This window comes from Strigops habroptila, chromosome 11 (genome assembly GCF_004027225.2).
Source record: "Strigops habroptila isolate Jane chromosome 11, bStrHab1.2.pri, whole genome shotgun sequence".
In the NCBI taxonomy this organism is placed as follows: Eukaryota; Metazoa; Chordata; class Aves; order Psittaciformes; family Psittacidae; genus Strigops; species Strigops habroptila.
The window spans coordinates 17,207,823-17,278,668 of NC_046360.1; the positions used below are offsets into that span (position 1 = coordinate 17,207,823).

The 70,846-nt window shown below is 46.5% G+C and overlaps 2 protein-coding genes and 2 long non-coding RNA genes across 11 annotated transcripts in view; 1 reads left to right on the top strand and 3 right to left on the bottom strand.

Annotated features, from left to right (window-relative positions):
• Positions 1 to 6,595: 6,595 nt before the first annotated feature.
• BARX1 (BARX homeobox 1) lies at positions 6,596 to 9,540 on the bottom strand. The gene is made up of 4 exons (XM_030501791.1): positions 9,298 to 9,540; positions 7,295 to 7,583; positions 7,075 to 7,159; positions 6,596 to 6,760 (listed from the first exon to the last, which is right to left on the bottom strand). The coding sequence occupies exons 1-4, from the start codon at positions 9,500 to 9,502 to the stop codon at positions 6,596 to 6,598; spliced, it is 744 nt and encodes a 247-aa protein (XP_030357651.1). The 5' UTR covers positions 9,503 to 9,540.
• Positions 9,541 to 28,266: 18,726 nt separating this feature from the next.
• On the top strand, positions 28,267 to 51,255 carry PTPDC1 (protein tyrosine phosphatase domain containing 1). 8 transcript variants are annotated; one of them, XM_030501157.1, is made up of 11 exons: positions 28,281 to 28,361; positions 30,894 to 30,972; positions 39,870 to 39,962; positions 42,775 to 42,946; positions 43,719 to 43,799; positions 44,022 to 44,140; positions 44,918 to 45,055; positions 45,729 to 46,936; positions 47,646 to 47,831; positions 49,786 to 49,896; positions 50,710 to 51,246. In XM_030501157.1, the coding sequence occupies exons 2-11, from the start codon at positions 30,966 to 30,968 to the stop codon at positions 50,824 to 50,826; spliced, it is 2,232 nt and encodes a 743-aa protein (XP_030357017.1). In that variant the 5' UTR covers positions 28,281 to 28,361; positions 30,894 to 30,965; the 3' UTR covers positions 50,827 to 51,246. The 8 variants fall into 8 exon arrangements, 6 of the variants coding, with proteins under 6 accessions (XP_030357016.1, XP_030357017.1, XP_030357018.1 ...); XM_030501154.2 differs by having other exon boundaries at positions 28,301 to 28,361; positions 39,870 to 42,160; positions 50,710 to 51,255; XM_030501155.1 differs by lacking the exon at positions 28,281 to 28,361 and adding an exon at positions 28,468 to 28,589 and having other exon boundaries at positions 39,870 to 42,160.
• A 12,829-nt stretch (positions 51,256 to 64,084) lies between these two features.
• Positions 64,085 to 64,826, bottom strand: LOC115614366. The gene is made up of 3 exons (XR_003993699.1): positions 64,647 to 64,826; positions 64,207 to 64,287; positions 64,085 to 64,123 (listed from the first exon to the last, which is right to left on the bottom strand). It is a non-coding gene; the product is annotated as an uncharacterized LOC115614366 (long non-coding RNA).
• Positions 64,827 to 69,148: 4,322 nt separating this feature from the next.
• Positions 69,149 to 70,846, bottom strand: part of LOC115614364 — a 3,274-nt gene continuing 1,576 nt past the window's right edge. Inside the window, exon 3 of the long non-coding RNA XR_003993697.1 lies at positions 69,149 to 70,846. This exon is cut by the window's right edge and continues 142 nt beyond it. This is a non-coding gene — a long non-coding RNA (uncharacterized LOC115614364).

A 70,846-nucleotide genomic window follows, 5' to 3' on the forward strand; every position in this document is an offset into this window, starting at 1 on the left:
ATATTTCCACACTCATTAATGTGGAAATTCCACAGCGCACCACAGAATTCAAGAAAACCTTACAGTGCCCTTTAAACCTTACCTCTGGTGGTAATAAGCCTCAAAGAGCTCGAATGAGAAAAGGCTCTGAATATCTGCAAGGACTGGCACAAAAATCCAGCATTTTGCACTGACTGAACCGGCCCTCTGAGAATTGCTGTTTAAGAAACAGGAATATTCAGCAACCCATCTCCCAATGTCACAGAAAGGAGAAGACAATGATATTTTTTTAAACCTCTACTAAAAGCTATTTTAATTTAGACAAGGCATTATTAAGTCCCATGTTTTGAAATTATATGTTAAATTCTTAAATACTTGTGTTTAATCTTTAGTAAATACCTCTGGAAGTATGTCTAGCGGCATTAATGAGGTGGAATCTCTCTAAGACTTTGTAGTAAATCAAGCAGCAGAGAAGGAGAAAACCCATTGGCTCAAACTGAGCAGCCAGCTTCCCCCTCACAGTCTTTGTTGAGGTGAAAAAACCCTGTGTTTTGGGTGTATCTGCCTTGCCAGCCCAAGTCAGATTGGCATTTTGTAAAGATCTATTGTCATATGTAGATTTTTGCCCAGAACACTTCCCCAGCACCATATTCATACAATGCAAAGTACAAGTTTGGGAGCTGGAGAGGTTTTTCTGTAGGACCTGTGCTGAAATCCATGTAAAACAGCCCAATGCAGTGTCTGGGAGCCTCTTCTCCCAGTTCTTGTAATACCGTGTCTTCGGAAAGACGTCAGAGTTCCCAGGACACACAGTTTTCAGTGCGTGAGTAACTCCTGCGCATCTGCCTATTCTCTTCCGGGCTCTGTTTACCCTTTATTTTCTTTATCCTCATGGAATGTCACTGAGGTCTGGGGATCCTGCACAAGCAAGTTTTCAGGCTAGCAGTTATGAAACACCAAGCTGCAAAGAGTTCTCCTAAATTAATGGGATTTCCACACAATTTTTCCACTGCAAGTCATGCCTGAGTAACTTTTGGGTATGAATGAAAAAGGACATCATGCTTTAAGCATATCTGTACTTGAACTCAGCAGGCAATATCTTCAACACAGACTCCTTGAATAGTACCCTCCATTTAAATATAACCCACTAACTTCCATATCTACTCAGAGAGTGGATTTATACTGACTAACACCTTTACATTAACTATCTGGGCGGGGGGAGGAGGGGGAAATTGTGTGGAAAAAAATTAAATCTTCTAATTCCAGCTCACACTCAAACTTTACACACATCAATCTGCTTTTATTCATTTGCCTTCTATGCCATTTCAATTCTGGAAAGTTTCCACATTCCCATACTAAAGAAAAGAGTATGTTTTAGAAACACTAAAAGCTTATTTTGTGGGTTGTTAATATAGGTACAATCTAAACAATGGATTTGAGGATCTTGCAGAGGAAGAACCCATTTTATATATAATCATGTTTTAGTGGACTCTGTTTGTAAACAGATGAACCCAGACAAGACTGGGCCTTTTTCCATCACCACAGAACTGTGTGGATAAGAGCACATATTTTTAAAGCATGCTGTGAAAACCACTGCCTACTGACACAATGGTCATCATCATCAGCTTCATTAAAGGTAACCATCCCCATCCTGGAGCCCTGATTCTGGCAAATCTCGTGGAAAAGCTTAGCCAAGCAGAGATACTATTATCAAGAGCTGTGCTAGCATGTTTAATGTGAACTTGCTCTCAATTTCATTTATTTATTACTCGGCCAAATTTCATGGAATAAGCCACTCAGCATTTAGATTTTATCTACCATACAAGTCAGCTGAAACAACCAAATGTGTAATGACCTCAATCCAACGTTCTGGGTTAAGGTGGAGATCTAATGATAATACTTCACATGCCATTAATGATTTTTAGAGAATTTGACTGAATAGGTCCTATTGATCCCTTTGTTACATTTTTACCCAAAATAGTGATAAAAAGTCCTAGGTAGATATTACCCTTTTTCTCCCCAAGACCAAGGAGATCTAACCCACCCCAGTTTAAGCTCAACACTCACACATGGCGCTAGGCAGTGTATTCTATCAGTACCTGTGGGTGCAGGCTGCAGCTGCCTGTGGCATCCCCTTCCATCTCCCCATGTCCCATCAAAACCCCTGCATCACCCACTCACAACTCCACATACCCTTGATATTCCCCTCATTCACCCTGCAGCCCGCTACATGCCCCATCACCCTCCCTGCATCCCCTCAAAACCCCCACATTCCACCCCTCACTGCTCCATCCATCATCCCTAAGCACCCCCCTGAATCCTGAACCCCCACATATCCTTGCATCTTCTCACATTACCCTCATGTCCCCTCACAACCTCCCCTCTCCTCCACCCTCCCCACATCCCTTCATACTCCTCCATCCTCTCTGCAGCTCTCCCTGAAACCTCCGGATGGGAAAGGGCAGCATCAAGACCATGCCTTGGGGGTTTCTGGTGAGGAGTGCCTACAGGACATTGCTCTAGGACCAATTTTTGCTCTCAGAAGAGCAGAGCAGATCTCCACTTGCCTTACAGGTGTGGACCAGTGAACCAGGGCACCCATTCCCAACGCCAGCACGGCGTCCGGTCTGCTCCTGCTGGAGCAAGGACTCCTGCGCTTTTACTTCAGTATAATCCCCATGTCATTACTCTTAAAATCCTCTGGCTCCATGGAGCTATATTTAAATTGACATTGATGAAAAAACAGAACCTGTCACAGGTTTCCTCGAGATGCTTCATAAATAGGGAATTCAGGATGTTTGAACTGGAAACTCACCTAAATGGATTTTTAAGAAAACCATCATAATGTTTGCCAATTAACTGTGACCCAATTAGCATTCAAACATGGGAAGAACCCACTTTCAGTGCTGCTTTTCCAGCCTTCAATCTACACCCTTCTACTTTGTTTAGAGAGAAAACATATGCTGGTTTACCTGTACCAGTGTAATTAAAATGGTAGAATTAGTTCCCCATCGTGGATGCTTTTCTGCCAGAATAAATGTGTTATACCAATAGAGCTTATTTATGTACAGAAAAGAGAATAAACATCAGGTGTTACTAGCTACAAGTATACTTTACTGTCCCCAGAATTATACAGCACTGGCAAACACCCTCGGGATGGGGGGCAGCTTTTCTGGCAGCCCTGCTTTGGGGTGCTGCAGCGTAAGACCATTCCCACAGGAAGAACAGGGGTCCGAGAAGGAATCCCAGCACCGGACAAAGTCACCCAGATCTTCCCCAAGCTCCTGTCGGGCATCTCCGAGTGCCTGCGTCGACAGTGTTCTGCTGCTGAAGAGGGATGTGGGTATCGTCCATCGCAGCCTAACGGCATCCACACTGCTTCATCGTAGCTGTGAAAGGTAATTAGAAAATGAAATAATTCTGCTGCACTAACAAAAGTTATCTATCGGCAACCAAACCCGCGTGCTGGTGTAATTTCGTCATCAGCAAAGGTTGTTGATGCCGGTCAGGGCGAGCCCCGGAACCCTGCATGTAAGTGTGCTCAGACATTAGCGTTCGGAAGGGCTCTCACTAAGAGCTGGTGGCACTTGCCTTTGCATCCCCAGCAGAAGATGACACCTCGCTGGGAACCCTCTGCTCCCGGCTCCGAGCCGCTGCCACCGGGGTGCGATGCTACACCGGCCAGCAGCCTGCCCTGTGGCACGGGAAAGTAAACCCCAACGGAAAATAACACAGAAACTCATTAAAAGAGAAAATAACTTTAAAAAAATTAAATAAAATAAATAAAAAGGTATTTTACGAGGGAAAAACCCCGCACGAGCCAGGTTATTGTCAGTTACTTAAACAGATTTCTCGTCTGACTGGGAGGACTTTCGGGGTTATTAGTCGAGTGCAAAACGGAGAGAGCTCCTCAGGGTAACACACATGCACTCCGTGCTGCAAACAGCCGCTTCCAAAGCTAAAGTTTGTCATTAAAGTCGTTACTACCCAAAAACGTTTCTAAGCGAGCGGCTCCCAACATGGAGCCCGTTAATGCCCGAGGTCACGGTCCGCTGCCGGGGGGCCGGTGTTTTGATTCGCGGCGTGTTCACACACCCAAACACACTTCTCCGCGAGCAAACGGCGGTGCACGCCCCAGGCCCGGCTGCCCGCGGGGGAAACCCGGAGCCCGCCCGCAGCGGCTCTCGGGCACCGCTAACACCGCGAGGGAAGCGGCTCCCGAGCGCTGCTCCCGCCGGAATTTAAATAGAACCTTTCCTCTGGATCCCGCGGGAAGCCGAAGCGGGCGGTGCACGATCCCCGTAGGGACACCGGGAAGCGGGCGCGACCCGGGCTGCAGCCCGTCTTCAGCCTAGGGAGCTCCAGGGAGCGGGACCGGCGGGACGCGGCTCCCCGAGCTCGGCCGCCCCCCGCCTGCCGCTCCTCTCGCTGCCTGGGAGAGAAAAATATACACACAATAAAATAACTGCCCTTCTTTAATACCCTTATGATCTATGAAAAAATAATCACTTTACGGTCTGCGAAAAATAATCACTTGTCCGCCACTTACTCAGATGAGAAAGAAAAATATTAACATTATATCGTAAGCGCGATAGCAATAACCGGACCCTAGTTATATCCAAACCTCTTAACTCGCATCGGTGATGGACACAGCCTGTCAGGCTGTTAACTTAGGTCAATCCGCCAGTGAATCTACCTTTTAATTAGAAACGGCTGCTGTTTTCACGTGCACCGGAGCCGTTAGCCTGTAGCCTAACCAGAAGCAATGGTCAGGAGGTGACATAGAGGGACAAACAACCCAAACACCGCCGGAGCCCGGCCCTGCCGCCTTCCCCCTCCCAGCGCCAGTCTGTATCCCCAGCTCAAATAAAGCATTTCCAACCAACTGCTTCTTTAAATATGTCAGTCCATTTAGCGTAAGAATATGAGCTTGCGCTCTCTTTACTCAGCAATGGCCGTACCTTGTGCTTATAAACACTCCATCTCTCATCCCAGGAGTTTAACCTGGATAAGAGGACGCTCTGTCTCACACACACACACACACGCACGCACACGGCAGGGCGTCTCCGCCGCTCACCTCCGCACCCGGCTCTTCGTTGCACCGAATCCGGACCCCCTGGAGCGTGGCGAAATGGACAGACGAGGAGAACCGGGAGCAGCCAGGCGAGCGCGGCAGGGATCCACCTCGGAGCGGGGAGGCTCGGGAGCGTGCTTAAATAAAGCCCGTACATATCGTCAGCGCAGCTGCTCGCCCGTCGGGACGCCGCTTCTTGCCGCTAACCGGAGGATGAGCCGGCTCCGGTGCGGGTCTGTGTGGGGTTAGAGACGGACCCGCTGCCCGCTGACGAGGCGTTCTGGCTCCGCCGCGAAAGCGGCCTTTAGGGCACCGACGAGTCCCTGGCTGCTAATTACCACCTTTAGTTGGGAGGCCGACTAATTACCGCCCGGCAGCAGGGGCTCAGCCCGGGCCCCCAGCCCTTCCCCGCCGCCGGCCACCTCCCAGCCGAGCAAGCACCGTAGCCGCGCAGCCTCTGGCCCCACTCCCCTTCCCTCTGCCTCTCGCCGCTTCCTGCGGTGCTGCTGGTTTTTAGCAGCAGGACGGCGGTAATTGCATGTCTCGGTTGATGCTCTATAATTTGATACCTCGGTGGAAAATGTCCAGCAGGGATTCGGGGAAAGCAAGCGAAAAAAAAAGAAGCGAAGAAAAAAGCAAAGCGCTGCAGCTTCGTGATGTGCACAGAGCAGCGGGGACCGAGCTGGGCCTTTCCCTCCGCTGGGCCGCACTGCAGGACGGACGGATAGACAGACCAACAGACGGACAGGCGGGATCCGTGCGGGCCTCGGCACCCGACGGGAGAAATGACTGGCTCGGTGATGCTGCCGACTGGGAGAAATTTGCTCGGGCTGTCAGACTCCCTGCTACCTTCTGCGGTCTGAAAAAGCATCATTTAGGATGCGCAGCGCGGAATCTAATTAACTGATGTGACAGCAATTGACGTATCTTTAAAAGGCGAAAGCATCTGAATTCGCCCGAGCAAATCTGCCCGCGAGTTCTTGCCTCTCCCGGTCACGGGCAGGCTGAGCCGTCCAGGAAAACGAGTGGAGCATCTGCCCTGGTACCGGCTTTCGTCTGTCCCTGTGGATCTGCCTGCGAACTCGGACTTGGCTCTCTAACCTGCCTCCGCGGGGGAGAAGAAATAAAAGAATAAAAATAATCAAAAGCATTACATTTCTCAGAGCAATAGTTCATAAAATACTTTATTGAAATAAAGTAAATATCTTCGCATTAATAAAACCGATCATAAAATGCAGTTTTCGAGTAACTAGGGGCACCACAGGGTTTTAGACAGCGAGTAGATGTGTCAGATGGGATCCAGTGTCCTTCTGGGCCCTCGCACAACACCGGCGGCCGTGGCGCAGCGCTCCAGAGAGGAGTGGCGGTGGTGCGACCGGCCGAAACGCTCAGTTCACCGGAGGCCGAAGGCGACCGTCGCCGTTAACCAGGGCCGTTAACCTTCGCCCCGTCCCGCCGGAGAGGTGCAGGGCCGGCCGCGGGCTCGGCGAACAGCACCCGAGGGGCGGCGGGGCCGTCGGGGGGGGGCCCGGGCCGTCACCCTCACTCCTCCTGGCTGACCTCGACCGGCGAGCCCAGGCTCTCGGGCGGCTTCTCGGCGTCCCGGGCTCGCTCCTGCTCCGAGAGCTGCTCGCTGCTGGGGATGGAGTTCTTCTTGGGGCGGCCCTTGGGTTTGGTGGGGGACTCCAGGCCGCCCCCCTGCAACACCTGCGGAGCGGGGAGGGGGCAGAGGAGGAGGGAGGCACCCCGATAAAACCGAACTGCCACCGGGAAGACCCCTCTCCACCGTTCCCCGGAGCTAAGCACCGCGCCCGGACCGCAGAGAGGCGAGCAGCCGCGGCTGCCGGAGGGGCTCCTCCCGGGGGCCGAGCTGCAACGCCGGGCGGGCTCGGGCCGGGAAAAGGGGTGTCCTTAAGACCGGGTATTATTATTAGTAGTAGTAGTAGTCAGGGCCGTCACGCAGAAGGACGAGCCTGCGGGGCGCGGTGCGGCGTTCAGCAGGGGCGGACTCGGGCACTTACTATTTTCTTCCATTTCATGCGCCTGTTCTGGTACCAGGTTTTCACCTGGAGCTGGCTGAGCCCCAGCGATTCGGCCAGGTCTATTCTGCGGGCGAGAGAGAGAGGCGATGAGCCCCGACAGCTTTCGTCTCGGCTGGTAGCCTTACTCTTTCTTCGGGAAAAAACGGGCCCCGTCTCGTCCCGTCCCTTCCCGTCCCGCGCCCAGTCCGCAGGGTCCTACCTGTCGGGCGTGGAGAGGTATTTCTGCTTCTCGAAGCGCTTCTCCAGCCCCATGAGCTGCAGCTCGGTGAAGACGGTGCGGCTGCGGCGGCCCTTCTTGACCTTGCTGCCCGGCTCCGGGGGGCCCGGCTCCAGCTTGCCGCGGAGGTGCAGCTCCAGTGGGAGATGGGGCGAGGCGGAGCCGCCCTGCAGCCCCGAGCCGGCGGCCAGCAGCGCCGAGCCCAGCCCCGAGCAGCCCAAAGGAGCCAGCGGGAACTTGAACACGGCGGCCGGCTCCGCCTTCAGCACCGCTGCGGGAGACAGGGGCCGTCAGCGCCGGCAGCCCCCGGCCCGGTCCCCGCGGACCCCCGGGGCTGCAGGGTGCTCGGCTGCCCTCGGATCCGACCCTGACGGGAACCCGGGGCTCTTCTCCTTCCTCGGCAGCGAGCCCCCGGGGCCGGCGGGTGCGGGACCCGCGGCGGGGGTCGGGCCCGGCCCTGCCCGGGTCCCCCCGGCTCCGCGGTGCAGGGTCACGCTTTGCCCTCCAACCGGCAGTTTCTAATTAGAGAATGACTTGGGGGGTTATAAGTGGAAACAGTTTAAATCCCCCGAAAGCGTCCCCCTCCGGTGCCACCCAACAGCTGCCCGCGGCGGCGGCGGGGCCCGGGCACGGCCCCGGGGTTCCCTCACGACTATTTGTCAGGACATTTTCGATCGGGGAACAATTTCTACACCTCTCCGTGAGTCGCAGCCCCACGGCTTTCCCATGAGGGCACAGAGCGATTCCCCAGGAGCAATCCAACGAGGAGGAGGAGGATGCCGCAGACACTCTCGGGCCGCTCCAGGCCGCAGCCACGGCCACGCAGCCATCCTGCAACCCGGCGGGCTGCTGCCTGGCTCGGCCCCGCTCCTCTCTGCCCGGCCCCGCTCCGCCAACCGGCTGCCGCCCCGGAGCGAACCTGGTGGCTTGGAAAGGCCTTTCCGAGGAGTCCGTGCGGGCTCCTTCCCATCAGCTTACGCGGAAACTGCCTCTTTCCCTTCTTACAGGGCCTGATCCTGCTCCCGCTGAACCCAGGCCGTGAGGGCTATAGAGAGCCTTGAATCGGCTCCACCATTTCGAATCGTTCTGCCCATCTTGAAAATCATACTGATTTACAGAAATTCTGACGTCTCTCTTGCGGTGAGGAGGACGCTTTCTTCTTTCTCTTTCAAAAGCAAAGCAAGAAATCGGGATCCTACTATTCCGTTCGTTTCTAGGGCTAAAAAGCGACGTCTCCGCAGATGGAGATAGCTTGGGAAAAGCAGACCTTTCGCAGTCGCACAGTAAGTGCTGGCGTTTGAAATATGTTAAATACTGGAGTTTAACAACAAAACAACTATGTCGTTAATAAACTGCATTTGTCCTAGATACTATATCAGACTGCACAGACCTAGCTGGCTCCCGCTTTAAATAAATATATATAAAAACTACATATTAATACTATATAATTATTATATAAAAGTACTATAAATAAATATTTCTGCATTATATATAAATATCGTGTATTATATATTTCAGATATAAATTAATATATATGTCGGGTATCCAGCCAAATCTGTGTCCGCAGAGCAGCCCTACAGATACAGACCCCGCTCATAGGCTCCAGCAATCCACTCCTCATCCAAAAACACCCGCTCAACAACAACGGTCTCCCCGTGAAGTCATGGGCCGTGCTGTGCAAGCGCTGTCGGAGCCTGAGGCCGCTCTCTTCCTGTCAGGCACCCGGCTGGAGCCCCCCGCGGCACGGCCGGGACCTGGCGGGGTGCGCACGGCCGGCAAAGCCCGGCAGATATTTTTTTTAGGCAAAATTCACGTCGTTTTTCTTCCGGGAACCGGCGCTAAAACGCGCTCGAGTCCATCAGCGGGAAATGCCTCCCGCCTCGCCGCCCCGTGCCCGCAGCCCGCAGCCGCTCCCCCCCGGCCGCGGGAGCCCTCGGGACTCGGTGCGGGCGCGGGGGCTCCCCCTGTTCCCCCCGGGGACGTACCGAGGTGGTTGTGGTAGGGCCGGGCGGACAGCAGCGCCTGCACCCCGAACTTGAGCAGCTCCCCGGCCGGCGCGGCCTCCTTGGCGTCCGGGGGGTCGGTGAGAATCTCCTCGATCATGAAGCTGCGGTAGCGGTGCGAGCGGTGGTCGGGGAAGGCTTCGGCCGGGAAGTAGTGCGCGGCCCCCAGCTCCAGCGGGTGCTGCATCCTCGCCGCCGCCCCGGGATCGGGGCGGGGAGCCGGGGCCGCCCTAGCGCAGCCCCCCGGCCGGCAGCCGGGCAGCGGGGCGCCCCGCGGGGACTCTGCCCATCGCCCCGCCGCCCCTACCCTGCCCCTGCCCCTGCGGGCCGGGCCCGGCGCGGCCCCCCCAGCGCGAGTGGCTCGGGACTGCCCTGAGCAGCGCGGCGGACCGGAGCCGTTACCGCCGCATGCACATGGGGCGCGGCACCGAGGAGCGTCTCTCCGCCCCAGGACGGCGGGCAGCGGCCTATTATAACCGCCGGCCCCGGCGGGGCTGTCACCGCTGCGGGGGGAGGGCGCGGGAGGGGCTGCGGAGGAAGGAAGGGGCCGGGGCGGGCGAGTACCTGGAAGCGAGAGGTTACAGCAGAGCATTTGATCCCCTGCCATATAAAGCAAATTAGCCTTTCTGCCCGCTTCGGGAGAGCAGACACCCAAATAAGCGCTGGCCCTTTGCGCCGCGGCCCCGGCCCCATCCTATTCCCAGTCCCCATCCCCGGCCCCATCCTCGGCCTTGTCCCCCCCATCCTCATCCCCAGCCCCGTGCCCATCCCCATCCTCGGCCCCATCCCTATCCCTATCCCTATCCCTATCCCTATCCCTATCCCTATCCCTATCCCTATCCCTGTCCTTATCCCCACCCCTATCCCTATTCCTGTCTCTATCCTTATTCCTATCTCTATCCCTATCCCTATCCCTGTCCCTATCCCTATCCCTGTCCTTATCCTCATCCCAGTCCCCGTCCCTGTTCCTTGGCGGGGGAGCCGCGGCTCCAGGCGCGCCTGACCGGAGCAGGGGGACACAAGGGGTCTCCAGGGGACCTCCCCCCCTACCTGCCCGGGCCTCCCGCCCCCAGGGCCGGCTCACCCCGGGGTCCAGCCCCGTGGGCCCAGCCGTGGACCCGCACATCCCCTTCGTCGGGGAAGGGCCGTCCCCCCGCGGCACCACCGGCGGCTCGGAGCCGCCGGGGCAGCCTCAGTGCGGTGGCCAGGGGGACCCAGGGCCCGGAGGGAGGCGGGAGCCGCGGCGCCGGTCTGGGGTCAGGGCTGCCCGTCGAGGGGGCCCGGCCCGACGCCCCTCAGCTCTGGACTCTCCCCGGGCGTTGGCCTAATCGCTGCGAACTACAAGGAACTGATCAGGGAACGAAACAAAGCACAGCACGAAGCGGAGCGTTTCCATAGACTTTTACAGTCTTTTCACGAATGTTTTGCTCGGTACAACGGGATTCGTTTAATTGCTCTTTAGCCCGTGTCACGCAAGACACCAGATCATAAAGAGCCGTCCCTTCGCGTTTCTGACGTACTTCGTACAAGATTTCTGCGCGAGTGTCCCAACGCTCGTGATCCCCGGCAGGAAATGTGGGCACCAACGGATTAGAGGGGGGATGATTCGGCGGAGCCCCCGGATCCCGGCCGGCGGGTCCCCGCGCCAGGGAGAGCTGCCAGGGGTCGGGGGCGGGTTTTGGCCGGGCTCGGCCCCCCTCTCCACGGCGGAGGCGACGCCGGACACGCGGGATGTATCCCACGGTCTCAGCCCAGCCACGATAGAGCTGACCCACGCAGGGGGCCGGGCGTCGGGCTCATCCCCGGGAAGGGGAGGGAAGCTCAGCTTCGTCTTTATAGTTTTCGACCCAAAAAAAGGGGATTTCGGCCGCTGTCGGCTCCCGCGGGGCTGGCGAGGATGTCGCCCAGCCCCGCTCTATAAGCAGGACGGGGCCGCCCCGGGGGTCCCGCACGGTGCCTCCCGTGAGCGCAGTTCCCGAGGGACGTGTCCCCGGCCCCACGCTGCCCGCCGCGCTCCGCGGCCCCGTCCTGCAAGACGCGGGGGGGACCCGCAGCCCCAGAGCCGCTGGTGCAGCCGTGGGGAGACCCACAGGTCTTGGTGGCAGGGAACCCCTGGCCGGTAATTGTAGTTAAATCGCGAAGGAAGAGATAACGGGGACGAGTTCAGGGAACGACGCAGGGCACGAGGCCGTGCTGCTCGCTCTTGTTCGCGTTATTTCAATGCTACTACCCTGTCCTCTCAGCGGACTCACTCAACCCCCGCGCTCGACAGAAAAGAGGTGTTTCTTGAATTAATTTATGCTCTCTACTTCCACTGCCTTCGCAGATAACTTGTTCCATATGTTTACTGCCGCTTGGACGGAGCGGTTCTGCACGGATTTTCCTGGTTTCTCCACGTTTCTCCAGTTCAGAACTATTTCCCTCGCTCCGTGGAACACGAATGAGCTGGATCCCACTCCACGGGCTCTCCCCGACCTCCCGCCGCCCTGGCTCCTGCTCTTGTCTGCCCATTTTTTGTCTATCTTCTCTATTTAGATCACAAGGTATTTTCATGCTAAAGTGCTGATTTCTAACGGCCGAGGCAAAACGGGCCTTTGGAGCGATTGTAATAAATAACGAGGAGAATATTTATGAGTAAAGTGAGAAGAATTTGGGCCACATTCAAGAGAGCACACAAATCCACATCGGATTGTTTAAACAACCTCACCTCCGAGACCAGCGCACTCATAAACAAATAGCACGCACAAAATTAATTACCAGCTCCCTCCCCACACCTTGTATTTTTTTTTTTTCCCTTTAAAATAAACCAAAACTCAGTAATAATTGCAAATATTTAAACCCCCGTTCCCATCTCTGCGCTGGTCAGGCTCAGTGCGCTACAGAGCTGGTGTCATTTCCCAGCGTAAGGAATTACCCGTGATAATGTCAGGATTTACAACGTTATAACCATCAGCCCCGAGGTCGCTTGTGGCCCGAGGGCACGGGTGGCCCGAGGATCCCATCCCGAACCGCCCCGGGAGCCGACCCAGAATCACCCGCTTCGTTAAATATATGTATGTGTATGTGTGTAAATATATATGTATATAAATTAAAAATAACCTTCATGCAAAAAGCTCCTATTGCAAGATTTTGATGCTGCACTGTGAGAAAGGGTGAACTCCACCACCCGCTGCACTCACAGTCGACAATTTAAACTCGTTGCAAAGCTAAAAGTACGTCGGTCAATGGCTTTTTAATCGTGACTCTTACAGTGTTTACAGCATTTGTCTCAAGCCCCGAGCTCCAACCGAGCACCTCAGTCTGACCCGTCCGGTGGATCCAGCCCTGAGTGTCACCCACCCGCTCCTTCGGAAACAGCAGCATTTCGGAGTGGAAGTTCTGCAAAATACGTGGGCTTTTAGGCAGGAACGGGATGAACAAGCTGCTGTGTCCACTTTTTATTCACTTTTTTCCCCCCTCTCACAGCTACTAGAAGGGAATCCTTTTTGTCTGCAAAAAAAATGCTCCTAATTTACTGACTGTTGGTTTTGTGGTTTTGTTTTTGTTTTCTTGCACCAGCGACAGGCTTAATATGACTTAAAAACACAGACAATTTCTAGAGTTACGTATTTCAAAATCATTTTATACAGATGTATGTAACCAGTTTCAGAACGATCAATACATTTATCGCATCCAAAGGCTCTTCCAATCTTCTTTTCACTTAAAAGTGGAACGCATTTTTATAGGCTTCTTTTGCTTACTTTCACACTTCCATTATCTCGATAGAGGTCTCTATTTTAACGGGACAACTTAGAAGAGGATGGCTGTTCAGCCGGGGAAGATTTTGCTGTGAAGAAGGGACCGAGTTCCCGCAGTGATTTGAATTTCCTCACTGGGTCGGAGCTCTTTTGCTCCGCTGATTGATTTTCTACGACGGGAAGAAGGGTTCCCCTCAGGTCCGCACATTCCGGCCCCTCGGTTAGGTTCCACCGATGTTGTGGAGAGTACGCGGAGAGTACCGGAAGGGAGCTCCCGGGAACGGTCCCGCCGCTCTCCCCGGTTCCTCGCCCGGGCTCCGCTCGGGGCTCTCACCGCGATGTCTGGGCGCTCCCCACCTCCACCTCCCGCCGTGCCCACCGCGGGGAGCCGGTCACGGAGCCCGGCGCGGCCTGGGGGGACCGGGGCTGCGGGACCGGAGGTGACCCTCGGGGCACTGCGGAACCGCACCCCGCAGCCCGTGGCTGCAGGGTGCCCGGAGGGATCACAGCGACCCAGACCCCCCCGTTCTCCCGGCACTTCGCATTCAGGAAATCCACAAAGTGGTACGAGGAAAGTGGAAAACGTGACATCACGGGCTAATTGAGAAGGAGCATTAGGGCTGAGGGAATAGCTCAGTCCTGAGTAACAGATTATGCTTAATGGCTGAGTAAAGTCTCCATCAGCATTTAAACACGTATCCCTCTAAAAATGATTTTCTGCGAACACCTGGCCTCATCAGACAGTTTCGCTATTTAGTTACCTTTGTAAGTCACGTTTAGAGGATGCAATTAGGTCTGAGCCAGGGCTGCGGGGAGCTGCGCCCCGGCCCCTTCATTCCCCACCCCAGGAGCCGCATCACCCATCCCCTGCTCCACACACTCCAACCACGGACCATGTGCCCCCCGTTGCTCTCAGTGATACACAAGCATAAGGAAAACACCTCTAAAACTACTGTTCGAATACATTTAACTTATAGCGATAGAATAGCTGGCAAAACCAGAAGATCCCCACACGTGTCATCGCCATCCCCACCAGCCTCTGGGGACACCTCACACCAGGTGTCACACTCTGCTGCCCAGTGCCACCATGCACCCATCCATGCGACTGCAGCACCTTTTCTCTGGCATCATCTTATTTTGCAGAACACCAGAAGAGCACAAACAGTAAGACCCACACTGCGACCCCCTCATCCAGTTCACAGACAAGGGATGCAGTGCTTGGGAACACAAACCAGTAACTAGCCACAAACGTGACTGGATTTTCATGTGGACAGTATTCCTTGTGATAGCCTTTCCTCTGTGAACTGATTTCTAGTTATGAAGACATCTGTAGGTTCTGAGGCTCCTTCACCAGCACTGCCATGAGCATGGTGGCTGCAGCCCCTAAGAACAGCAATGGATGAGTTCAATTAGACTTTGCCTTGTTGACAGCGTCTATAAGCATCCTTTGCCACCCAGAGCTGCTATCACGGAGTGGTGTAATGGCATGCACAGGCCTCGGGCTCCAGCCAGTGCTCAGCATAAATCCCAGGCTTCATATCAAAACAGATCTTGCACAGCGTGGCTGCAACTGGAGTGACGGATGCGGAGCTGAGCACGGACACTGCAGGTAATAAATGCGTTTTATTGATAGGAGGTATATATGTATATGTAAGGGTAAGTTAAACAGGGGTGCATTAGTTCAGTAAATAAAACACCCAATCTGAAACAGCACCTATGGCTGCACTATCCATCTCTAGACGCTAAAGGAGTTTCAGGCAGAAAACAATGAACTGTCCTTATCACTCTTGTACGAGCTGGAATTCAAGCAAACCCTGCATCTGCTGAAAGTTAAGGATGCCCTTAACGATACCACATTAGCCCCGTGGCTATAAACACTTCAGTGTGTGCCGAGGTTTTTCGCTGCGTGTACAGTCGGCCGACTGGAATAGGACTGTTTATAGTTCATAAAATTAAGTTAATGACTACATCTGTGCAGAGCTGGGGCCTTCAGGTTTTAAAAGTGAAGAAACAGACTAAAATCCCTGCGTTCTTTGGTTTTACAGTTAGCCGCCAGGCAGCTTTGCTTCCCAGTTCTTGGGTGCTACGTCAGATCTGGACAGTTTGGGTTTATAGGTCAGCAGGGAGGCGTTGAAGACACTTAACACAATAAGGGCTAATTCAAACATTTGATTTAAAAATACAGGATGTTTTATACATTTTAAAATCATATGAAAGCTGATGTCCCAGTCTCTCACAAGCACCACTACAGCAAGTTAAAACCCTCTAAGTTAGGGAGCCGATTAAAAGCTATTTTAGCTTTTGTTAAATGCCAAACAATATAAAACAACGAAGTGATGAAGGGTTCCTTCCTGTGAATTGATTTCTTATAAACACTTTTGATCTGTACATGTATTGTGTTTTAAAATATAGGCAGAAAAACATCAAAGTGCCCCTACAGTAGGGGTTAGGGACAGAATCTCTTCTCATTCCTATAGAAAATAATGGCCCTGGCACAGGAGGAGCGTCTACAGCCTGGGCTCACCAAAAAGACAACCACGCCGATCTAAAACTGAACAACCGGGTGTCTGAAATCTCCTGAATGGCTTCTAATTGTAGAAGTTCCCCTTTGTGATGCAGACTGCAGAAGGCAGCTACAGATACCTGCATTCCCAGACACCAGACACTGAAACAGAGTATCATTTACCACCGCAGGCTAGAATTTATTCTTTTCTTTTACATGAAAGTGCACCACGCAGATTAGGATTTCTGTATGTTGCTTGTGTTCCTAAAACTCTTTATCTGGTTTAATCTCCATAGTTTGGGTGAGATTCAATGGATTCTTAAAACCCCATTGTAGGACTCTTGGTCGTAAACTAGTAGATGAGGTTAAACATTGAACAAAGGTACCTGGGCTCAGTGTAAGGGAGGCAGGTGATGGGGCAGGGACCTGCTCTCCTCGCCTTCATCTGAGTGGGTGTCGTGGTTCGAGCCCAGCCGGTAACTCGGAACCTTGCAGCCGCTTGCTCACTCCCCGCCTTCTTCCTCCCCCCGCTCCCAGAGGGATGGGGAGGAGAATCGGAAGAATGTAACTCCCACGGGTTGAGATAAGAGCAGTCCAGTAACTAAGGTATAATACAAAACCACTACTGCTACCACCAATGATAATAATGATTAGTGAAATAACAAGGGGAGAGGATACAATTGCTCACCACCCGCCGACCGATACCCAGCCCGACCCGAGCAGCGATCTGGCCTTCCACGTAACTCCCCCCAGTTTATATACCGGGCATGACGTGCTGTGGTATGGAATACCCCTTTGGCTAGTTTGGGTCAGGTGTCCTGTCTCTGCTTCCTCCCGGCTTCCCCTCCTCCCTGGCAGAGCATGAGACTGAGAAAGTCCTTGGTCGGAGTAAACATTACTTAGCAACAACCAAAACCATCGGTGTTATCAGCGTTGTTCCCAGGCTGAAAGTCAAAAACACAGCACTGCACCAGCCACTAAGAAGGAGAAAAATGACTGCTATAGCTGAACCCAGGACAGTGGGGAGCCATGAAGAAGCACGGATGCCTGGTACTGATGTGCTGAATTTAAGCAAACGTAGCCCCCAGGTTTGGTCCTGAACCAGCTGGCACTAGTGGCAGTTGTGTCCCTAGTTCCATGGGCGTGGGATCTGGGTTTAAGGGAACCTGATTTTCATGGGAGCTGGCAGGAAGCCAGCAGCACTGGTTTGCAGGTGTATGCACATGGGCTCGCAGCCTGGTTTTCAGGCTATTTCTCACTGCAGGGAGCTCCCTAACATCCAGGAGAAGACCCCTGATGCTGAGAGCCAACCTGCGTGAAGATCCTGTGCATCCTCTGTATAGCTCCTCAGTTCAGGGCTTTGCTTATTGTGTTCTGCTCCGAAACCAACCCAGGACACAGAGCACTGCAAGTGAAATCAAGACTCTAGCTCAGGTCCTGAGCCTGCAGTGACCCTCTCTGGCTCACACCACTGGCTGTCCTCGGACACTGACACACTACACTGTAATACTTACTTCTATGGAAAATCTGTCCCATGCATTCACCTAGGCTAAGATGGAAGAGGGAAAGGGAAAATTTTTCTACAGTCATCAACTTCTGCCTCCTGTATCCCACTCCATAGAATCATAGAATCACAGAATCATGGAATGGTTTGGGTTGGAAGGGACCTTAAAGCTCACCCAGCTCCAACCCCCTGCCATGGGCAGGGACACCTTCCACTAGAGCAGGTTGCTCCAAGCCCCTGTGTCCAACCTGGCCTTGAACACTGCCAGGGATGGGGCAGCCACAGCTTCTCTGGGCACGCTGTGCCAGCGCCTCAGCACCCTCACAGGGAAGAACTTCTTCCTTATATTTAACCTGAACTTTCCTTGTTTCAGTTTAAACCCATCATCCCTTGTCCTATCAGTACAGTCCCTAATGAAGAGTCCCTCCGCAGCATTCTTGTAGGCCCACTTCAGATATTCAGTATGTTTTTTCTTACTGCCATTCACAGACCGTCTAATTTAGAATGAAACAGGGTATTTGGAAGGTCATATTTTAATTAAATACTTTAAAAGAACCATGTTAATAGAGATCAATTTTTATACAGAAAATTCCCCTTGAAGGTGTGAGATTTTGTGAGATTAATTCCTTCATCATTCATGCAAAGGGAACTATCTGTATGAAGACATTAATTACCGGGCCCATACCCACACTTTACCACAAACCTGAAAGTTATAATGCTTGGAGCAACCTGCTCTAGTGGAAGGTGTCCCTGCCCGTGGCAGGGGGTTGGAACTGGAGGAGCTTTAAGGGCCCTCCCAACTCAAACCCGTCTGGGATTCTGTGACACTGCAATTCTTACGTCTGACATGTCCAGTTCTTATCTACTCTGTCCACAGCTAAATTTCAAGCCCGCGCAAGGCCACAGCTGCTTCAGGAGTTCATCCAGTTTTGCTTTCCCTGCGTGTGCTGTGACACGTGCAAATCCGGTGTCTCTAACCCGAGTCTCCGGGAGCCCGCTGCTGGTGCCCGCTGGCGGGTGTGCGCGGCTCGGCTCCTGCCGCGCTCCTGCGCTCCCGGGGCCGGGCGGGCAGCGGCTGCCGGGGCGCGGCGGGTGCAGCCGGGGCGCGGGGGCCCTCTGCCGGCACCAGCGCCACCGCGGGACCGTCCCGGGGCTCTGCGCCGGCTCCGGGGCCGTCCGGCAAAGCGGGGTCCCGGCTCCCACCGCAGCCTCGCCCTAGCAGCGCGGGAGCCGGGGGGCTGCGCTCCGCATTAGTGTGTTCTGTTACGCACAAGCTGAGAACAATCGCTCACCTTGCAACGGAAACCTCTGCAAAGGAAGCTGTAAAATAGAGAGAATATTCATAGACTCATAGAAACAAGTTGAGTTCATAGAGTCCAACCGTTACCCCAGCACTGCCAAGTCCATCACTAACCCATATCACAGAGGACAAAAGAAAGAGGGACTGGCTTAGCCTCTAGTGACTAAATGTTAGTGTAATGGGGAGATTCATGGAAGAGCAAAGCTGAAGTGGCAGCCTGTTGCCAGCAACACCAGCCGGTGACGGTCGGGCCCCAAAGCCACACAGCAGGGCAGCAGCAGGCAGGGATCAGCCTTTTTGTCCCCATTTCTACAGCTTTTTTTACACATTGGTACACTTCTGGAGAGCCAGAGTAGCCTACAGCCTCCCAGCTGCTGGTGCTTGTACTTAGGCCACAGCACCAAACACCAGCATCAACAGGAAACAAGTGCAAACACTTCAATATTAAAGATAGATTCAGCAGTACAACACCATTAATGTAAATCTTTCCACTACACCACTATTAATGCAAATCTGTCCACTAGTTTTAACAAGAGCCCTTTGCTTACTCAGAAGGATCAGATTCAGATGTTTATTCCCCACAGCCCAAATAAGGTTCCAGCTAAAGACATTTTTTCTGTTATATCACAGGATTTTGGTACAAAAAGGGAAAGTTCCACATAATGCATTTCAATGAATGGCAACATGAGCACAGAAAAGCTGCAGTTTTAACAATGACAGTAACTATTAAGAATCATTGTTGTCAAGAAGGTTTTGCATGTAACTGGCAATACCAATGCATCTGCACATCCAATGGTTCAGGCACTGGCTCCTGTGGGTCATCAACAGCCTTTGAGACACAGCACATACCAGCACACCCCTGCTCAGTCACCACTGAGATTGTGCCTACCGACCCTGAAAGCTCCCACACCTCATCCTGTGGCTGAGCAATGCCTTCCAGCACATACACTTAGCTGCAGAAAAATGGCAGAGACATATGACAACCCTATGCCTTTTCATGGTGTCTCATTGCCACCCTGCCTGTGGAAGAGCAACAGCTCAGCTGAAGCACAGAATTCACCTTCCAACACCCCACAGCAACAGTGTTGCATGAACAGCTGCACTGTATGCAGGGCTGCTCACACCGAGCTGCTCGGCACAAACCAAACATGAGACAGATGCAGAGCTATGTGCTGTAGAACTGAATCACCCTACAGCCCTTTTTGGGTCTTTTAAACTATGTCCAAATTTCTCTGTTCTTCTTTCAGCACGCTTGCTGGTGATGCTCTGCTAAGGGACCAGACTGGTAACTCACGAGTGGAAACTCAGGATTAGCTTTCCTCTCTGGAGGACTTCTTGAATGACTGGCTTTTGAGTCCTAAATGATAGCAATCCTCTAACATGTTATGGAAGAGCCTTTCAGCTTGACATTTTTATAAACACCAACCTTTTTATCCTCAGTATTTGTTGTTTAAGGAAATCCCTTCTAGTTCTTACACATGTATAACACATAAAACAATTGAATTAATACCATATGAGGGTAAAGGGGTGAAAAATCACATCTACAGCCAAAGTAGTTCAGAAAAACTGTACAGCTGAGCTTTAAGATTGCCTACAGTGACTTTATAGTTTGTTTAGACATTGGTGTTAATACTTCATATAGATTATGTGCAGTACAGATTACAATAATATGTGCTGTGTGCTGTATAATTTATGAACTATTAAATGCAATTCTTATGTTTTACAGTTGTGAGTTATAACTAAACTGAATCTAAACTACCAGCAAATGAATATTTCTTTTTTTTTTTTTTCTTTTTCTTTCTGGATTAAACTGTTTTGTGGGGCAGGATGCAGATGGATCCAAAGCCAAATATTCACACACTCACCCTAAGCAAGCCGAGAGCTCAAGCTTTATACAGTTAAGTATCTTGTATATTCTGCACATGTATAAGCTGTACTGGTGAAGTTCCAAAGCAGGGATTATCTGGCTAGTTTTGTGCTGTGCATGAAAGGAAGACTTTGGCAACTGAGGTGAGGAAGGCAGCAGGGATACACTTCCACTTCCTTGGAACTACAGGGATGCCAGAGGAAGGGCTGTTTGACACCGAGTAGTGTCAGTCTTACAATGAACTGCCCTCAAAACTGGCGTAGCTTCTTGACCTTGCTCAATGAGACCCCAATATACTTGTGACAGCATGGAGCTTAGGGAGGCCTAGATGCAATGCTGACTCTCTCTTGGTTGCAGGCCATGCAGAACCCTACACAGGTAAGGAGAGCTGCTGCTACTGTGCCCGAGCTGTGAATTCAGAGCCCCTTTGCTGTGTCTGTGCAAGCAGTGGGCAGCATGTGAGTGCACACAAGGAGAGGCATCTGGGAAGAACATAAGGAAATAGCTGTGCAAGTAATTAGAGGCAGGAGGAAAGGATCTATTAATAAAGATTAACCTACTAACACTGGTTTCCCTTGGTTCCCTATGTAGTCAGTGGGGATTCCAATGTGCAACCTGTAACTGAGGAGGACCACAAACTGTCCTCCTAAACCTCAAACACTGTATTTTGTGAATGCTGGGCTCCTTCTTCCCTTAGCAGAGATACCTATAACTTAGCGGTCCTGGGGTAATGGTTGGACCCGATGATCTTAAAGGTCTTTTCCAACCTAGTTGATTCTATGATTCTATGAGCAGGTCCTAGTCAGAGGTGCTATGGTGCAATGAGATTTAGAAGCAGACTTTTACTTGCAAGCAGCTGAAGAGCAGCATTTATCAAGTGAAAAAGTCTTGTGGTGCCCTCGTTTCAGTTCTTGTCTGTAAGTACCATCTGATGCTAGACTGCCCCAGACAACTTTGCAGGGAAACACCTGCAACTATTTTATTTTATGGTCGGTATAACCAGAACCTTTCTATCAGCCCATTCTGTCTGCTTTGCTCCAAGGAGCACCAGGCTGAGGGTCCCCACCAAAGTTGTTCAAATGATACCGAAAAGCCTCAGTGTTTTACTCCAGAATGAGTGATACTTGTCCCTCCCATGCCTGGAGTTTACACAGCAGCATTTAACTGAACAGCTTTACAGAGGAGGAAGGAGAACCCAAATAAGGAGTAAACCTGGAAATCCTGAGGAACTAACAGAAGTACCACCCTCCGGGTATGTTGGCAATGGTGGTGAACACACTCCTCATCCAGCTGCAGGCAGCTGCTGAGGTAGCCAGCCACTACCTCCTCCCCTGCTCACTCATCTATCGTCAGGACTCAGGATAAAAACAAGTCTTGGCCAGATCAGGCTCTTATTCCTCGTGGATACTCAGCATCTGGGGCTCTATCCAGCAGCTGAATCACCATAAGGACTTTGGCAAATTACACTTTTCAATAAATTCTATTTTACTTCGACACATTTTATTGTTTACAAGGTTTACTGGGAAGATGAAACAAAAGTTAATTACATCAACTAATATGTCAAGAAAATGGATTGATTTGATATCCCCTCCAGATGGGCTTCCTTTGCGTGGCAGTGTGCATACCACATCTGAAAGAAGGGAGACAGGATACGTTAGGAAGGCACATTTGAGCCATCAGACTGACACTTCTTTATTACAGTGTATTTATTTTTTATCATGTGCTTTGACAGAAGTCTCATAAAGTGTTATGCTCCTTCTGTAGGGTCAAAGTCTTGTGACCTTCCATGATTTTAGAGAGAAGGAACATAATTTTAGAGGGCATGTTTATTATTTCTATAAACAGTCTGTTTTCCATGCCAAGAGAACAGTTTTTCTGTATGTACTTAGACGACAGCTCAACTTTACTGGCTCGCTTTCCTGACCAAGTCTTGCCTGCCAAATGTTTTTGATCATAGTCTGGCAAACAAAACAATATTAATAGTAGAGCTGAACAAATAATCTCCAGAAAACTGCTAATTTTTTTTTAAACTCTTCTTTATTACTTCCATAATATCTGTGAATCAAATGTAGTTTCCTTGAGTTCAATCATAATTTTAAAGCACCCTATTTCTTATTAAAAACAAAATAACTCAACTTTGTGGAATCAGAAAAGCCACTCACAGTTAGTTGTGGCAAAGCAGGCCTGTCACATGGTGTTGCTTATGTCCCTGCAGAACCAAGTGTCCACACTGCTCCAGCATGAATGCTTGTCAGTTCAAACTCTGGGCAGACAGCGTCCAAATGTGCTTTTACTGGCACAAACGTTCATGGATGGTAGACAAGATCACAGCCAAAACAATTTCTGCAAAGTGCCCTGGGGTAACAACCTCTTTTCCCCTCAAAAGGTGAAGGTGTATTTTAGATCCACCTTTCTGAATGTCTGCCTTCATGCAGGATCTGGTGCTCTGTTAAATGAGGATACTGTACAATGTATGTGCCAAGTCTTTGTTCTCTGATGGTCTTACGGACTCTTGCAGCACCCTGAGGACGCTGTGAGCTTGAAGCAAACTGACCCCTTGCCTAATGGTTCTTGATGGTTTTTTTGAGGGGCATAGAGCTCACAAAATCCTTCCACAGTGCTCCACTACTATGTAAAGAAAGACAGAATTACCACATGTATGTTTGACTGTTATTTGTAGAACAGCCTTGTGGAAACCAACATAGCTGAACACAGACCAGCCTTAAGATATGATGACAGTATTGATGGCACTGAGCTAGACCATGTCCTGTTTTACTTCTGTTCTTGCACAGTAAACAGTGTAAGAGGGATGAAGATTCTGGCTCATTACCCCATCCACAACCATCCAGTTTCCCCTTCTAGGGATGGGTTCATTCAGGGAGTTGGATAGGACTTAATGAAAACCCTAACTAAACATATCGTGCAAATTACCAGGCAGCTGAGGCTGGAACAACCCTGCTTCTGAGGCAATTTGCGATGCTGAGGCTAGAACAACCCTGCTTCTGAGGCAATTTGTGATGCTGAGGTTGGAACAACACTGTTTTTGAGGCAATCATCTGTGATGCTGAGGCTGGAACAACCCCACTTCTCAGGCAATTTGTGATGCAGCTCTCCAGCAGTATTTCCATACCTACCAAGAGCTGCCCCCTTCCCTCTGGACACCAGCTGCAGGTGTAGCAGTGAATTCCTATGAATACCTGCAAGTCTGTGCCAAAGTGTAAACCATCCACGGTCTCTCTGGGTTTTGTTCAGCGCCTTAATGGTCAGAAACCACAAGACTTCACTTCTGCAGCTCACTTTTCCTGATCTATATTTTCTGCCTTCTCCCTACAGCAGACGTGTGGCAGGTTGTTCTGATTCAGCAACCACAAGATTCACACTGCCTGACTGCTCCTTGGCCATTCCAGATGTTTTGTTAAAATTAATTCATACTTGTTCGTCCTTGTTCTTTCTTTCCCAACCAAAAAAATACCTCAAACTCAACCCAAAAGTCAAACTCACTACTTCAGTCCTCATTCTTTCAGCACCTCCCTTGGGAAGCAGCCATTCCATTCTTTATGTTCTCGTGCGATGGTAAGAGAACTATTATTTAGTTAACAATTGTTTCAAATCTGAGATACAGACAATACCCATTCTGGCAGCAAATGAGCTCCTTTAATGCATGCAGTGGGCCTTAGCAGCTGTTGAGTTTAGGAAACTGCTATTTTGTAAAGGTATGATTCTGAATTTGCACTCAGCATCACATGGGATCTGGCATTTATTACCTCTAAGTCAGAAACATGAGTCCAGCCTAACACAGAAGACACTGAAAATCCCCTTCAATTGTGGACTTACACTGTGGAAACCAAAAAACAAAAGCAAAAAAGAGAAAAGCTGTAAACTGATAAGCTTTAACCATTAAAAAAATTACCACTAGAATTACAACTAGAATGAACCACATCTCACTTAAGATATTTCTTACTAATGCTCAAGGCAAACTGGTAAGAGTGTATGGTTTAAATTAGCTCCCTGCAAACTTACAGCTGCTATGTTATCCTATGGAAATTTATTTTCCCCCATTGTGGCTCATATTAATTTGCAGCTCTAGAGCTGCATGTAACTTCAACCGTTACAGGCTTTATAGAATGAAAAATATGTAAGCATTTGCTTTAGAAAGTAAAATGGTTACACACAGAAGGATGATGAAAGCAGAGAACTGAAATAAACGCAGCTAGTTACACCTTCACCTACCGCAATGTTATTTCTTTAACACCGTTCTGGAAGGAGAACACGCACCACACGCAGAGAGGAGGAGAGGGTCTCAAAGCTCCTGTATTCCCTGATCTGTGAAAGAACTCACCAGAGTCAAAGCTGTAGGCTTTGGCTATCAAGTTTCTTAATCATGATTTTAAAGTATAGCCACCAAAAGCCCCAGACACTCAGACCTTTCCCCTGTGCTCCTGTAAAACAGGGGGTGATTATTAGCTCTCTGCTGAGTTATAGTAATTATTAAAAACAAATCCTTTAATAAAAAGTGTGGCTAAGGTAAACTACAGGAACAACTACTCTTTTGTGACAACAATCTTACTCTGAACAACTTCTCACTTGACTTATCAGGCTGTCAGCTCTACAAAGGCCAAAGCACAGTTTTAAGGTCTCAAAGCTAACAAATGTGAAGCACACAAAACCCCAAAAGATGAAGTAAATTCAATACAAAGTCCCATAGAACCACCACCAATAATAATAGCAGTGAGAATAAGGAACCTCTATGCAATAGGCAGAAGACTAGTAATGTGACTGAGAAACACTTGCCTCTCTTTAGAAAAAATTGGAACCAGATCCACACGAAAACAGATGAAAGGACATGAAATGGTCACAAGACGCAGCAGAACTGTATCTGCTGCATTTGTCCTGCCCTGAAACGAAATCCAGTTTGCAGTGAGGGGTTTCTATCCTCACACTGTTGTATGCCAGAGGACAGGAGGGCTGAGTGGGAGGCGTCACCAACACACCGCCCAGGCAACACATCTTGGAAACCCTGCAGCCACAGGCATCACTTGATTTTTCCAGGGAAAGGTGGAAAGTTAAAAAGGTGAATGAGTTCCAGCACAATACTCAGCTTCTAAAAGATCCACCATCTCCAGTGGACCTGCACACAAACTTGCTTGTACTTCCGATCCACTCTCCAAACTCACAATGGCATGACTACATTCCATTGAGGACCTTCCTAGCCTCAGAAGCAGCCTCTTTCCTCTTGCTGTTGGCATTGTTTCATTATATCTGCTGGTTATCCCTTGTAGTCTTTTGTTCCTTTCCCATCACGCTGATGTTCATGGCAAACAAGACAGACATTGTACAACCCATGATGTGCCTGCATAAACAGTGCAAATGAAAGGCTCGTAGTGAAAAAACCTAAATAATCGTTGTAAAGGCTGTGCTTACGCTGGAAGAGAACACTGTTATCTCCAGCGTTTAAATCCAGTGCTTGTGCAAGAGAGGTAAGGACCACAAACAACTTGGATGCAGAAATAAAGAGAGAAGGTTGAAGGCAAACACTCCATATTCTTTCCAGTAACTTACTTTATAGATTATCCCCATGCAGTTATTCTTCAGCTAGCTGCTAGCTTTTCATAGCAAGGTTTCTGGGAAGCACTCAGAACACCTTGCTGAGAAGCACACTTTACGCTGGCCTGACATCATAGTGCAAAATACCACCACGTTGAACAGGTGGTTCCAAGCTACGCAGGAACTGCCAAGATGAAGTGCAGGAACTTCAGAGACGAAATCCATCTTGCCCCGACAGCAATCCAAGGAATATAAAAGGAGAGCAGAACCTTAATAGAGAAAAACAGTGGTTTAGAGTTGGAAAAAGAACAGATGCATCATGTTAATTTGCCACAAGGTGGCATGTGCTGACCTAAAATATGCTCCAGGCAGGTAAGCTTTCTAAGATCTGAACAGCAAAACTCAGATCTGGGGGAGGCAGGTTCAGCTTCACTGGAGTTATTCATTTGCATCAGGTCCGAACAGTATTAGAGAATCTCATTATGTTCCCAGGATTTCCACCGAACTTGAATTCACACTTCGTCCCGAAAGAAGTTTCCTTTTCTCCATTTCAGCCCTTAGATTCTGTTGAGTTGCCCTGACTAAGCAAAACCAACCTTTTTCTGGTTGTATCTGGGAGCCTGAATCCCATTTTCAACCTCAGTGAGTTTTCTGCTGGTTCTGGTTCGTTCTCTGATCTAGAAAAAACCCTGTATCTGTCAGATGAATTTCTGAACACCCCTGCAACACAGACTTCCCTGTGCCACAGGGAAGGCCCTGAAGGGCCCTTCCCCACCCGCCCTGCCGAGAGGCACGCTGGTGCAGGCAGAGGTGTGCTGGCACAAGCCGTTGTGCAGCTGCACCATGAGCTGGACCAAGGACACAGCACGGTGAAAACCTCATCTCTATCCTTATTCCAGACAGCAGGGAGCAAAGCCAGCATTCATTTTCAAACATGCAGTATGCCTCTGCGGTTGTATCTTTACAACAAAACAAAGAAAACTATATGCTTTCTTTTATGAACTTTATAACTCCTTTCTGAAGCAGGAGGTTCGTTTATTCATGTAATTCTGTAATGATAAACAAAAATTTTGAGAACAGGTATCACATGGTGTGCATACAGCCATGCTCAGCATTCCAGCCCCGAGCCAGCAAAACCGTGAATGCATGAGGAGTGTAATTGATGGCAAAGGCACAAATCGCACTCGGCAGGACTGAACACTGAACACTGAACATGTGCCCTGTAGCTAATTTAAAAAATGAAACTTGTAAACTTGAGCACCAGTTTCTGACAGGTAGACATGGGAAGGGAAACTGCATTCAGGTCTTTTAGACCGAGACAGAGGTGAGATTCCCAGAGCTGGTATTTTTGCTTGTTTAGAAGTCACACTTGTAGTAGGAAATGTGGTGTGCTACTGCTGTCAAAAAAACAAGACATGTTTAAGATGGTTCAATACTAATAGGACCGACATGTTTTCAGAAGCAAGTTCTACATCTCCCACATTGACAGCTCCTTCAGCTTAGCAGAAAGGAGTGACAGAGACCTCTTCAGCACTTCCACTAGGTTTTTACCTTTTAAAAACCTAAGTAAAAACCACGTCAACCCTGCTAGTGTTTATATAATTTATATGATGTACTACAGGCACCAATTCTACCAGCTAATGCACTAATGTGGCTAATGAGACAGACACATAATACTGCCAAAAGTCTGCAAGTATCTTGAAAACCACAACTTCACAAGTGTGTTACAAGGACGCTCACTCCAAAAATATCCTTATTACCTGCCAGATGTTCCGGCCTAGCGCACTAATGCATCACAGAAGTTTATACCTCTTATTACTCCTTTGATCAGGAACGACGTACTCAACTCTAGTATTAAACCAGTACAATCCTATTGTGTCCAACAGCCAAGTACCTTTTACATCTGCTAAAAATGCCGTTAATCCAATGTCTGTGTGGCATCTCTACACCATCACCATTAAAACCCTCAGTGAGTTTTATTTCCAACCCTCTGCCACGCGCAGGGACACCTTCCACTAGAGCAGGTTGCTCCAAGCCCCTGTGTCCAACCTGGCCTTGAACACTGCCAGGGATGGGGCAGCCACAGCTTCTCTGGGCACCCTGTGCCAGCGCCTCAGCACCCTCGCAGGGAAGAGCTTCTGCCTAAGATGTTCAATTGAATTCCTAAATTTTAACTAAGAAGAATCAGTGCCTCACAACGATGCCAGGCACATCGAACCGTGGTTATTCGCTACTCTGTGTACACCCCGGTGCGCGGCAGCCGCAGGAGGCCCAAGGCTTGGCTCCCGCCCAGCCCGGGCCGGGCACCGACCGCGTGTCTCTGATTTGGGGTCAAACGAGTGACCTTCGATAACGCGGCCGCACCCGGCAGCTCCCGCGAGCTGACCCGTCCTCCCGCCGCCCGGCCCCGCGCCACGCCGCCTCCCGCACAGCGCCGCCGAGGACGCGGCCGCCGCGGGAACCACAAGACAAGGCCCGGGCCGGCGGAGGACACCGCGGGCCGCTCTCGCACAGCGGCGCATGCGCCCGCCCCGGCACCGCCTCTCCCCATGCCGGGCGGCGGAGCGGCGGCCCGACGCGGCGGGAGCCAGGTGGGTCGGACGTCTTCCCTGCGGTCCTGCCCGCGGCGGGGAGCACCGCCTGCAGGGAGCACCGCCCCGCGCGTCCCCCGGCCCCGGCCCGCCCCGCTCCGCTCCCGGGGGCCCGCCCCCTTCGCCATGGCGGAGCGGCCCCTTCGCGGGCAGCGGCCATGTCAACCCTCAGCCTCAGGCCTGGGGCGAGCGGCGGCCCCGGGGCTGCCTCTTCCCGCCCCGCCCGCGGTAAGCGACTACAGCACGGACAGAACAGGCTTAAACCGCTCCCCCTTAGCTGGCGACTGCGGGTCCTGCGGCAATCCCCGTCTGCTCTGCCTCGGCGACACGCGGAGCGGAGGCCCTCGGTTGAGAATTAACACCCACAGACCCTCCCTGTGCCCCCGGCGCTCTCTGGGTTCCGAGGGGTGGGAGCGGCCCTGCCCCGGCACCAGCAGGTTCCAGAGCGGGACCGTGAGGTAACGCAGCCCCTCCTGTCTGGTACATCACACCTTCACCGGGGCTGCGGTGAAGGAGGAGAGGGCCGGGAGTGAGGGCAGCGCGGTCTCTGTGCCGGTGGGAAGAGTCTCCCCCTTCGCAGCAGTGCTTCGTGCTTTGTAGCAGTTTTACCTGCCCCTCACCATCACTCGTTAAAAGGAGTTTGGCCGGTCCCCTTTGGAGCTAAAAAGGCAGATGTGCCTATGGCACATGCTTCGTCCAAACACTGGGTAGTAATTTTTAGATGCATCTATTACTGCTCTTGCCAACAGCCTGTTACCATCCTCTTCAACAGATTAACAAAAACAGGTTACCTAGTACGTCAGCAATCTAGTCTTTTAAGTGTTTTCCCTTTGCACAGCTCCCTTGCTTTGCTTTGCTTAGAGCCATGTTTTCAGGAGGCCTGCACCTCTGGAACTGAGCACCACATCTGTGGAGTAATTAATCCCAAAAGAACATGAATAAAATAAATGTAAAGTATTTGCAATTATGTACTGCTTGAAAGCATTTTTCCGTCTCTTGTGTTCAGCAGTAAGTTCATGTGAAACATACATGAAGCCACATGTATAAGCCAAGAAAGATGAAATACAAAATACATTAGGGAGACAGTCTTCAGCCCGACGCTGTAAGAATAGCACCTCAGAGGTGTAATTAGCAATGTAATCCTCTCACTGTGATTGCTTGGGTGGCAGTATAAACTGATCTGAATAGTGTTTCTTCCACGTGTGAGTAAATGTTTTACTTCATCACACATCCACTGATACCATTATAAGTATTTTGTTTTGTAATAGTAGCAAAATGACAAGTGAGAGGAGTTGTGAGTAGAAATTGTGAAATCTGACATGGATGAAGCTAGTTGCTGGGAAGGAATATGCTACAAATAATACATAAAAATGGATTGCAAGTGCTCAGATAAGGTACGAAAGTGCTTGTATCTCTTAATACCAGTTTGCATTCTATTCACAGTTTCTGGCAATATATTCCCACATTTCTGGAAGAAAAGTATAGTTTGGCTTACTTTAATTTCCCTTCCTGCTCATGTATCATTCAGAACTAAAGACATACTTCTCAAAGAGGCTCTGTGGGCCCGTGGTCCTGTGCCGTCTGTAGCGACACGGCTCTTCCCTCCTCTTTGTGCAGACACATTTTCCAGGCATTGATTTTCTGTTTTTTTTGTGAAACAAGGGTCAGGCTCCAGAACTGCTGAAGCAAAATACAACAAAATCTGAATTACTCCTAACCTTGCATTTGTTGGTTTTTCAAGAAAATACAGAAGTTTATAAAGCGTTTTTACTTCTGATCTTGGGTGGCTTGTTATTGTTGAAATTGAGAAAAACATGGAAAACCATACCCATTTCCTCAGGTTTCTCTCCACTTTGGAGTTTTTCCTGGCCTTAATCCTCTCTCAGGAAAATGGAGGACATGTCAGACATGAGGAATATGGGGGACAGCCACCCGCAACTCTTGATCTCTGGCCACTTGGTTGAATTCCTTTGACCTCTTTAGTTCTTCACTCAAGCAGTGTTAGAGCGCTTGACCATGTTGTTCCTTGGCAAAAAGCACAACATCAAATGCCTAAATGGATTGGCTACCTTAGAGCTACCTAATTTTCTTAACATTTCCTGAGTTCATTTACCTAGTTTGCCATTTCTGCAGTTCTGTTGTGCACGAACTCAGCCACTGTTCTGCATACCTACTGCAGGTGCAGTGTTTCATAGAAATCACGCATACATTCAACAGTGCTTTTGCAGAGGTCATCACAAGCTGGCTTAATACATGGTAGTTCCTGAGAAGTTCTAAAATTTATGAAAGAAGGATTTCTTCCTGATTTCTGGTTTCCAACAGCCTGACATTTGTCAGCTATTTCAAAGAGGGAGCTATGTATGGAAGAGACTGTTATTGGATGAGGGCTTTGCAGCCTTGTGGATACCAGTGTGGCATGTATGTAGAAAAAGAGCTATCCCACAAAGCAGAGCTAGATGGGGTTGCTGTAGCTCTCCTTTCCTTTTTACATCTATATCTAGTTTAAGTTCCAATTTTTCTTTCATTTTAAAGCTTGCGGCTAGGAAGAGGTTCTAGACTGTTCTCCTAGCCTTGTCGTCACCTTCCGCATTGAAAGGCCATTGAATGCCCTGTGAGTAATACTTGATACAATCCTTCAGTTTTATAACAATCTTTTAAATGTAAATCTTCACACTGCTATGCTGCCTGTACCTAGCACTTCATTACATTTCCATTTTATCATTTATTGGCAATTTTAGCTAACAGTGGAACAAACAGGAAAAGGGAGGCTGTTGGAAGTACAGATGATGAAAGGAGAGATCACAGGTGGGCTGCTGCTCTGGGATCTCATTAAGCAGTTAAACATGTATATGTATCTCACAACTGTAACACTGCCCGTGGAGTTGAAGCCTACCAAAGATAGCCTTTGACCCTGCTTTTTTGATTGATTCGCAGTGGTAGTGCATTATGCTTACGGCACAGAAATATATGTATATTAAAAAAAAAAAATCTAAAAGCAAAACTTGCAAAAAGTCTTTAAGAACATTTCCTAAAGTTTTAGAGTTACACAAAACTAAAGGTGAAAATAAAGCAACATGAATTGATTTTTATTATCCAAACTATGAGAAGAGCAAAAAGCAAAAGATTAAGCTGGGAATGTCCAAAGCCAGCTAGGAATCTAAATACATAGTTTGTGCTAAATTAAAATTAACCTTAGAGTAAATTAGGTTTTAGTAAAATTTAAGATTTAGGATAATTAGATATTTTGTTTCGGTCTGTGTGCCAATGAAAACAGTGCTTTCTAAGCAATGGTCAAATAATTGCATCCAGCTCCTGATGAGAGATTTCAGACAGTTTTCTCCCTGCCTGATCTGATAAATCAGTACCTAAGGACACGGGACAGGTGGATTTGCTAAGTCCACTGTAAAGTAGCCATGAGGCAGCCCATGCAGTGCAAGAGAAATAAGCTGCCAGAAGCCTAATAGTGACCCTGTTCTACTTACCTAAAAAGCTTGTTAGTAGCTTTAAATGGCAATCATCATTCAATAGACTTTTCCAGAGGATTTGGGTTTCTTAATTTGGTTTAAATAGGAAAATGCTGAGCCTAGAGAGATAAAGATTATGATTTAGTCACTAGCATCCCACCTACTCTGTGCATTCTCTCCTTGGAAATGGCGAATTATTTCAACCTAATGGTTACCCCCACAGAAAAAGTCATCCTCAGTTAGCATGAAGCCTTGTCTTGGCAAAAATATGATGACATAGCCTGTTTGAGTAGACGTGTTTGGCACCAGTTCCTGGAACTAGCTAAACTTTGCAGATCACTAGAAAAAAGTAGTTCTTCAGCTGAATAAACCGCCATTAGTTCCAAAGAGTACAAATGTAGGAACAGACCTAAGGGGCAACCCAGCCCTTAACACCTACGGATTGATACAGCAAAGCACTGGGCTGTTGCACCGAGATCCAAACCATCCAGGAATTAACCCCCTCTGGAATCAAATAGGTGAATAGTGTTATCCATGTGAAAATAAACACCAAGTATGTCAGTGACTGCTCCTCACATGTGAGCATTTAGAGCTTTCCCAAAAGAGTATGCTTATATTAAGAATTTAATTAATATATCTTAGTTACCCAAAGCTGCTTTTTGTTCTTTAGTCAAGTGAAAAAAATGCTAACTTCCTCCATTTCCTGCCACAAAACATTTTACCAGATGCTCCATTTGTTTAACACAGTTTTCGTGTGCTGACACTTGAAAAGTACGTGTCCCTTTACTCAGTATTCTTAGACTCTATTGCTAGAGCCACTTCTCATGACTACAAACCGTGCCTCATGAAGCCAAGAAGCGGTGCTGCTAATGGGGAGTGCTACTTGTGCAAGGATCTCCAGACAGGGAATCTGTCAGTGCTAGATCTAGCCTGGGAGTCAGCCCTGCCTTGAGCAGGATGTTGGACTAGCTGACCTCCAGTTCCTTCTGCCCTACATTTTCCATGATGCTATGCTAAGTTCCTACCAAAGGTCTTTAATTCCCAAGTGAACACTAGCGTTCTCTTGGGCCTTTTGTCACACAGGGACCCACCACCAGCATCAGTGTTCTGGAGGTTTTGAACCCTCCAGTTCCACCTGTGGGCACTTGGCACCTGTGGAACTGAATTACCAACATACTAAAGATGTGCAGCACAGGATTTTAGGCTCTACAGTCTGTTTGGGTTTTAAGTACCTAAGGTACTTAAGTGTGCATTCTAAAATTGCATACAAGTCTTTTGAAGCCTCATTTTGGGGCTTTTTTTGCACAAATGTCTGTACATTAATGTACATAAGAATGATGTTTGCTGTTTATTAAAATGATTGGATGCAGTTTAGTTCACACATATGATTTTTATTTTTTTGACCCTGCAAGATCAGTAAAAACTAGACATGTCATTTTAAGGACTACTTTGCTAATTTGCCTCTGTGCTCAGTGAATTATTTTTTCTATAGAAAAGTAGTTGGATTCTTCATCCTATTTTTATTAGCAAAAACCTGGCTACAAAATTACTGCTGAAAATTAACAAAACAATTTAGTCTTGTTACATGTTCCATCTCTCTGTTGGCCAGAATTAAGGCAGGTGTTTAGCTGAGATGATGTTTTTGGAATGAATAAGGTTGTGGCATCAGCTTTGAGTTGTCTCCTATGGCTTGCTTGCCTTGCTTGTTTAAACAATACACATATCCTATCCACAGAAGCTTGCACAAATATTTTGTTTCTAAATAATGGGGAGGCATTTGCAATGATGACCAGTGAAATGGGCTTAATAATGCCAGGGAGTTTTTAGCAAGACATGCAGGGAAGCAATGGAAATAGATGAAAGCTTTTTTTCTTTTTGTCAGCTAATATTTAGTAGTTGGAATTGTTTTAGTAAAATAGAATAAAATATTGTATCTTATTTAGCTTGTTTTATTACTTCATGTATCTAGTATTTAGTTAAATCAGCAGAGTCTTTGTGTGGCCCGTTTGCCTCAATCCCTTTAAAATCTAGGCAGACACAGAAAGCAGTTTATGGGATGATTATCTGCACAGTCCATAAGGCACTCCTCACTCAGTCTTAAATTAAGAAAAGATAGTTACTGGCTCCTCCCAGATTACCATCAGGAATCCAATTAACTACAGGAAGTACTGTGGCAACATCATTTGCTTCTCTTCTGTAAAATGTGAATTCCCTACAAAATATTTCCTGTGGTTGATACTGCAACAATGAAGGGATCAATAATCACTTACTCTTTTTGCAAGGCAACAGGTAAGGTGTTACACTGAAATTACTGAAACTCTATTCATAAACCTCCTATGGCTTTGACTATATGAGATTAAAAAATCATTCCTCTAATGAGTTAATTTTTAAACTTTTCCAATTCTGAATGCTATTTAAATGTGTTACTGGCAATATTTCATTCTTCTGTACATAGTTGGTCTTACAAGTCTGATAGTCTCTTAGTAAATATGATATTCATGATCAAGAGTATCTGAGTCACCAGTTCTGTTTGTGGAACAGTTAATATATTCATTTTACACCATCTCCTTTATGATTCTCAGTAGTAATTACTGGCTGCCAGCCTGTTCAAGGTAGTTTAAAATAACTTCTGTTAACTATTGGGTTAACACTACCACAGAAAGCTGGTGTGACTTAAGATAACATGAATCAAGTCAGCTGTAGACCTGTCCATCAGTTTAGCTTGTAGTTTCTTGCCATATATGTCAAAAAATCTATGATTAGCAAATACTGAATCACCAGGCCAACACGTACATAATCTTCTAATGAATTATATTCTTTTGTCTCTTTTGTGCATGAAAGCAGCTACAGTCCTTTGTAAATATCAAACTTAATGATTAAATGACATTCACCTTTTACTGAAACAGATGGGGAATATTTTTTTTCCCAAAGGGGGAAAAACACCTACAGAAATAACAGATCAGTTCTGGTTGTGGTCCCAGTGGAATCACAGGAGTTTTTACAAGAGCTACAGTATTGTTCTGCTGGGTAATTTACATATAACTGAAGTATAAGAAAAATTGTTTAAATTATTACCTTCTCTGTCCCGTATCTTGAGTAGTAAACAGTTCACTTTCAAATAAGCCTAGGGAATTGAGGTGTGTACCTACTCAGATACTCGATGCTGAAACTGCCTTCAAGACTCCTGTTCATTGTAGCTTAAGTATTTCTGAAATACCTACTACCCACGAGCTGTTTTGCTGATAAATACATTAGAACAACACCCTTTGCAGCTGTTTTAACACAAAACAGTTATCTATGATTTTTAGAGCACTTTAGAAATAAATTCTTTGTTATTTCCAGCAATGTTAAAATCAGTCTGTTGTAATTTAAAATAAGTTTCATTTGCCACTGCTCCCTATAGAAGTGATTGTGTCTCAGCAGATTTGGAACATTTTTCTGTTAAAAACTCTTACGATCTGCCAATCTTAAAACATCAGATTTAAAGCCTAAATTTAGAGACCAAGTTATCATGTAGTAGCTCTTGGTCACTTCATTATAACCAATCCTCCTTTCACTATCATAGTTTTGCTTAGTCTTAGTTATCTAAGTTATCTTTAGTTACCTATCTAAAACATCTTACTAGTGCAGTTTACAGAACTTGGCATTTTGGCCATGAAACTTTATCCCATGTGATCTTATGTTTAGACAAATACCCTGTTGACTTCTGTGGGACTGCTCACAAAAGCAGAGCTTCTCAGGAGGATAAGTACCTGCAGAATCAGACCACAGAGTAAATGTTAGATGTGTTACCTGAGTGCTTAGGTACAAAGCTGACATGGCCCCTACCTGCGTCTGTAGCCAACCATGTCCCTTTAAGAGTTGCACTACTGGATAGTTCCTTAAATGTGACTGCAATGGGGAGAGGACAAACTCACTTTAGAAGGCAAGAAAATACTAAAAATAACCTCCAAATTCCATGTGAAAGGCATAAGCATCAGGATTTGCTTATATTGTATGACTATATTTGAGGTTTAAAATAGCTTTTCTTCTACACTAATGTTTTAAAATTGAAATCTTGTCCAAGATTTTTTCATGTTCATACATAAACAGCATCTTTTGAAATGTGTGGTCAGCTGTTGTATTCTTATTTACCAAATCCACATGGATCTGGAGAGATGAGACCTCACTATTAGTAGATAGTTCTGCAGAAATCCAGTGGGGAGCTTTACAATGGGATTACTGTTTGTACCAGCAGCTGAACTGCCCCAACTGGAATTGTTCCGGTCTGTAACGCAAGCTCTTCCCTCAGCTTTGAAAACGTGTTCTAAAGTAAAAGATAGTAATTGCATCTTTTAAATAAGCATCTTAATTGCTAAAGTAGAGTGAGACCAGCATCTTCTTGTCTCATGACTTTTTGGCTATATAAATGTTTTCTGGCTGCTAAAACATTGGACATTGCTCTTTCCTCTCACTTTGTTCTGGAGCAAAAATTCAGCCCAGTGACTGGAAGCCACTGATTTCCTGATCCTGAAATACTTCAAAAGAAATCTTCCTTGTTACAAGGCAGTGACACCTAAGCCACTTGCTAAGTGGTTAGCCCCACTGCTTGTCTGGTGAGTCCACACTGCTTGTGTGAAGCAGGAGGATATGCCTCCAGTGTGCTCCTCCTTTGTCAGCCTGCTCACCAGATAGATTCAGACCCTGTTTCATTGTGGATCTCAGTTATTCTTGCTGCATAGCACTTAACTACTCACCCTGTAGCTTCACAGAGAGAAGTGTTTTTATTCCAGAGGAAATGAGTGTGAACAAGAGGCTGCTTCACTCCTTAAAAGAAAGTGGAAGCACAGGGTGATCTCACCTATGTCAGCTTAGTGTGCTTATACTACTGCCTCTGCAAGAAAGTCCCCTCTCTACGTGTATGATGCAGTGAGTAGGGCTTGACAGCTGTCATGTTACCAAATGCAACAAGTGAATCAATGGTGCAATCAACAGGAAACAAAAAATGTTATATTCTTTCTGATAGGAATTGGTCTGCTCAAAAGTGGGACATCCCGTGCACACCTCAAAAATGCATACACACGTCAAAACAAGTATAAAATTCACATCTGGAGGGGACCTCCTGAAATATCCCCCTTGGTGCTTGACATCTGATGGTGTATCATGATTTCTAGAGACTTTTGTTTCCTTGGGCAGTGTGGTGCTGCTATTGACTTCAGCCAGCCAATGGCACAGATATTATTTTCCCCTTGTGTTGCTTCATTAGCTGTGTTGTTCCTGCACACTTAATGACGTTGCTTCCTGTGATAAACCGTAAAGAGATGGAACATTACCTGAGACACCATTCCATGTCTTGAATGGGGAAACAAGGATTAAAACAGCAGCTTCTTTGCTGTCACGGCAGTAGAAATGCATGTCAGAGATAACTGAGTGGATCTGATTAAGGTGGTGTCATGATTGCCACAAGCACATTCCCTCCGACAGCTAATGAGGAGCATGACCTGGAATAACACTCTGGGCTTGTTTTTTTCTTCAGCACCTATCAAGTGTTCATGTGATGAACAAAATACTGAAGAGGACCTTTTAAAAACTAAGAATATCTGCTACATAGAAGAATCAGGAGAGTTGATTCTTTTACCTAAGCACTGTTTTTACTATTAACACTCTATCTGTGCAGGAATGTAGTACCCCTCTCTAGTAACATCAACACTGAGATAGTACTTCCTGTCCCAAATTACGTTTTACATCTGTTTGAGGGAGAACAGTACAACTCCATAAAGTGATTTGTCACAATCTTACTTAACTTTTCTGTTTCAGAAATAAATACAAGGGAATTGCTCACATTGATCATACTGTGCAATTTAAAACACTTGTCAGGAAATAAATACAGCAAACTGACAGGCACGAGAACAAAATACTGAAGTGAGTTGAAACGGCCTGGTTATACAGCACAGGAAATAGGGCTTTGGTTTATCTTCTGAAATAAAACTGAGGGAGCTCTAATGTGCTACACTGCAAATACACACAGTGTTTTACCTCTGCCATTTAGAACAATCTTGCTAGTATTCTGGAACACTGTAGGTATATTATCTTCTGCATTAATCTCCATCTCTTCCCTTTTCAGTTAAGGGTCCCTGACAGCCTGAATTTTGCTTAAAAAAAATATTTTTAGATGACAGAAATATGTCTGTTATTTCATCTTGTTTTTTCTAACATTTGAGTACAAGGAAATAGGAAAAGTAAATTGTCATACTGGTGGTGATTCTGCTGCCCATGTGGTGAGACGTGTCTTCAAATGCTTTATGTTATCTGGACAAGCTATTAGAAGCTATTAAGATTTTTTTAAGAGAAACTTCTGAGAAGTAGGAACTCACAATTTTAGTTAATTCAACTCTTATTAACCCTGAAAATTATTTTGGGGGATAAAATAAAGTTCTTTCTTTAGCTACAAAGTTCCCTCTGATCATGAAAGCCATCCCTTACTGATTTCTGTCTGCTGGAAAAAGTATAGAGGTTTTGGAACTTCTCCAAATAAAATGCAATTAAATGCAAGTATTCCTGCCTCTTTATTGAAGGATAGACTTTTAAAAGTGCACAGTCGGATACTCAAGTAGCTGAGTAAAAAACGCTCCAGATATTCTTTAATCTTTAATAAGATTCATCTTAATTCATATTCTTATTAATATATTTACGTTAGAAATTAATTTCTGAGGATCACTGAAGTTTCAAAAGGCCTTTCGCTTTTACAGACAAATGTAATTCTCATGGTTTTGAGGCAGCTGATAGAGCAGTATTAAAGGTTTATTAATGTGTATGTGCATTCTGTTCCAGCTTTAAGCATCTTGAAAAGGATAGAGCTGCACTACATGACTTTCTGGAATAAAGTCCTCTAGCATTGTTGGACAAACAATTGATTCAAGTATGTGATAGATAATGTAATATCTGAGTGAATGAGATTCTATTTGAATCTATTTAAATATTTACTTTAAAAACAACTATGCAGAATTACAGATAAAAGGTGGACAATAAATGTTAACACCACACTTCAGACTGTTACACCACCTCATCCCTACAGTGCTATTTACTCCTTTAGCAAACCTATCTTTTAAAACGCTATCTATGCTGCTGTGTCTTTATACTGGTTTTGCAGAATTTGGGGCCTAAGGTTTGTCTAGTTAGTAAAGTTTCTATAGTTACGCATAGAGCAGAGATGTACTTTGTTATAAAAAAATGGGTGTTTGTTATACGTGCAGCTATTTTCCTACCGACATAAGAGAAGCAGAATGGTGATCTTACGCTGAGTAACAGTATCCACTCAAGAGCCATGTAAATGTTTTATTTAAACATCAGAGTGACTGATGAATATGTTTCCATTTACAGCTTTCCTTTAGTTTTATTTTTGTCAGATAGAAGGTCTTCAGAACAGGACTTCTATTAGAAATTATACTAAAGCATGAGAAAAACCCCCTGTTTTCTGCTTAGACAGATTCCTGTGTTCAGGTTTCTTGTTAGAGGATAATTGTCATATATGTGACTTTAAACATGCCAACAGATTAAAAACAAGGAGGGAAGAGAGCAGAGAAGGCACAAAGCCTGTGGACAGTCTGTTTGGCAAGTATCAACTAAAACTCTAAGTGGCGTGAGCTAGAAGTGGTGCTACCGTTACGATACTATTGGCTTTGCGGAAACTGCCCCTTGCAAGATTTCCATTCAGGATCTCTGGTCATGTTTTTACTTTTAAGAATGTGATAATATCAGCATGGCTTTACATTAAATGAGTTGAGGGATTCCTGTCCATATAAAACACGCGCTTACAAAGCACATAATCAGTCACACTCTATAGAGCTTGAAACACACAATCAACTAAATTTCTAATTGCTCGGACAGAGAGTGAGGCTGTTGGATTTTAAGATGAATGTGCACCAAAAAGGAAGTACAGTTCCTGTCAGACTGCCCTGTGCTTGGACAACTTGACAACCAGGTGCCAGGTTTGATTTTCAGCTTTATTTTGCATTTTTGAGCTTCTGTTGCAGATTTTCAGTGAACATTATTACTCTTTCAACAGGTACTGCGATGGCTGCGGGAGTTCTGCTGCAAAATGAACTACCGTATTCTTCGTTGCTAGAGAGCAGTTTGTATCTTGCAAATATGAGTTCAGGTAATAATTTTTCTCTGATATGGTATTCAGAAAAAGTGCTTCAAGAAATTCGGGGGGTGGGGGTGTGTAAACACTCCAAAACCACAAAAAAACCCAAACACCCCCAAAACCTCAAACCATTTTTCACAGAAAATTATAAACCCCAGAAATCTTATCCCCAATTATAAACATAAAATGTTTATATACAAAACCAAACTGCATTACTTTGTCATCACCATGATGTGTTAACATGTTGAGCTTTTCTGTAACATTCATATCGTCAGATCTCTTCATTGAAGAAACTGTAATTTCTGTGCTCAGAAACAGCCCAGCTCTCTGAAAACACAGACACACCAAACACACCTTCAGCAAAACTCCCCTTCCTAGTAAAGTATATAAACTCTTACAGGATGTAATTCTTTCTTTCTGTTTTGGGACAAATCCTGCTGCATTCAGTAGGAAAATAATGACATGCAGCATTTTACATTGCTTATTTCTGGCTCCACTATCATTTGATATACACTGAAGAAGAGTTTCTGGGTAGAGAAACAGAAAAAGAATTACACGTAAGAAAGCAATATAATTAATTAGAAAAGATTCTTCATGTTTCTTGGATATGGGTAGCACCTATAATAGCCTTTTTCATCTCCTTTCTCTTCCACCCAACCCCCCAAATAAAAGTGTATTTAAATATTTCCTCATCTCTATATCAGCTTCACTCCTGAATTAGAATAGTCAGTGTTAACATTTTCCTTTTCTCACATGACATCACTGCTGATGTTTCAGGCCTGGTGTCTACAGCAAACCTTACCACGTCTCCTTAAGGACTGAGGTGCAGTACTCACAGTTCAGTCACTCAATTCCTGTTCGGTACCTAGAAGAAACAGTAGATTTTTCCCTGATGAATTTTTACCAGAAGAGAGCTTTCTCTTACACAGACTCCTCTGTAAGAGGTACTGGTTTTGTAGTACAAAAAGAAACACAGATTGAAGGTATCTTTAGGAAAATGCAGTTGCTTATTGAACAAAGTTACGGTGGGTTTTCTTGATTTCCCCATCTTTAACCTGCAGTCACATGCACAGACAATGGGATGACAAAGCTTAGCATTGCTACAGTCTGTTCTCCACACAGTGGCATGAAAATGTGCTTTTGAGAGTGCTGCAATCTTTCTGGCCAGCTCATTCTTCTTCTTAGCACACTTGAAGCAAAGTGGGAGGCAATCTGCCGCCTAATATCTACCTTCAAAAGCCTAAAGCACTCAACTGATACATCTCCTCCCCCCCCCATCATCTGCTTTATCTCAGTCTGCAGGGCTAACAGCTTTGCTTAATAAAACAGCTGTGCCTTGAAAAAAAAATAAGCCTTTTGTTTTGAATAACACATTGTGTTTTGTTAGAAGATATGAATGGTGCAGAGTGAACACTCTACAATTCATCGTGTACTGAACCATTTCAGTAGGAACACACTAATCCCAATCATTACAGAGCTAATGATGCACTTTGGAGCAACCAAGTGGAGGAGGAGAGGTGGTTGTGGAATGTCTAACCAAAAGGTGGGGGAGTATAATGTGCTTACATACAGATTTCAAGGGAATCTGAGCCTCCAGCTACATTTTGATTGTTCTTTTGAATCCAGTACTTTGTGCCTTAGTGAGTTCTGAATGCATGTTATTGACAACTAACTAAATACCCACATTGTTTATGGAAAATGTTTTGGTTTTTCCCAATCCATTTGCAAAATTATCTACTTGAAATGCAACTATTTTCATCGAGCAGCGGAACAGTTTGTCCCAAAGAGGCTCCGTTCCTATGGACCGGAGCAGCCCCAACGATGGCTGGCAGCAGCTCCTTCGCTGTTAGTTACTATGGAGATAGCTCAGCCCATGCTGACGAGCTGCTGGAGCGCACAGAAGGATGCACAGTTCTACGCAACTTCAGCGCTGAGCAAGTTGGGTTTCCTATCGGGGCATCCTCAGCAGTCAGCCAGTAGCTGGGGCTGGTCAGTCATGCAGGGCTCACCCCGGAGGCGTTCGGCAGTCAGTATTTTTAGCAACTTTTTCCAGGGTCGGAGGCATTCCTCCTCCGATCCCCTGCTTCGCATCATCCAGAGGCGGCGGAGCTCAGCTGTAGAGGTCCTCTCATCATCGACTCACCGGGTTATGGTGGCGGTGTCATCCCTGAGTCCCGAGGAGCTGGATGCAACTTTTCCTGAGAAAAAAAGTAAAGTACTTTTTGTTAAGACTGTTGGCAGTTCTGGGCATTTTCTTGGTATTAAAATGAATATACTTCTGTTAACTGTATTTTATAGAGATGCATAAAATACTGGGGTTTAATTCTTTTTCCTGTTCACTCATTTCTTATTCAAGAATTAATACATGCTTTTCTCTCTGACAGCTCAGTTATAAAGAAGCAGAAGCACATGCTCACACATAGAATCATAGAATGGTTAGGGTTGGAAAGGACCTAAAGCTCATCTAGTTCCAATCCCCTGCCAAGGGTATGGCTAAGTATTTAAGTATTTTTGATTTCAGGTGGAAGAGGACGGTGACATGTTATTCTGTTGTGAAGGCTATTACACATCTCTAAATCCATCAGAAAAAACAAAGTTACTGTGAGAAAAGACAACTTCTGCAGTGATGCAAGCAATTTTTTCCCCTCAGAATCCTTCCTTGAAGTCTGTGTTGAAAAATGAGCCTTAAATCTATATTCCATATATTTATGGGTTTTGTAACTTCATATTGATGAAGCTCAACCATTAAGGTTGAACCGACACTTTTAAGCTGGAGGTGCATTTCTCAGCTTCCTTATTAAATCTATTTTTCCCTGTGTTCCAGGAAGTTCGAGGCGACCGACAGCAAAATACACTAAAGTAGGGGAGCATCTTCGCCATGTCATTCCTGGCCACATGCAGTGCTCGATGGCATGTGGTGGCCGTGCCTGCAAGTATGAGAACCCAGCTCGATGGAGCGACCAGGAGCAAGCCATTAAAGGGCTCTACTCTTCTTGGTAATAAGCAGCATTTACTCTCACTAAAATGTAATTGCATCAATTGTATTTATTAAAAGAGAGAATTCAAAGGAAAGTAATGTTTTCTTTTTAAATCAGGTGCTGCTAAGTATAAAACATAATGATAGCTTGGTTCAGAATTACAACCTTACAGTAAACTGTAATGGCCATTGTACGTAGCCCAGTAAAGATGATGAAAGATTTCTGTTGACTTACACTAAGTTTGGTTCAGATCCAAAAGAATAAATATCTATCTGCACAAATTACAAAGAACCTGCTCTGGGTTATAGACAGTCCTTGCTGAGGTTTAAAATGCAAATGAATTAAAATGTGTTCATAATAGAATTTGGAAGTAAAAACATTTACTAAAGATGAAATAACGTAAGGCGTGTGTTCAGAAACATGCTCATGTGCAGTAACAGTCACATGAAATGTGTCTCTGCATTCTTACTGGTTTTTTTTGTAACAGCAAGTGCTGTTCAGCACATACAGACCTTAAAATGCCAAACAGATCTGAATTTTTCAGCATGTTTATTGGCCTGGCATTTAAAGAGTTCCAGTAAAGGTCTTTTGATTGTGTCGTATCTGTATCTGCTTAACAAGATTTAGCACTAACACTGTATGATAATAAAATTTACTGAAAAATCATTTCTAGCTAATCAGCAAGATACGTCTGTTGGTTTTGATTATCACACAGTCTTTTTATTTTGGTAGATTCATACCCAGGGAATTATTAACAACACCACTATTATCTACTTTTCTGATTCCTCAGGATTACAGATAACATACTGGCTATGGCTCGACCCTCAACAGAATTAATTGAAAAGTACAAAATTATTGAACAGTTTGAAAGGTAACAAATTTAGTCATTACTCATTGTAGGTATTACTAGTGTAATTCCTGATCCGTTTTCTCTTTCAACATAGATTTGGATTGTTGGTAAAGATCCTTTCATTTTAACGATAGACAGGTAAAGATTTATTCTCCACTAAGAATAAATGTGTGTTTCAGAAAATAAGGGATAATAAGATCTTGGCTGCATATAATACCTTGACTCATCTATTCCTTCCTCAAGATGTGGCATAAAAACCATAATTAACCTTCAGCGTCCTGGGGAGCATGCGAGCTGTGGGAATCCACTAGAACAAGAGAGCGGCTTCACCTACCTTCCTGAAGCTTTTATGGAGGCTGGAAGTGAGTCCACTCCTGCTGCTCTTCCTCATTAATTATTGATTTTGGCACTTAAAGGTGTTTTCACTTGAATCCTTGTGTGCTAAAAGCAGCTATGTAAGAAACGTTGCACAAAATGGGATGTAAACATGAAACTTGGCAAATATAATTGAGAGTGAATAACACATTGTCAAAGGTCGTCGATATCTAGAGTGAGACGGAGGGTTTATGTTCTGGTGTTTAGAATAAAGACAGGACAAGAGCTGATTAAATCTGTCTTTTTCTTCTGAGTTCACAATTAATGTGAACACCATTAATGACATTTCAAATTCTGGTACAATTCCTGTTTTCTTATCTAGACTATAAAAGATTGTTTCATTGGAGGACATTTGCAGTGACAGTATTTTTATATTTTCATATTATGGTGAGATGAGAAAAAGTGCCTCTCTGTAGGAAGCAGCTTTTGACTGAAGAAGTGCTTTTATTTCTAAATAGAAAAAATTACCCTCTCCCTATATATAGCTCAGTAATTTTGGTATGAATCACTGCGTTTTGTTACACCTTTTACATTCTCGCTGAACTTCAGTTTGACAGATCTTCGGTAGCTTCATGTATTTATCAAATTTCAACAGCAAGCGTACAGTGCAATGGGAAAATAGTGTCTTGCAAACAATATGTAGCCAGAGTCTAAGATCCATTCTGCAGTTTTAGTGCTCCCATTTATTAGTCATCTCTGTGCTGCGTATACTACTGAAAACTTCACATTGGGTACGGCAGAAAATAACTCTCTTTTTATTTTAGTTTATTTTTATAATTTTGGATGGAAGGACTATGGAGTGGCATCTCTCACTACTATACTGGATATGGTAAAAGTCATGGCTTTCGCCTTGCAGGAAGGGAGGGTGGCTGTTCACTGTCACGCAGGACTTGGTCGAACAGGTATGTGCTCTCCTGCAAGATCAACAGAGTTCTTTTTCTCTGGTTAGAAATGATTAATAATTTGTTTTGATTCTGTATCATTGCAAGATGGACATCTGTAAAATGGTTAAAAATGCTAAACACATTTGTGAAAATTAATCTGAATGGCTACAGGAGATCTGCTTCAGTATATTAAAAACAGGACCTGTAATGTTAGAGTGTTTTTGAATCCGTATAATAATTCCCTGTTCCATTCAAATGGGACAGCTTCATTTTTTAACAGGAAAAATTCACCTAGGACACTTTCATTGTCCAGTATCTATTACATGGTTACAAACCTGCCACTAATTTTTAGATCAGGTGGACTTTGGAGTAGCTAAAATCTGTTACTTCTTTCAAGACCTTTTTGCCCATGTCTTTCCTGTAGAAACCACCATTGCTGCTGTGTTCAGAGATGGTGGAACTCCCAGAGATGCTGTGGTGAGAAACTAGCTCTCACTGAAAGTGCACTGAGAATGGGTTTGCTATCTTGTGACCCAACAAATGCAACTATACTTCAGTAATAGCATCATGTGATAGAGGCATAAAGCCTGTATCTTCACCTATATTAATTTTTATCTATATCTATAGTTCCACAAAGTATTTGTTTTAGTCTGAGAATTCTTCAACTAATGCTTGTCTTTATATTTTCCAGGTGTTCTAATAGCTTGCTACTTAGTTTTTGCAACAAGAATGAGTGCTGATCAAGCCATTCTTTTTGTCAGAGCAAAAAGGCCTAATTCTATTCAGACAAGAGGGCAGTTATTATGCATCAGAGAATTCACTCAGTTTTTGGTTCCTCTGAGAAATGTATTTGCATGCTGTGAGCCCAAGGCACACACAGTGACCCTGTCCCAGTACCTGACCCGTCAGAGGCATCTGCTCCATGGTTATGAGAGTAGGCATCTCAAACACGTGCCAAAACTTATTCATCTAGTTTGCAAGCTGTTGCTAGACTTGGCTGAAAACAGACAAGTGATAGAGGCAGAACTGTTAGATCTACCAGATCTCTCAGCTGAAATTGAAAAGACTGTTTCTCAGTTGGTGTCCACAGAGCTGGACAGAGAACTCACGAGGCAGGACAGTGATACATCCGACTCCCACACCCACTCGTCCACTTTTGAGACCCAGGATTCTCTTTTCTCTGTGGGACATGAATGTGATCCTCTTTGGAAAAGAAGGAATGTTGAATGCCTCCAGCCTCTTACTCATCTGAAAAGGCGTCTAAGCTATAGTGAGTCAGATTTAAGGAGAACTGAGTTTCTTTTAGAGCAAGGAGAAACTGCCTGGACAGTACCTGCTCAGATATTACTGTGCAACAAACTTAAGCAGAACAGTAGTGAGGAAAGTTCTGCCACAGGTGACCAAAAGCCACAGTTTGATTTACACAAAGAAGCGCTAGTGCGTAATACATGCATGTTCTGGAGTCAAGGTAAATTTAATCTGGATGGACGAAAAGATGGATCCTCACTTCATCACAGAAGGAACTCTATCAAGGAAGTGCAACGCAGCAGAACCTTCTCTTCAGGACTAGCATCTATCCACAGCACCAGGGAACCTGGAACACCAAGGCATAATTTTACCAATGAGACTGGTCACAGAAAAGACCGCAAGACTAATATGTATGGCAGAAGAGTCTATGTCTCCGAGGACTCGGATTCTTCTTCTTCTTCTTCTAAAGTGAACTTTTCCATTGGATGTGAAAGCCAAGGGAGCAGAGATGTGTCAGAGGCAATTCCACATATTGTTCTACAATCAGAATTAAGTCTGGAAGCCCGAAGAGTTTTGGCAGCAAAAGCACTTGCAGATATAAATGAATTTCTGGGAGAGGATGAAGTGAAGCAGAAGGTAGAAATGTGGCAGGTAATTTTTAACATGATTCAATGTTATGGGCTCTGCATCTTTCACGTAGGTTAATTCCTAGGTGACAAAAATGCCACCATGAGCTTTGAAATGGCACACTGGGACACCAGTTTATACTGTGGTTCAGTGAATGACTGCATATGTCAGTTATGGGCCAGTTCTTTCAAAAGCAAGCAAAATGCACCTACAATTTTGGTCTCTAGCAGGAGGTTAGAACATTGCTCCTGGCTGTGTTCATTCTTTTTAGTGACTAATGATAACTGATGCAGTTATTTGTGGTTGTAACTTGGCTGCTGGTAGCATGAAAGTACTATAGATTTTCAGGTAGAGCTATGTTGATTTTAATCAGTGCTTTCTCAGAACTCGTCAGAGGATTCTGTGTGTGAAAGAATTTAGTAGAAACTTCAATGCTTATCCTCAAACCCAAATCCTCCTGGCAACGTTTGAAGTTGGAATCCAACCTGGTTTATGTATTCTCGTAGATAATGGGGAGGTTCTGAGCTGCACTGTTTATGTCATCCTTCTGTTTTAAGGAATCACTTGTATTACTGTTGGTAAATGTTGATGCCTTGTAAAAAACTAGAGTTTTAAATTTTTTTGCAACTCTTAAGTCTCTTTTCTTTGTTAGAACATAAGCAAGGGGAATGTTGGCAAAAGGAAAGAGATGATGCATTTTCAGTTTTGTTTTGTTTTGTTTTTTGTTTTGAAGAAAGAACTGAATGCTCGAGATGGAGCTTGGGATAAAATCTGTACCGAGAGAGATCCTTTTATCCTCTGTAACTTGATGTGGTCCTGGATAGAGCAGCTGAAAGAACCTATTCTATCCAAAGATGATGTTGACATGCTGGCACAAAAATGCACAGAGTCACAGGATGCACTTTACTTACTGAGAAAGGTAGATCTGTCAATTCATTCTTTAACTGCCAAGTACATTTTGTTAATGCATGTTAAACTATTCATTTATGGCCTTCAGACAAGGGAATTGCACTTGACTTCAATCTCTTCCAAAATCAGAATGAAGATTATTTTGGTATTGAAGAGTGCAAGTTTTAATCAGTACTATGATGATGAATATGATAGGAAAAATACCAGATACTGTCTCTGAACACGGCTCAGTAGAAGCTCACCTTCAGCATATTCCCTTGCACACTCTGCAGTGTAAGATCCACAGGCAAAGATGAGAAACGTTCTCTCTGTGACAAGATGGATGGCTTTTGTTAATGTCACGCCTGACAGCTGTGCTTCATGGCTATCATATCTGCTGTGCACACATCTTAATCCATCAGCTTTGGAAGAGCTGGGGCAAGGAATAGGTAGAATTTGCCAATTCGAGGAATCAGACGCCAGGCCAAATTCTTCTACCTAAATCAGAACTGTGGCCATCTGTATTCTGAAATCTCTATGAAAAACGGGTACTCCTGATCCCAGCTGTTTAACTGTGCTTTCCCCAAAGGGCTAGATGTGAGGTAGGTAAAAAAAACCCCAAACACCCGCTTCTATTCTTCTTACACAATTTCATTTCTTAATTCTCTGTTTCTGAAGTATTTATGAAGAAAATAGGGCCCTTTTTAACAGCCTACAGATATCCAAGAATACAGTTTCTAATCAATAGGTGGTCAGAACTCTATGTGCAGTCACCATCTTCATGACATGACATTCAGAATAACTGAGTTCATCTAAAACCATCATGTTTCTTCCTGAAGCATTCTTCCACTCTGTCAGAGTCTTAACTTTCTATTTATATGAAATGAAAAATTCCTGCCTGACACATTATAAAGGAATGGAAATTATTAATAATTATGGGGGGTTTAAATTTAAAAATATTAGTTTTATCTTACGTTATCCTAAATTGTTTTGGAATCACACAATAGTTGGCAGGAAACTCTGGATATCTTCTAGTCCAACTGCCCTTCTCCAAAGAGAGACAACTAGAGCAGGTCGCTTGTATGTCAGATGCTCCAGTCCCTTAATTATCTTTGTGGCCCCTCACTGGACTTGTTCTAGTGTGTCAATGTCGTTCTTGTACCAAAGAGCTCAGAGCTGGACCCAGCAGCCCAGACATGGCACCAGCTGGGACCAGCTGGCAACCCTCTGTTTAATGCAGCCCAGGATGCTTTTAAGCTGCCTTTACTGCAAGGGCCCATTGCTGGCTCATGTTCAACTTTGCGTGCACTGGGACACCACGTTCTTTCCTGGCAATCTGGTCTCCAGCCAGTCAGCCCCTGGTATGTACTGGTGCGTATTTAGCTGCTCCTCCCAGAAATCCCTCAAGTTTTAATTTAGTTGTCACTAAGTGAAGTCCCTGGAGTGCTGGTGTGATTTATCTCCCTTGGAAAAGGGATGGAACTAGCACCCACAGAGATAACTCACTCCGTTTGCTAGTACTGCCCAGGGGTCTTCTTGCAAGCTTCCGTCAGTGGTGAAGGCGATTTGGTAGGACAGAGAGAGATGCAGATCATCCTATGATAGTTGGGGAAAGAGCCCTAAACATGCACAGCATCTGGGGCTGAAAAGATCAAATCTCACTTTTTCTATGCCAATTCTCATGAATGCCACTGTTTCATAAGGGACCTTTAAAAATAAGTCTCCAGATGCACGCCCGACCTCCTAGAACTTTCCAGAGCTGTTTGTGGTACATTACAAGAGAAAAGTTTCTTCCATCATGACTGAAATAATTATGTAGAGGCTCTATAGGCTTGTGAAAATTCCTTCCCCAACTCCTACACCTGAAGCTTTCAATACAGGAGGGCAGGCTCTGGTATTTAAACAGCACTTAACAAAACCTGAAAGTTAAATGTTCTTCATGAAAATATTTCTTCTAATGAGCTGCTGTTCCTTTTACCCACCAGGAACAGTGTCAGACTATCCTTTGTATTTTACACTGTGTGGTGAACTTGCAAATGCTACCAGCTGATGTGGAGGAGGCCTTACTTGCTCGTGCTATTAAAGCTTTCACTAAGGCAAGTAACCATCGTATTTATTTGTTTTAAATCATGGAGGGTGCATCAACAGAGCAGCCTCTGTGAGGAAAGTTACAGCAATTCCTTCACACATAGCGTCCACATGCTTATCTCTCTCAGAGTTTACATTTTATAATAATCAGCCTACAGAAAGGGTAGGAAATACTCTCAGCAACATTAAATTCCGTCAGTACAGCCTTAATCCTTCAGTCTAATTTCTCTGGGTTTGGATCACTGCCAATTCATGGACTTCTTCAGATTAGGAAAAAGATAATTTTTTAAGGGGTAAGAATAATTAGTCACTGGGAGTAGCTTACCAAAGGCTTCTGTTGATTCTGTACCACTTGGAGCCTTTCCATCAGATTAAAATCATGTTCTGAATTACACTGCAATTCAGTTATGTTTCGGGTCCTTAATACAGGTTGTGCATAAATAACTTCTGCTTTTGGGATTATTTAATAGCAGTGCGAGGTGAAGCTTGCCATTGCTCAGCTCAGAGATGCTTGCTTCTCTGATTCAGCAGGTGAAGTTATTTGAACAGAACATTCATCATTCTGCTTCCTAATCTCTTGTAACCTACAAGAGATTAGGAAGGATGTCATCTGTTGAAATAAATGATGTTTCTCCTTCTACTAGTTTGTTTTACTGTCCAGTCAGCATAACATTGAAAATACTCAGCATTAAGTACCCCATCATGAAACACAGATTTCCTTTGATAAATCTTAAAACTATCTTTTATGTTGGTCGTCTCCTTTGCATTTTGCTGTATGACATCTACTTAACAACTGAACTTTGATTTCTCCCTTTTATCAGACAAGCTTCGATTCTGAAAATGGACCATATGTTTATAATACCTTGAGAAAAGTATTTCAACAAACACTAGAAGAAAAAAGAAAAAAGCTTAAGGAAGGAACAGATAATCCCTCTTGATTTCTGCACAGCTATGCCGAAGAATTAGAAGGGCCTATGTTTTCCAGCTACTGTATTTTGAGCTATTTGGCATGATTTACCTAACTTTAGGTAATAGCAGTTATTAACAAAGCATTTTATTTTTATAGAGGGCATTCTAGTGACAGTTGTTCTATTTACACAGTTCTAAAGAAGAGCTCGTGTGTACTCCAGCATTTGGTTTCAGGTCCTGTGCTTTTATATTGTGAACTGTTCTCTTGTTTTCAAATGTATTTATTGATTTAGAAACCTCTGTCATTGGCAAGCAACATGACTTTCAAGTTCCACGACTGCCATAAGTTCAGTGCCATGGTACACAAAGGTTTAATGGATGGAATAAATGTTTATGAATTATGGATGTTTACATTAATTTTACTTTGCAGAAAATAAAAATTGAACTTATTAAACTCCTTTCGATTGTAGAAATTTTAAAGTAAGACTAAGAGTAATAATGACCAGATCGTGAGGTCTGCTACTGACAGCAGATAATCTTTGCCTTTAGATTTCTTAAATAATTGTCACCAAGGTGTTTCTAAAAGGTGTTGCATTAGAGAAATACATTAACTATATCGAGTATTGAGTTATCAAGGCCTTAATTTAGACTTTTTTGGCTAAGAAAACATTAAAGTGTTTTTAACAGAAAATAGATTGTGGCATTTTAAGTGGTTTGAATAAGAGTGAAATTTTACCTTATTGGGGAAACTTTTATAGATCTTACTTTAAGTGAGAAAACACCTACTTATCACACCTTAATAGGGAAGTAATTCTATCCCTACTTCTGTTCAGCCAAACCTTGCATAAGTAAGTGTAATATAATAATAGTAAAAAAGAGTTAATGAAAATCTTATCTGCAGTACACTTTGCAAAGGCATTTTTATCTAATAAAACAGAAGAAACTGGGATATCCCCATAACTGCAGTTTTTGACCACAGCTGTAGCATTTGGACTGGAATGCCAGTCTGCAGCATTAACAGTTTATCCAGTTAGATAGATTTAAGTAGTTAAACAAAAATCTGTTCTTTTCCAAAATATTTTTCTTCAGTACTGTAAATGACTACTATTTAGAGATAAAAATAGACCAGTTTAAAATATATATAAATTAGACATGCTTCAACTGTTAGATGATTGTGTATCAAATTCAGATCCAAACAAGTACTTTGGCAGACTCATCCTAAAGCAAGCACACTTGAAAGTGAATTATTGTGTGTGAATCACATGAAACCAGCTTTGTAAAGAGGCAAGGCTGTGTAACACGCAGCGTAATGTTAGCCAGCGAACCTCAGCAGCCAGATTTGGGAATACCAACATGCATGACAAGGGGGAATGAGTTTAAACTTAAACAGGGAAAGTTTAGGTTAGATATACGGAAGATGTTCTTTACTGTGAGGGTGATGAGGCGCTGAAACAGGCTGCCCAAGGAAGTTGTGAATGCTCCATCCTTGGCAGTGTTCAAGGCCAGGTTGGACAGAGCCTTGGGCAACATGCTCTAGAGCGAGGCGTCGCTGCCCACGGCAGGGGATTGGAACTGGATGATCTTAAGATCCTTTCCAACACAAACCAGGCTGGGATTCTATGATTTGCAGGTGTCTTAGTTTCCTGAGAAATTATTTCGGTTTACTATAGATAACAGCTTTGACTAACCAGCATCAATGGCTATTACACACTTGGGTGTAGAAACCAGCTCAGTATTGTTTAAATTGATGTCATTGATTAGCTCCAGCTAGAATCATCTTTCTGAAGTTAATGTCAGGTGTTGGCATTTGAAAAATAACCTACGTGCAGCCCATGTAAATGGATAGTGTAGAACTGGGTGGGTTTTATTTAGTGATTTTTTTGGTCCACTGACAAATGCGGTTGTGTTTATGGCCAAACTGGGAAAACCCCAAAATACCCCATCCAAATGAATAATCAAACCTACGAACTTTAGCAGCAGCATATTAATTCGTGACCTGGGTGATGTAAATGCTTAAATACCAAGGAACTCCTTTTCCTTATCACATCTTCATGCCCTAAACCTCACAGCTCGGTGTGACAGCCCTGCAGCTGTGAGTTATGTGTGGGTAGATTTCTCTTTATGCTCATCACGAGCACTGCCTTGTCATGCTGACATTCCATCACCTAATCCTGCTGCAGCAAAATGGCCATGAGCCAGCAGCAGGATGGGACAGGAGGACCCCAGCTGGCATCTGCTGCCTTCTCTGTTCTTCCAGGAAATTCGTCTCCCATGAGAGGGTCACCTCAGTGTCAGCAGCAGCTATGAAGCCCTCCCCTGCAACACCACCCTGCAGTAAACCACGGAGAATAGAGCCTTACCACAAAGTCATGTCAGCAGTGCAGAATCCTCTGGTGGACAGAATGAAGAGGATGGCCTTGAAAATTATGGCTTTCCAGCAGCTGATCACGGCCAGGTGTTAGCAGCAGATGATACACGGATGCAAATGAACTGGTGTATGGAGCTGCCAAGTACGGAGCGCTCCCGCACACAGAGGAAGCCCTCAGTAAAGCACTGAGGGAAAACTCATTATCCACACTTCCCGAGGAGAAGCCTTGTAACCCTCTCCCCCTCAGCACCTTTAGACCTGGTTGGCAGTAGTAACCGCGATCTAAGCCAAGGCCTCAGAACTAACACAGGCCCAGACACCCTTTAGTCTAAAAAGCCACGTGCATACTGCTGTGCCCTCCCGAACTGCCCCATCAGTGCTAATGAACGGCCTTGGCTGTGGATGTGTGGTTTGCTTCGGATCCTGCAAGCACCGGCCACAGCCTTAGCAGCACAGTTGAACACTCGTGAATGCTTCAGGCAGCTTCAACATGCTGACCATGGCATCTGTTGGTACCACACGGACACTTGTGTGAGAGCTTTCCATCTTCACTGGGAGACAAACGGCTGATCCCTGAAGCTGTAGGTCAGATTCTGTCAGCACACCCCCAGTCCCTACCCTGGTGGGGCACCTTCAGCCCCAGCAGGAGGGCTGGAGCAGTGGGGTCTTTTCAGCCGGGGCTAAAGAGTGCTGAGCTACTTCCGCTGTGGGGACAGGATGGAGGGTGTGGGCCCATGAGGAGGCTGAGAGCGACGGTTTTCCAGGCAGGAGCAGTGGTTCTTGGTGTTGGGTCCAGCTCTCAAGGGTGATGGTTTGGATGGTTTGATGGTTGAACTGCAGAGAGGTGCGTGTGGGGAGAGAAGGCCACTGAAGCCTTCAGCTGCAGACAGGCACAGGGACTCTCCTCCACAGCACGGCCAGAGCTGGCAAGGCCACCACGAGTGCAGCTGCTGGCGCACCGTGGCCAAGGTGAGCACATGCACCTCACAGCACCAGCAAGCAGGGGCACTCCTCTGGGCAGGTTCCTCCATCAGGAGCGGGCGCTAGTGCCCGTCTCACTTGCAGGGCAATCTCATCCCCTGCCCCATCTCGCCCTGCCTCTGCCTGTCGCTCCTGGGGCTGCTCTTGTCCTGGCAGGGTGTTGGAGCTGGCACTGGCTACAGTCAGAGTGGGCTTCCCACGAGAAGGGCCAGGCGTTAAGAGGCCAATTAAAACATGTGACTGCAGCAGAAACCTCCACAGATTGTTTTGCCCAACCACTCACTTGCCGCTCCACAGCAGCCTGATGAGAAATGCTTCGTGCCATGAGCGGGCATGAAGGAAGCAGAGTGTGTGTGTGGGGAAATGACCAACTCACTGTTATGACTTCCGTCGCCGGTACACGATGAAGCAAAGCACAAGTGCAAGAGGCACGGAAATCACAGTGGCTGCTGTGCCGATCATGCAGCTCCTTCTCACGTCTCGTGGACAGACACCACTTGTGGCACCCTGAGCATTGGAAGCGCTTGAGGATCTCTCCTTGTCAGCGCCTGCAGGGGCAATTCAGAAGGTTAGCATGGCCTGTGCACTGCTGCTAAGCTGGCAGCACAGTGCTGTGCCCAGGAAGGACTCTGTTTCCCTCAGTGCTGGTGCCTGGAGGCTGCTCCCAGCCTTTGGGACAGGCCGTCCCAGTGAGCACAACTCAGGGGCCAGGAGGAGAGCCTGGGGGGAGCGCAGCTGCTTGACCAGTCGCCCCTTCAAGGGACAGGGACAGAAACCATCCCTGCAGCAGGCGGTGCCAGCCCCAACTCTCCCTCGCCCCGGGCCAGCTCCCACACCCTGAGGGGACAGAGTCACCCCTCTCGGGAGACACTTGAGCCTTGCTCTCCCCTTCTGCCTTGTCTCCAGCACAGGCACAGCTTACAGCCCCTCCCAGGTTGCAGGATGTGTCTCCCGCTTGGGGACCCCAGCAAGAGCACTCAGTACCTGAGTCTATTCGATAGAAGGCATACACGTGGCCATGCTGATCCCCTCTAGGCTGTGACAGCGCTGCCAAAAAGCAGAGATGACAGGTGGAGCCTCAGCTTGGCTCAGGCCCAGAGGGGGCAGGAGGACGGGGAGGTTCCCTCTAAGCCCCTGCCCAATCTGGCAGTCAAGGCAATTACTGAGCATGTCGGTGTCCTGCATCACCGCCGTGTCTGGTGCAGAGACAGGCCCTGATATGCTGAGTCCTCCCGGAGCCACCTCACTCTGCACAGCCTCTTGGTCCATCCCTTGGGAAAGAAAGTTGGATCTAATGGAACAGTTCCCCACCAGGGAGATGGCATCTTCAGGAGGCAATAGTTCTCAAGGACATCGATCAGGTTTTCGTGCTGCACCTCATCACTACTCCAAGGAGCCACGAGTCAGAGTGCTGGGGACCAGCGAACGGCACACGGCCTCCTGGTGTGAGGTGCACAAAGTGCATTTTGTCACCTCTAAGGTGATGCTAAGTGGTCCTTCAGAGAGGATGCGAAGAAGCTGCAGCCAGGCCAGCAGGGAAACAACCCTTCTGAGAAGGGCTCCTGCGCCCCTCCCTATCAGCACCAGCAAAGGTCCCATTCGTCCCATCCAGCCATCGCTCTGCAGGCAGGAAAACGAGCACATCCCAAGGAGCTGCCGAATCAGCATCTCCACGCAACGTCCAGTGCTGGGAAAGGGCCGCCAGCGTTGGCTGGGACCTCGCTCCTGCCTGGAACCGGCCCCGTGGGTGAGCGGTGCTGCACATGAGCTGAACACAAGCTCGGCACAAGCCAGGCCTCAGCTCTGCTACCACCATCTGCAGAGACCAGCTCTGAGCCGTAATGGGAACACTGGGGAGCAGCTGCCCCTGGCACTCGCTGGAGCCACAGCCGGCAGCAGAGGCTCTGACCCATCTCTGTGCTCTCCAGCTCCTGCAAGGCGTGAAAGCAGCATCGCTGCAGCGAGGCTCTGATCGATCCCTTCCTGCTGGGCAGGGTACGGCAGCTCCAGATGGGTATCTACAACCTCACAGCTAAAGCAGAGTGAGAGAGACCCACCGTGTCCTCTCCTCAGTTCATCCGCCATTTACCTTAGAATTTCAGAGGGCTCTGGGGTCGTTTTTCCGCTTTCATCTTGGAGCTTTGCTCTTAGAGGACTTTAACAGAAAGTATTCGTTTCAGTTTCACACAAATAATTACAGAAAACTGCTCCTTAGGCTGTGAGGTCAGTAGAGACAGACTATGCATCCCTGTGATGCCAGCCGGGCCTGAGCACAGCATCCAGCCAAGAAGCTCGCAAAGTCCTCCCCTTGTGCACATCTGTGACCAAGACCCAGAGAAGCCTCAGTCATCTGCTGTGACCTACATCAGCAGAGCTGCATGGCTGAAGCAGTCCGGGGAGCCCGCAAGGTGCGGGCACATGCAGGCAGGTCTCTGTCCTCACTCTGCAGAGGTGCCCGGCTGGCTGAGCTTTGGGCTCTGAGCCAGAGCTCTCAAAGGGAGGAAAAAGCCATGATGTACCCACGCCATCTCCCGCAACATCAGTCCCAGAACCCAGCGGGGAAGATGGATCACCTTCACTGACAGGCACAGCTGCAAGGAACCGCAGGGCAGATCCAAGCCTCAGTGAGTGCAGTGCAGTGACGGGATTACTCCAGAGCACTTGTCTCTCCCACTCAGGCTCATGGTGCAGAGAGCAGCTGCAGTGGCAACAGGCTGGGCAAAGTGCATCATGGTGGGAGCTGGCAGAGGAAGGACTCCCTGGAGCTCACACCAGCTCTAAACTCAACCCCAAGAAGCCTGCTGGCTTGTCAGCCGGCACCGGCAGCAGCTCCGGCTCCGAGAGGCCAGCAGAGAGTTCTATATCTTATTACCTAACTGTTAATAGACTTGAAATAAAAAGCCACATCAAACTACTCCTTTGTCTGTTATCCATAACACGTTTTTGGACAAATATTTTATTTGATATACCCTGCATACTACAAAACCAAATAGTACACAGAGCATTGCCCTGAGGTCTGATAGCACCTCTGCTGGCCCTGTCCTTGAGTTCTTGAAGAGATGCCTGGATTATGCCCGCTACAATGGTCAGGCAGAGATGGATATGGATCTAAACTGCCTGACTTCAAAGTCTCTAAAGGAAAAATCCCACCCCTACTGCAAATAATCTGGGTTAAAAAATTCCGTTACTGAGAAAGGTTTCATGTCTCAGAGATAAGTAGGTGGCAAGCTGTTAAAAATGGATTTTAAAACAATACATTTGACTAACATATTTATATATATATGTCTTGAAAGTTGAAGTTTCAGATTAAATACTTCAATGAATATTTTGTCATAGCATATTAAGATTTTTTTGCAGCTTGACTTAATTTGCGCCTCCGCAATCACTTTCTATACATCCACTAAGGAGAATTTGACCCATGTTATTCAGAATCTACTTTTTCCATAAGAACTCATTTATTTTACATTGAAGAAGTGAAAAATTGTATGGTTCTACTGCAATATTACTGTCAAGTCCAAAACCCAACTCGTGTTGGTGATTCCCACTACTGCAGGCAGCACAGCCAGCTTCCCTGCCATGCTGACACGGAGTGTGTGCTGTGCATTCACTGCTGTGTTCTGGCCCATATTTAAATAGTGAAGGACTTGATGCTGTAGTTTATAAAAATAACCCAATGCTCCCATGTCTGGAGCAACCAAGTTAGCTCCAGACATGAGAAGCACTGTGGGACTGTTACCATCCCTGCCTGCTCAATGCAACTGATGTGACTTTTGTACTATCATAAGGGTTAGCCAATGCCAGCTAAGAATGAATAAATTGCATACTAGACTTCTGTAAGATTAAAGAAAAAATGGTGCCTGTCCTTATATTGCAATCTAGGCTACCAGTTTCATTGCTAACTGTAATAGCTTTTGCATGCAGATAAGTAACTGGTTTCCAAAGACTGAAACGGTAAAGACAATGAATAAGAAATGCCGTACTTGAAACAGAGAAATAGCTTGACTTCAGGAAAGAGAATGTGTTAAATACCAAACAGTGAATATGTATTTCTTTATTTCTGGGAGCATCTTCTACTTCTATACTATCTGCACTTAGGAACTCAACATCATCCCCTATGTATCTTCAGACACCTTTTGATCAAAGTATATAACATGTGTTTATATATGTTTATAACCTGTTGTTTATAACATGTTGTTTATAACATGTGTTTAAATATTTCAAATACAGCAGTTAAAACCAGTAAGAAACACACTTTTCAGTACATTATCACATTTACTGTCAGGACAAATAAACTGAGGCCAGTTAATGTAAAATGCCTGCACAATGACCATAGTAAATCACAACCAAAAGGAGGATGGAGCCGAGGTGCCCTCTCCCTGTGGTCTAAGCAGCCAGAGATCCTCCTGCAATCCCGGCTGTGTTGCAGCCCCACTGAGCACCAAGAAAAGGGCTCTACTGAGAGTGAACAACCTTACTCTGTATCAAGATACTAATTTAGAGTGAAAAAAAATCAAAGGGTATGTTCTACACAATAATAGAACCCTCCAAAAGCATTCAGTGTTGGCAGTGACACCGGCTGACTGCAACACATGTAGAGAGTGACCCCATGCAAGGTTTCCAAACGCTCCTACCAATACTCCTATTTTTACACCTCTGCATCCTGTCCCAGTTATAGAGCACACCTCCTTCAGCACCCTCTGCTCGTCTGCACCACACAACTTGCAGGAAACAAAGGTTGTTGAAAAAAGTTGAAAAAGAACTAGAGATCAGTCCTGGGCTGCTGGTGAAACCAGAGGGATTACACATTGCTTTCTAAGTGCACTGATGAAATACACTAGAAAATTTGCAGTGCTACAACTGGACTCAACATTCAAGCAGACATTTTGTCTTCGATTCCTAGCGTAGTGTCCCCCGTTTGCTTTCTCTGGGAAAGGTCTTGAACCCGAAAATTGGGGGAAAAATAACTCTCCTTAACTACTGGCCTGAAGCCTCCTGGCTTCGCTCCTCATTTCTAGTTAATTGACAGAGCTTTACCACACAGAAGAAAATCTATGTATATCTGAGACTTGAATGCCAAATCTTCATTCCCATGGAGTAGGGATATCCCAGGTAAGCAGAGCACAGCACCAACCAGCTCTGCCTGAACCAAATTTGCAGTGGTGTCCACAGATAGCTGCGGGTGCATTCGAGCTAACAAAAAACAGAACAGAATTGCTACGACAGCCAGGTGTTAACATTCCCAGAGGGCAACGTCTGATCAGTTTATGTGTGTATATGCACTCTTGTCTACCTGTTCATGATTATCCTTGTCCAGTTATCTTGATTTCTTCGGGTCATTAATCTATTAGCTCAAATTTCCAAGCTACTGGAACAATATATGTAACAGTAAATGAGCAATATCTTATGTGGTTTCTATCTTCCTGTCTAAAAGCAGCAAGCCAAATGCTACCGTGTTGATAAATACACAAGCCTTACCAACAGCAAGGGGTTATGCCTGACAGAGACTTTCAACGACAAAGTCTTTACTGTATTTCAGTACCTGGCAGAGAGCAATTACTTCAAGTTCCTCAGACAGATGCCATGTTAGCGTTTGATGTTGTTGAGTTATTCCACTGTCTAAAAAATACATTTTAAAGACATTCATGATAGCAAAAGGAATACTGCTAACAAGGCACAGGCTTTTTGAAGCAGCTTTCCGCACAAGATAATGAAAATGTGACTTGGAATGAGTGAGTTAAAACAAAAGACTCTATTCTAAACGAAAAATTACATGTAATAGTGTAAGTTACCACCAGAAGGAACTTCCCTTACACTGAGATGCAAAACTCTTCTAATTAGAGGTGGGTTGTTTCAGTATGTCTGAGCGTTAATCACCCAATAGCTTACTTAAATCAAGACCGGGGTGTTCCAGCAGAAAGGAGAATGTCCTGGTGTAATACAGTGGTTCTGCACATGTGTTGCATGGGATCAAAGATGCAGGGATCCAATTAAACTGCCAGAATCTTGGAGAACTGCCTCTGCCATGGAGATGTGATGACGAAGACTAGGGCCTGTTCTAGAATTCTGGTGATAGTGCACAAGGGCTGCTCTGGCACCTCTCAGAAAAGCGTCTTCTGTCACCACCATGGAAACCTTCAGACTGACACTCTTGCACCCCGTATGTCTGGAACTGTTTATGGCCCCATCCTGGACCTGTTCTGTGCACCCAACTTCTGTAAGCAATGCCTGGAGAAGGTCCTGCTACACCTCACCACGTCAGCGAGTTTTCCTACTGCCCCTGTGCAGGAAGGTAAGGAAGGTGATCCTAGGTACTGCGTGGAAGCTGGGCAGATGCTACATCTTGTAGTTAGGAGATTTTTGGTTTAGTTTGGGGTGGCCAGGCTGGGCTCCCATCGCTGCCTCATTCACCTTTTTAGTACCTGGAGCACTGAGGACTTTTAGTAACATCAGTTCCAATTTTTCTTCCCAGGCTTTTGCTTTTCCCTTGGATTCAAATGTTGTTCTAGGCGTGCGGTTTGATAACTTAAGAACAACTTTCCTTGTTCCCGTTCCTTTAGTGCCCCTCTCAGCTCGTTAGCTACTCCCATAACTTGTTCTCTCCGCGGCCATGCAGCCTTCAGCCTCACGCCGGGTGAGACACACCGCCATAGCCTCTCCAGTTCCTGACCCTTCCCCGCATCCCTGCCTAACGCGCCACGGGCACCGAGGCGAAGCTGAGGCGAACAGCTCCGGAGAAGGCTCGTTCCGCGTCGGATGGCGGCGGGCAGAGCTGATATGCGCCGGCAGCCGCACAGGAGCGACGCTTCCCGCCGCTCGCACGGGAGCGGCTGAGGCGGCGAAGGCGGGGCCAGCACTAATGGCGCCCGGGGTAACCAGCCCGCGCCGCGCTCGCTGGGGCGAGCAGCTCCGGAGAAGGCTCGTTCCGCAGCGGATGGCGGCGGAAAGTGAGGGTGTCCCCAACCAGGAACACCCCCGAAAGCGCCGCCTCCCGCCGGCAGCCGCAGCTCACTCAGGAGCTGCTCAGGCGGCGAGTGCGGGGCCACGAGTAATGGCGCGCGTCCGACCCGCCCCTTAAAGCAGCAGGGCAGCACTCCCCTGAGCGCAAAGGCTGCAGCTCCGCCTCGGGCCGCCCATGTCTCCCCCCAGAAAGAGCTGGCGAAGGCAGAGGCTGCAGTGCAGACCTCGGGCTGCAGGGAGAGCCCACGTGTTCCTCCGGGGGAAGGGAGGGGCAGCAGCCCTGCCCGTGCCCAGGGGGAGGACCTACTGCCGCGCGGGGCTGAGCTGCAGGAGGCGGTGGAAGGGCCTCAGGGGCACTTGAGTGACAGCTCTGACTCTATTGAAAGACAAACGGCTGAGCCTAAAGCCGGAGTTCTGTCAGAGCGCCCCAAACCCTTCCCTTGGCAGGGCCCGGCTGGGCCTAGGGGTCGCTGGGGCAGCCGCTGGTCTCCAGCTGGTCTGTTCAGCTGCAGAGAGGTGCCTGTGGAGAGAGGAAGCCCCTGAGACCCTCAGCTGCAGACGGGACAGAGGGACACTCCTCCACAGCACGGCCAGAGCTGGCACTGGCTGCAGTGACAGCGGGCTCCCCACCAGAAGGGCCAGGCGTTAAGAGGCCAATTAAAACATGTGACTGCAGCAGAAACTTCCACAGGTTGTTTTGCCCAACCACTCACTTGCCGCTCCACAGCAGCCTGATGAGAAATGCTTCGTCCCAGGAGCAGGCATGAAGGAAGCAGAGTGTGTGTGTGGGGAAATGACCAACTCACTCTTACGACTTCCGTCGCCGGTACATGATGAAGCAAAACACAAGTGCAAGAGGCACGGAAATCACAGTGGCTGCTGTGCCGATCATGCAGCTCCTTCTCACATCTTGTGGACAGATGAAACTTGCCTGGGGGTTGGAAGCGCTTGAGGATCTCTCCTTGTCAGTGCCTGCAGGGGCAATTCAGAAGGTTAGCATGGCCTGTGCACTGCTGCTAAGCTGGCAGCACGGTGCTGTGCCCAGGAAGGACTCTGTTTCCCCCAGTGCTGGTGCCCGGAGGCTGCTCCCAGCCTTTGGGACAGGCCGTCCCAGTGAGCACAACTCAGGGGCCAGGAGGAGAGCCTGGGGGGAGCGCAGCTGCTTGACCAGTCGCCCCTTCAAGGGACAGGGACAGAAACCATCCCTGCAGCAGGCGGTGCCAGCCCCAACTCTCCCTCGCCCCGGGCCAGCTCCCACACCATGAGGGGACAGAGTGACCCGTCTCGGGAGACACTTGAGCCTTGCTCTCCCCTTCTGCCTTGTCTCCAGCACAGGCACAGCTTACAGCCCCTCCCAGGTTGCAGGATGTGTCTCCCGCTTGGGGACCCCAGCAAGAGCACTCAGTACCTGAGTCCATTCGATAGAAGGCATACACGTGGCCATGCTGATCCTCTCTAGGCTGTGACAGCGCTGCCAAAAAGCAGAGATGACAGGTGGAGCCTCAGCTTGGTTCAGGCCCAGAGGGGGCAGGAGGACGGGGAGGTTCCCTCTAAGCCCCTGCCCAATCTGGCAGTCAGGGCAATTACCGGGCATGTCGGTGTCCTGCATCGCCGCCGTGTCTGGGGCAGAGACAGGCCCTGATATGCTGAGTCCTCCCAGAGCCGCCTCACTCTGCACAGCCTCTTGGTCCATCCCTTGGGAAAGAAAGTTGGATCTAATGGAACCGTTCCCCACCAGGGAGATGGCATCTTCAGGAGGCAATAGTTCTCAAGGACATCGATCAGGTTTTGGTGCTGCACCTCGTCACTACTCCAAGGAGCCACGAGTCAGAGTGCTGGGGACCAGCGAATGGCACACGGCCTCCTGGTGTGAGGTGCACAAAGTGCATTTTGTCACCTCTAAGGTGATGCTAAGTGGTCCTTCAGAGAGGATGCGAAGAAGCTGCAGCCAGGCCAGCAGGGAAACAGCCCTTCTGAGACGGGCTCCTGCGCCCTTCCCTATCAGCACCAGCAAAGGTCCCATTCGTCCCATCCAGCCATCGCTCTGCAGGCAGGAAATCGAGCACATCCCAAGCAGCTGCCGAATCAGCATCTCCACTCGACGTCCAGTGCTGGGAAAGGGCCGCCAGCATTGGCTGGGACCTCGCTCCTGCCTGGAACCGGCCCCGTGGGTGAGCAGTGCTGCACATGAGCTGAACACAAGCCCGGAACAAGCCAGGCCTCAGCTCTGCTACCACCATCTGCAGAGACCAGCTCTGAGCCGTAATGGGAACACTGGGGAGCAGCTGGCCCTGGCACTCGCTGGAGCCACAGCCGGCAGCAGAGGCTCTGACCCATCTCTGTGCTCTCCAGCTCCTGCAAGGCGTGAAAGCAGCATCGCTGCAGCGAGGCTCTGATCGATCCCTTCCTGCTGGGCAGGGTACGGCAGCTCCAGATGGGTATCTAAAAGCCATGACATACCCATGCCATCTCCCGCAACATCAGTCCCAGAAACCAGCGGGGAAGATGGATCACCTTCACTGACAGGCACAGCTGCAAGGAACCGCAGGGCAGATCCAAGCCTCAGTGAGTGCAGTGCAGTGACGGGATTACTCCAGAGCACTTGTCTCTCCCACTCAGGCTCATGGTGCAGAGAGCAGCTGCAGTGGCAACAGGCTGGGCAAAGTACATCATGGTGGGAGCTGGCAGAGGAAGGACTCCCTGGAGCTCACACCAGCTCTAAACTCAACCCCAAGAAGCCTGCTGGCTTGTCAGCCGGCACCGGCAGCAGCTCCGGCTCCAAGAGGCCAGCAAAAAGTTCTTTGCAAGGCAAAGTGTCCTGCTGCACATCACTGAACCTGACCTGTTCCCTCTGCTCCATTTCTGCACATCAGCCACAGAAGGAGCAACTTGCATTTCACATGGGAAGAAGATTAAAAGGTAAATTCTCCTTCCTCCCTCTGACTTACCTGTGGGATTGTTTTCAGGCTTGGAGACAAGATCAGCATAAGGAGCTAGGAAGGTGTTGACCTGGAGAGGATCTGAAGGAAAATTGCACACACATAAGCTCTTGCCACATTGTCAGTTGTTGATTCTGTCAAGGAAAGGGACATGGAGGACTTACCTCCAGGCTGCTCCAAGGTCTCCAAGGGCTCTAAACCAACATCCTGCCAAGAAGCCTCTCGACCATTGCCACCAGCCTCACCTAGACGCAAGCACAGGGGAGGAACGTTGCTGTTACATGTTGGGATCCACTTCTGCCTTAGTGAACTGCAGACACTGGGAGAGGGTCAGGTAACAACGCGGGAGCTTGACAAAGCTGCCAGGGGGCCTGGTGACCTCTTGGCTGGCACGTAGCAGCTACAAACACTCCTTCCAGGCCACGTGCAACACCCCTCGAGGGGTGTAAGGACCAACATGAGGCCCCTTGGGGCGTTCTTCCCGGGAGTGCTCCTGCGCACAGAGGAAGCCCTGGCTAAAGCACTGACGGGAAAACCCATCATCCAGGCTTCCCGGGGAGAGGAGCTGCTGCCCGTGAGAGGCTGCACCAGCGCCGCTGCTCACCTGCTCCCCACGCTCGCCATGGAGCAGCCACGGCCTGTGGGGCCAGGAGGAGGAGGAGGAGATCAGCGAGGGCCATCGCCCCCTGCACCCGCACCACTCTGCTGAGGCTGCTACTGCTGTTGATGCTGCTGCTATCGATGCTACAGCTGCTGCTGCTACAGCTCTACAGCTGCTGCTACAGCTGCTCCTGCTGCCGCTGCAGTCAGGGCTGGGAGCTGAGTGGTGGCTCCTATGGCTGGGTGGCACCATGAGGCTCTGTGACCTCACGGCCGGACCAAGTTGGACGCTTATCCAGCTCCAACCCCTGCCACGGGCAGGGACACCTTCCACTAGAGCAGGTTGCTCCAAGCCCCTGTGTCCAACCTGGCCTTGAACACTGCCAGGGATGGGGCAGCCACAGCTTCTCTGGGCACCCTGTGCCAGCGCCTCAGCACCCTCACAGGGAAGAGCTTCCTAATGTCTAATCTAAGTCTTCTCTCTTTCAGCGTACTGTTTGGTGGACAAGGAATTGGCTGGATGGTCACATCCAGGGGGTAGTGGACAGTGGGTCAATGTCCAGATGGAGATCAGCAACATGTGGTGTCCCTCAGGGGCCCGTACTGGTACCAGCACTGTTTAATATATTCATCGGTGCCACAGAGGGATTGAGTGCACCCTCAGCAAGTTTGCCGGTGACACCAAGATGATGGGTGCAGTTGACATGCCTGAAGGACAGGATGCCATCCATAGGGCCCATGACAAGCTTGAGAAGAGGGCCCATGTGAGCCTCATGGATTCTCATAAAGCCTCATATCTCAGAGGATATGCCTCTGAATATTAAAAGTAAATAAGAAAAACCCCAAACAAACAGCAAAACCACCTCCATGACAAAACACCCCCCCCCTTTTACCTGTTAACAGAAACTATAAGATCTCTCTGATTTGCTAAATTCTGTTTTCAGACTAAACAATGCAATTCCCATTAAAGTAAACTTCCTATACTCAAGAGGCAAAGTATGGGCAAGGGATACTCATGAGCCTTCAAGTTACAAAATACCTGTTTGAAAGAACTGGCTGTCGAGGTACTTCTGCAGTATTTCACCATAGCTCAGATCTTATTAATGTAAATGTCAACTAAATAAAACTGATGTATTTTTTCTATATTATTAGTTATCAGAGTTATCAGAGTTATCAGAGAAACAAACTGTTCCTATATCACTCAACCTATTTTACTATTTTTTTTCCTTCATAGGTCATTTATTTGGGGGGCAAAGGAATTGTCAGCCTGCTATGAAAGAATACTGCAGAAACTGAAATAGGAGCTTGAAGAAATCTGTACTCACGAGAAAAGACAGCTGTCCCAAACCTGTGAAGAACATGGAGAAAGCAGGAATTTGGTAGGAATTTTTATCTATCCTTTTCATTTTAGTAATCTGCACACTTTTTATCCTCTAAGTGTTAAGTCCCTAGTAAGCCCAAAATGTATTTATTGGAAATCCTAGTGGATGATCAATACTTCATGAAGTCCTTACACATAGCAACATTATTAAAATAAATAAATAAAAAAAGATATAGAAATTTATTCCAAAATTATTACAAAATTAATACTGAATATTGATAAAGATTTCTTATGCAGAATATTTTTATCCAGCCCACTAGTAGGGGATTTTCTGCAGCCACTAGCAAGCAGCTCCATAAACTTCAGAAGAACTATAACCTTTTAAAAAGTCAAGCTCAGACTTCTAGACTGAGTAAGGGCAGAACTAAAACTATTCTCATTGACCCTGACCAAGTGGTGAAGATAAGTATCTTCTTTGCACTGTGATAAAATGACTAAAAAGGACCAGAGTTTCCTTCCCTTCCCCATACTGAATACTCCATTTCCCAATATTTCACTGATGAAATTAGCTGAAAAAGCCACAGAAGCATGGCTTAGAGGTAAGCACATGAGTAGACCCATTGAAATCAATCCTCTCAAGGGGTCTAAGCTCTCATTCCTCAAGAACTTGAATCATTCTACTGGCATTCCTACACCAGCACTTACTAGAGGAAGCAACACCGTAAATAATTATAAATAGCTCGAATACACAAAACCCCTTCATTCCTTCTATGGACTAAGGACCCAGTGCCACAGATGGGTGTCTAGTCATTTTCTAGACACACTGTGGACACATATGGTCCATTTGTCTTTGAAAACTGCCATCTCCTCTTTGAATTCTCCCACTGGCTCCTTATTTCACTGCACCTCACTCAAGCTTCTCATTCAAACACTAAACTTTTTACAAAACTACATCTGCCTTCTGGTCTGCTCTTCAGTCTTACGATGCCATTTCAGTGTCTCCTGTTCCACCAGTGAAGCCACTGTTCACTGTATCCCACACTGACGTGTGCCTTCGTCATTCAGGCACAGAAAGCACCTCCTGAACTAGGCATAAATCAGAGTTTTCTCCCTCCTACAAAACACCTTGGTTCGTATGTGTTAGTGTATGCATGTGTGACTATTGTCTATCATGCAAACAGAATACAAATGCAGGAATAAAATAAGCATTTATCTTTCTTGCAAATATCACCTACCTCCATCATTCAAAGTTTTCCCAGCTAAGGACTGTTCATCTGCAGTTATGTGTCATTTTCCACTATACCCCATCACCAGTGGGGTATCTAGCACTATGTATCACCAAGATGCAAAATATGTAATACTGTGTGTGCTGTAAGGTCCAATAATACAGTTTATTGACACTGAAACTACCCTATACCATCTGATAGCAAAATTCACATGACACAGGAAGGGAGTACACTTTTTTTACTTAGCAACTAAAAGGCATGTGGTTTGGCAAAATTCGTATTATGTACTGCAGATGCCAACAGAACACACACAGCAGCAACCTTGGTTTGGAAGACAAACACTACAGCGTCACCAGCAACACTCAGTTTTGACACCTCTAACAGTATCCATCAAACAACTGAAAGTCCCTTTGAAAGGCAAAGAGAATGAGAGGTGTTCATTATATATGCTCTCTTGCCTGCTTTAGTGTACCACCATAGACTAGTAACTGTTGGGAAGCTGGCACTAGGACAGCTAATCTGTCCTAGGCTATTCTTCCCCAAAGAGTAGCCTAGGACAGATCAATGCAGGCTGTCTAACGGGTGGATTTAGAGATGTTGGGGATAAGGAGCCTATGTACAACCTGTGCTGTGAATCCTTCCTACAACTCGATAGCTTCAAGCACTTCTGAGTTTCTTCTCTACGAGAAATTTAATTCACATCCTTAAACCACGACCACACACAGTTAATTCCATATAAGCCTATTGCTAAGTACTAAGGTGGGGTTAACAGCTTATTCAAGGGAACTACAAAATAATTTAAACGTCTTTAAAAATGATAAATGCTGGGCTACACCACTTCATGGATTTGTTAATCTGCTGATCATTTTTCCAGAACATACTCATATGAGTGCACCATGTAAGTTTTCGACAGGCACAGAGCCTACCTACCTCTTTTTTCCGTACATCATTTCTCTATTTTCCTTTGGTAATTAACACAAAAGCATTTCTGCTTTTCAGGGTAATGTCTGCTCAATCTCTGCATAGTTTAACTCTGGAAAACTTAAAAAGTTTTCAGCTTGGTTTTCTTTTGGTAGTATCAGGACTACCTTTTTGGAAATCCAACACAGGACACGGTGAATAGTACTCCTGGGACTATGTGAGAAGGGATCCATAGGATTCTGGGGGATTATTACTTTCCATGTGTAGAAGGCTCTCCTTTTAAAATACCACTTCAGATCATGCTTGAGGGTGGTAGTGATCAAAGCCCTGATGCTGAAAGCTTATAGGATCAGCCCCTACTCAGTATTAAGCCTCCTTGTGCGAGCAACAGATGTTGCTAATGAGGGTAACAGACCAGACTGGGACCAAAAGCTGTTGTTTCCCCACAGCTCCTTGATACCCCATGAGAAAGCAAGATGACAGGCATACTGGTGGAATGTGCAAATCAAAAAGAGCATGTATTGCATCCCTGACTTATCCTAACTACTCTCAAGATGCTTTTGAGAGAATATGCACCAGCAACTTTATTCTCAACCTGCACATGCTTCATGCAAGTAAGCAGCAGAGTCCTCATCCCAAACTCCATTTGATGCTTTTAGTCCTGTTTCCAAGGTACGTGTATGTGTCCATCCTTCTTCCTCTCATTCCTTTTGAACCCACTGACCACTTTCAAGCAAATTTAACTGAAATAAGTGCAAAGAGAGTAAGTTCCCACAAGCTTCATGATGTTTTTTATTGACTCTTAGTGAAATGAGGGTGCAGCATAAGTTAAAGCTTTGGGGTTTTTTTGACATTACAGGATTCATACGGGAATGGTGGAGAAATATGAATGCCCTGATTGTGAGAAAAGCTTCAGCTGTCACTTGTACATAACTAGATAATGGAAAATCCAGAAGCAAACAGAAAACAGGGATCTAGGTTCCACCAGTTCCAATGCTACATGACCATGCACTTCCATATTCACCAGGCTGGGACAATCCCTCCAGTCCCAGTGCTGCCAGGTCTTTTCCCACTTTTTTCATCTTCACTATTTTGATCATTTTATAACTCTGTGTCATTTGTAAAGGGACATGTACTGACATTGTCACTGTCACACAGAATGAATAGAACTGGGACCAACCATGAATTTTATCACCCTTATCTCTTGCTTCTCACTTACAGCCTGCTAAGGTGCTGCCCCAAGATGCTAATCAGGTGCTGTTTAATTGTAATGAATGTTGTGTTCAGAAGATAACCTGAGCTTCACATGGCTAAGGTTACAGCTTGTAATCCCTTGCTGCTGCAGTCAGGCAATGCTTAGCAAGTCAAATGCTCAGAATAACTTCACTGTCACTTTTGATCTTTTACATTTGGTGCAACTGAAGCTCAAGTACAGTATGAGGAAATCCACAGGAGCAACATACCACTGGTTTACTGCACCTACCAGCTGGGGTTAGAACTTGGGCTTTCTACATCACCCTTTTCCAAAGAACTTCATTCGATGGATTTATCAGAAAGAGTGGTTTATACATCTGAATCATCTTCTGAACTGGTGTTTGTTTTCAGCCTTTTTTACACTGTTACCCACTTAGATGAGAAAAAGGATTTAAACTCTCCAATCCCTACCTGTACTAAAGAAATAGAGAGAAAGGTGGGTAGAACTGTTTGGCATTATTTTGCAAGACCAGAGGCTCTTCTTGGGATATACATGACAGTGCTGGGTTGACAGTTGGACTTGATAATCTTAAGGGTCTTTTCCAACCTAAATGATTCTGTGCTATAAAATTTTGAGACACATGGTTTCAGTGTCCCTTGATCTGCTTTTGAAATAATCAGTGCTAGTGAAAATGGCCTGCTAATCCACAACTGGGAATCTACAACAAGAGGGACTGGAATTCCTTATTAAGATACAAGACTTAAGTTAGGCAAAAAGTGATAAAACAATTTGTCGCCTCAAAAACTGTCTGGTGGCTGACTGGGCACATGCTCTGGAATTGTTCTCTTTAAGCCAAAACCAATGGCAGTTCCCAATTACAGGTATAGTGAGCAACAGCCACCAATGAATCAGTGTGCATCTGGCAAAGCACAGGCCCAGGAGAACACCATCACTCACTCAGTATTTCCTGCTTAAAAATAAATGTGTCATCTATAGAATGCTTCAGTTGTGAAAAATGCTTCTGTATCCCTCCTCATGGATCTGGTAGCTGTGATTGCTGGAGGAGTAGAGGCTGCAGTAAGGAAGTCAATCCTCACTATCAACAGCACAAGCTGTAAGTTACTGAAATTGCACACCTAAATTTACTCATACCTCTTATAACCTTTCTGAATATGACTCCTGAAAAGTAACATTTAATAATTACTACCTCTAGTAAATTCTGTTTGTGTGCTAGCAAGAATTATTAGTGCCTCAGCAAAAGACGGTGTTAAGATGGTGTTTCACTACTGGCTGTGTTACTTGGACAATCATCTTTCTGAGTATTCGTACCCCATCTTGTGACCTACAGTGGAAGTGCAGGAGCGACCAAACCGCTTCTCGGTTGTACCTCACAGACACCTGATAACAGTTCCTCCCCCTAACGCAGGCTGTAGCTTCCGTATTTTTAAAAGTAAAGGTTAAAAAGTAGTTTAGCAGCCGGCCAAATTTGACAAAGTTTTACCTGCATGAGGATGAAAATTGCATTTGGGTTCACCTTTTAG

Excerpts from the sequence above, each read along its gene's own strand:
- BARX1 (XM_030501791.1), bottom strand. The coding sequence starts at position 9,502 with ATGCAGCACCCGCTGGAGCTGGGGGCCGCGCACTACTTCCCGGCCGAA. Across the intron at positions 7,160-7,294 it reads TACCTCTCCACGCCCGACAG|AATAGACCTGGCCGAATCGC; the intron begins GTAGGACCCTGC and ends TCTCGCCCGCAG. Across the intron at positions 6,761-7,074 it reads GCATGAAATGGAAGAAAATA|GTGTTGCAGGGGGGCGGCCT; the intron begins GTAAGTGCCCGA and ends CCCGCTCCGCAG.
- PTPDC1 (XM_030501156.2), top strand. The coding sequence starts at position 41,806 with ATGGAGATAGCTCAGCCCATGCTGACGAGCTGCTGGAGCGCACAGAAG. Across the intron at positions 42,161-42,774 it reads AACTTTTCCTGAGAAAAAAA|GAAGTTCGAGGCGACCGACA; the intron begins GTAAAGTACTTT and ends CCTGTGTTCCAG. Across the intron at positions 47,832-49,785 it reads CACTTTACTTACTGAGAAAG|GAACAGTGTCAGACTATCCT; the intron begins GTAGATCTGTCA and ends TTTACCCACCAG.